Below are 71,556 nucleotides of genomic sequence, written 5' to 3'. Positions count from 1 at the left end.
ATAATTTCAATCTGTTCTTATGTTTTTATGTAAGGATGTGGTACAATTGTTTGAAGATAAATGTCTGCTTCGTTTCCAAGTTTTGGAACAGAAAGAAAAATTTGGTCCAGAGCTTCCATTTTTAATTCCAGGCTTCCAATTGGAAATTCAGGCTTGACTTTATGGAAAAGAACAGTACTTAGTGTGTTCATGCCCATAAACAAGTCATACTCTTGTCATATGAAACAGCCTGCTTTGTAGCTTCAGCTTGCTGCCCCATCACAACAGAGGAAGTATGTTTCACTAGCTGGAAGGATTTAAATAGGTCACTATTATAACCGCATGCCGTGTAAACCTTCAAAGGGTAAGCAATAAGCTATTTGACTCTGCTCGTTCCTATCAAATGAAGCAAAGCTTTTACAAGGGAGCTGTATAATAAGTCACAGTTAGAACGCTGATCATAAAATAAGCTTTGTTCTGTGTTTCTTTTTCTTCTGTCTCTTTTTCCTGGGTCCATAGGTTTTTTTTTTCTTCTCCAAGTCATGTGCAGAAATCTTTTCCCATAGTATCCCTGAACTATACAGTGTTTTGATGGTAGGTGTGAACAATTGGCTAGAGAAAGGATCAGACAAGGGGAAATCCTGGGCTTTATCCCATGGTCTTACAATGTTTCCCTACAAACCAGTCACTCTGGTTAGGATTTGCAGTTTAACACGGAGAATTCAGGTTCACATAATTGCATTAAAGTTCTTTCTAAAATCCCATGTTCTTTTTGCCTACGTGTAAACCTGGGCAGTCACACCTGAAGTTTTATGGATTTGCCTGGCAAATAGTCCTTCATTTTAAATTCCTGGTTGCTGCAGGGAAATGATGCTTCTTTCCAAAAATAGACCAAATTAGCCATTTTATCTTAATGGCAATCCTGACAGGTAAGTATTTGTCTGCAGAATTCTGTTGCTGTTCAAATGTTATTGTTACATTCTGTTATATTAGCAGGACACCCCAATGTGAGTTTATGTCTCTTATTGTATTGACAAAGCACCATACATTTATACATCATTTAATTATGGCACTGTACTCTCAAGGTATTTACTTTACGGGAAGCTTCGTGACTTTGGAATAAACAACCATTCCAAGACTGAACAAAACATGGTTGGGTTGCTGTTTGTGACCTGGTTTTAATTAATAACATACTGCTTTAATCATGGAAGCTTTGTGTATGTGCATATGTGCATGTGTATTATTGCTGGCAAGGGAGGCTGGGATTTCACTGCTTAAACAGGGGCACTAGTACTGAAACATCCACATAGGGTTGGCACATGTGCTACAGGAGACTCAAGATCCTATGGAACAACAGCAGGAAGCTAAGTAGGTTATCCAAAGTACCAAAATTGCACTAGGCTACCTTATTTAGCCACCCAGAGTCTTCTCACTTAAAACATGAGGCACATGCTTGCTTCATATGCCACCTATTGAAATTTGGGGTAAATCCAAACCATTCAAAATGAAGGACTGTGACAAATGCATTCTTTTTGTATCTGCGACTATGAGAGCATCTCAGAAGCAGAATATAACATCTCATTGTCAGACACAGTCATCCCACCTCTGAAACCGAGAAAGTTATCAGTCCTCTGCGCTCAGTGTGTCTTCACTTACAGCACAGTAGAAACAGAAAATAGCACCTACCTGAGGCCTAATGCACCAAAATCAATTCAGAAGAAGTTCCTGGTCTATGGAAATGTAGAAGGTGTTTATTTATACTTCACTCATGGCCACTGGCATGCTGGCCAAAGCTACCAGAGGGAAAATTTGTATTTTCAACAATGGTTATAGTGTTTTTCATTAAGAGGAATATCCTTTCCCACTCACCTTACCCTGGCCAAGTAATGAGGTTTGATTTTCTGTCTGGTGTTTGGGGACTCTTATGGGAAACAATGCATTTCACAGATGCATTTGATCAAGAGGGAACTCTCAAGAGTTGGGGAAGAGGAGCACAAAAAATAAGAGGGCTATTTACTTTGGCAAACCCTGGCTAAAAATGCTGGAGCAAATAAGAAATTCTCCTTACACGAGGCAGCAAGCAGAGTATTGCAGCCTGCTATTTTCCCAGCGGAATATATAAACTGTGCTTCCTTCTCCCCGCTCCAGTGCTATACAAGCATCATTGATCATGATAAATCCGTGATAACAAGGTGAGCAGAAGGGTGGGCAAAGGCAGACAAAAGACTGCTCCTGCTAATAGATGAGGCTTTCTAGAGAGAAAAACAGCAGCCGTGGGCTGAGCAGCAGCTGTCTGCTCGATCCAGGCACCAACCTCTCATGAATTTCAGTCATTTAATGAACCATATCTCACAGCTCATTTTCCCCTCTGTTGAAGTTATAGGGAACATGAGCATCTATTTGGAAAACATGTCAAATTATGGGTTCAAATGTAGGTGCTGTTTAGGTGTGAACTGGCTTCCTATCCTAGAATGTCTCAGCTGGATAATTGCCTGAAAAAGCAGTGTGTGTTACAAAATTGAGACCATCTGAGGAGCCCAGGTAGCTGATTCCTTACCTCTTCCTGATTCAGAATTCCTGGGTGAAAAGGACCCCATCGCTGATCCCACCAGCTTCCTGAAATCTGGGCAGCAGTCAGTTGGAGCCTTGTTCACTGCAGGGAGCCTCCTGCTTCACCTTAAATGTGCCCTAATGGGCATTACAACCACATGGATGATACAGCAGAGCTGAAGAGTGACACATTGGAATGGTTCCTAATCAATGCAACTTGGATTATTTCTCCTGAAAACCCATCATCATTTTTGTATGTGAGATGCCTTAAAATAATCTGTACTTCTCATCCATCTCCCTTTTCCAACTCCTCCCAAATTTAATTCTCATTATTTTAATGGCTCCATGATTTATCGTTAGTCTTTCTGATGTCTTGTTGAGCATATGTGTAAGCATTAGGCTGAGTTTAATAACAGTGTATTTTCTTATCTGAAATTGCGCATTGTGGAGTGATGACTGATGGTCTGGATAACTTACAACTTGTCCTGTCTCCCTCCCAGAAACTGTTCTTCTGGTTTTCCTGAAAATTAGTGTTGTCAGCCCAAAGTTTCTGATCTCGCTACAGATTAATTTTCCAAATGAGCCTTCCTGTAACTTTTTACAGTAATATATGTCCTTGTAGGAGGACATCACCTTAATTATGGTGGCTGCAGTTATTCCCCAATCTGTCATCCATACCCAGACTGTTAAACACAATTTCTGAAGTGGCAGCCTCCCTGCAGACATCCCTGTTTGGAGCTCTGCAGTGCATTGGCTCCTAGGATGAGACAAAAGGCTGCAATTTTTGAGTCTTGATGTCTAGACTTGTGGATTTAAGGATATTTGTCCCAATGAAAAGGAAAGTCTGAATAGAAGTGATCTGATTTTCCAAAGCGACAAGTACCTTTTCTGGTATCAGTACAGAACACAAAAATGCTTATTTTCATTTAGGCTCTCAAATGAGAGTTGTCAAGAGCCTGAGTCTCCCTGAATATTAATAGGATGGTGCTTTGAAAGTCAACTCTGTTGACTGAATAACAGGACCAGAGCCTATAGAATAAAAAGGCTAAAATGAATTTTAAAGCAGCATCTCAAATCTATGATGGTGTAAAAGAGGAGACATGGAGCCTGGGTTCTTTGGTGGTCTGTATCTTCCATGGTCACTGTGGCATTAACTGGCAAGATTGAAGTTAAAACAAATTGCTGCTATTCTGACTTACAAAACACACAGTCTCTTGATATAAATGTCTGTAATGTCATTCAGATGAAAAGGGGCAGAGTCCTAATAGGGCTTGTCTACATATATGCACACATGTTGTACAACTTTCACTATTATAGTAAGAATACAGTTACACAGCACCTCTGTTGCTATAAGTGTTTTGCTATCAGCTAATGGCTGTAGCTCTGTCACTCTGGGATGCGTGTTGTGCTTCAGTTAAAAAAAAAACCCATATTTTCTCATAATTACACCAATAAATAGTTCTGTATAAGGATAATGTTGCAATCTTGGTCATTGATTTTCTCTCCAACTATCAAACCACGTCTATATATCATTCTATACAGCCAGGTCATCTGACAGTGAAAATCATTCTGTAGTAAATTTAGCAGAGCACCATTAATGGATCAGTATTTTCCACCCAGCCAATCTCAGCAAATTTATGAGAAGGCAGCCAGGCCTTCAAGTTCCTATTAGCAGATCCTCCTGACATGTTCAGCTCTGTGACAGAATGGCCAGCACGTTTTTGTAATGCTCTTGTCTTTGCATAAAGGGGTCTCATGCAAAGAACTTAAGCTTTTAGTTCTCACAGACATATGCTTTATTCCGTGGTATGTATGGACTATTTAATTGCAATAGCCTGCACAAAGGATTGAAGATAAGTTATGATGTTAATGTAGAAAAGCTCCTCAGCATCAGTCACTGGTGGGGGAGAAAGCAGAATCCTATTACAAGGTGGGTTGTGTTGGTATGCAAGGCAAGGAAACCCTGATGCAAGGAAACCCTGATGCATGGCTCTGCTCTAAGAGTTATGAGGCTTTGCAGACTGCTTTCTTTTGTTCATATTTACTGCACTGTTATCAGATGTGCTTGGAAAGTTGTGCAGCAGTTTGAAAATGTAGCACAGTGAAATGGTTGTGCTTAAAATTTCCAAGAAACAATTTAAACCAGAAACATTTTGACATTGTTATGATTGCAGGAAAGTATGTGAAAATATGTCCACAGTAGGTAATTGAGTTGAAAATACCATTTGATTATTATTGCCTAAGAATGTTTCTTTTACTAGAAAACAATGAGAAAGAACACGGAGGTTCTTTGTACATTCAAGTTCCTTTAAAATCTGTTTGACACACTCAGATTTTAGGTACCACCCCTGTGGGCTGTTTTTCTACTGCTGTCAGCTGTAGATGGCAGCCCAAATAATGTGGGACAATCCCACCACCGAGCTCTCAAGCATTCCTTTTTCTGATGGTTAAAACAGCACAGCATGGGGTGATAGGAGGAGGAAGTCCTGTAGGGCTGAATCAAGTTGCGTGAAGGGAGGTGATCCAAAGTGCCAAGCCACAGTTAGGGTCCAGAATTACTGGTTACTGCTAAATTCTTGTTTCAAAGGGGGTTTTTGTTTGTAGGCATGGAAAGAACCAGTTTCTCTACATATTTTATTAATCCAGGAGATTTCCAGAACTTTTTGGCATGATGTGAATTCTGCACGCCTGATGCCATCAAGAGAAGTCAGTAACATGCCAACTCTTGGGGAAATGTCCATATATAAACTGGGACATCAGAAAGCCTAATGGGTGCAAGATGGATATGCAGAAATAGTTGGTTTTCTATAGTTATAATAGCTACTTCATATCTAATTCAGAGCTCATTACAAAAAATCACAGTAAAAGGCCATTTTTAATGACAAGGTCTCATTGCTGCCAATTTTCAGCTCACTATGGAGATTGATTCAAAATGACTTGCATCCCTACACACGTGTATACACAGATGGTGAATTACAGATTTAACTCAATGGAGAGGACAGGTGCTAAAAATACAAATTTGGGGAAAATGTAGGAGGGAGAACAGGATGAAAAAGACTGACAGCTGCTTATTGTCCTGCCTTGACTAAATGTGACTGTTTAACAGCCTGCGGAAGAGAAAGGTCAGGCTAGAAAATGAAAGACTAAACAGAGGTAACAGTCTCTTGCAAAGGCCAGGAGCATACAGTACTGAGAACATTACAATGGAGCTGCCAGGTGTCCTGTATGAGATTTCTGAACATCAGTCTTGTGGTATTCTTTTTCATCATGTGAAACAACACGGTGCTGATACTGCAAATACATCCCTTGAATGCTGAAGCTGGTGGGATACTCATCTAACAAGTACTTTCAGACAAGCCTAACTCATTGCCTTCTGGGGTCAGGTTTTATGTGATTGCATAGGCTACATACACAGGATCTAGATCTTAGGGCACCAAGCACTGTTACACCCCATTTTTTACATTGTTCCTATCAGTGAACTCCCCAACCCTCAACCAACTGCCTAATGCCAATGGGAAGTTTCTTGTTTCAAGTCACCTTGGCCAGACAGAGGAAAAGCTAAAGGCAGGATTGCATTTAAACTCTGCCCACTCTGATGCAATGAGATTAACTGAAAGCACAGCCTCATGACATTACATTATTCCAAATAAAAAGAAAGACAGGAACTCCAGCTCCCACCTCAGGGGAAGAAGAAACAAAGCAAAGAGATCCTTCAGCACTTAACCTTACATCCTGAGCACAGGAGTAAGCACAACCCTGAACCTGACCTTGAGAAGAATAATGATGTGCCATTGCATTTGTAGCCTGCAGACAGGAAGCACAGTAACTCCTGCCAGTGCCAGTGAGGCGTGCCAAGGAAGTATTTAGAGCCGTGGTGCTAAGAGTTCTCTCCCTCCTTCTGACCCATCCAGAAATGAGGTTCAGGTTAACATGTGGAGTCCCTAAGAAGTCAATGGGAAGGGTGAGGTGTGTGCGCAGCACAATTTCCCTTGTCCCCAAATAGTTTCTTTAAGACTGTTGCATTCAATCCCTACCTGACATCAGTGTTCACTTCCCATTCTGGAGAAACCCAAAACAGCTTCCTCAGAAAAGACAACCAGCTGGGTTTTCATGTGCTGAAGTCAGATACACTTCTGAAGCATTTAAATGCCAAACTGTTATCAGATCTAAGCAGAAACACCACAGTGATGGAGAGAACCATCATGTGTTGATTGCATCAGTTTTATCCTAGTTACTAAGATAAATATACTCTGTACTATTTATTCCCTATCACAGATAATGTTGACTGAAACTTTGAAAGAGGGCTACTGTGTTCTTTGTTCTCTCTCAAAGCAGACATGGGCTCCAGGTCAGAGACTGAGTATGAGTCAATCAGAAAAAATGTTTGGGGGTATGCTAACAAGTATAAAGGGGATATAAATTCCCTTTCATCAAACAAAGCTAGGCTGAAATTCTCTGTGATGAAACTCCTGAGGAAAGGAAACAGACTGTTAGAGCCTCTGCTGAAGAAAAGGGAAAGGAAAAAGCTTGCCTGGGAATTGGTAGATGATCTGAGCAGAACATAAAAAGACTCTCAATAATAGGTCATGTGTTTGGTCATAAGGTATGAATGATGCCTTCCATGCTTTTGGGGAAGAAGGAATGTTCAGGAGCTGGTGAAAAGTAGCATTTAGACAACATGATAAGGCAAAGTTCTACTCTCATCCTTCCACACATGGTGAGTTTGCCATGGCCAAAAGCAAGAGGCTGAGGGACACACTGGTGAAGATCAGTGGAGAAGACACCAGCTTGGTTGTATCCTTTGTAAAGAATAGACATTTTGGTAAAACCTACCTTGACCAATGTGAAAATGAGATACAGTCTCCACTGAATATTGCAGAGGCTGAAATATATAGTTAGGATTTTTCTATTGGAACAACTTGTCAAAGGATCACATCATCACCAGCAGAGATAAAGATGTCATTAACCCAATGTACTCTGCTCTCGTCAGGCCACACCTGGAATACTGTGCTCAGTTTCGGACCCCATTATACAAAAAGATGCTGACAGGCTGCAGAGGGTCCAGAGAAAGGCCACAGAGATGATCCAAGGACTGGGAAGCCATGTGAGGAAAAGGTGAGAGAGCTGGGACTGTTCAGCCTGGAGAAAAGAAGGCTCAGGGGAGACCTTATCACCATGTTTCCAGTAGTTAAAGGGTGTCTACAAAGAAGACTCCCTTTTACAAGGAGTCACATGGAAAAAGATGAGGGTAATGGACACAAATTACTCCTGAGGAGTTTCTGTTTGGACACATAAGGAAAATTGTTCATAATGAGACCAACCAGCCATTGGAATAATCTCACCAGGGAAGTGGTAGATTCCCCAACACTGGAAACTTCAGATTCATCTGGGCAGGGTGCTGGGACATCTAGTCAGGGTTGTGCTTTGCCAAGGAAGGTTGGACCAGATGATCCTTGAGGCTGCTTCCAGCCTGGGATTCTGTAATTCTGTTTTACTGACACTGAAATATATAGAGAAAGGCATTTTTTTTTCAACTTCCAATGAAGCACAGGAGTTGTCCTTCCTGCCAGAGCATCCACACAACAAGGGATCGTGGCTCTGCCACAGGCTATTTCCTACTGCTGCAGCCATTCAGGCTGCCTCAAATCTGGACATTTGGGCTTTAAGGTGAAAAACTCCAACATATTCCTGTCACATTCTAACTCCAGGACGGGGGACTTCAGAAGTTACCAGCTCCAGACTCCTGTATGAGACACATCTTTGCCTGAGAAGCCCCTCAAAGCTTGTGGGATTTCTACTCCCCCTCCATAGATTGAATGAATAGGTCTTTAAATCTCAGTTCCACTGCAGCTGCCACCATTGGTGTGTTCCCAGCTCTCCATCTGTCTGATATAGCTGAGTGGGAGCAGTGAGTCCAAGATTCCTGGACAGTCTTGCAACTTAGGAGTCTGTGAACAGTTATGGAGTAAAAAGCACGTTCCATTTTAATCCCGCCCTTCTCTGTTCCCAAAGAGTTCCCTTTCAAAGTTCTTCATTGCATTCTTCATACTCGCTCAGAAGAATTTTGCAGAATAAGAATTACATCATAATTTTAAATGTTTTAGCCAAACCATGAGTACATCAAGCAAGGTTTTTAGAAGAATCAGTGAGGACAAAAGGGTGGTTTTCACTCTGTGCCTATAAGAGACTTCTTCTTCCCATTCTCATTAGTTGAAGTAGTCTAGAGGAACTAAACACAGCTACTAGTTGTAAAATGAGTGGAGACCTCAAATAGACTGCATGAAAATCTTTGTGTTTATCCAACTTTGAAACCAATCAACATCTATGAAGTAAAAATTTAAATATGGGTGTTATTCCTCTTCTGTTAAAAGTTATTTCTACAAGTATTCTGGGTTATATAAAATACAAATTAAATGACTGAATTGACCTCTTGTAATATTGTCATAATACAGTTTTCTTCCTGCCTATGTCTCAGTGCCTAGAAACATTTTAAATCCCATGCACTGTATTTGGGTTTAATACTTTCTAAGATACCGCAAAGCGTTCATCTATTAGTACCTCGGATCATCAGGCAGAAGCCATAGGAAAAGAAACATCTCTTTTGGATTTAAAAACAGTTTTTCACAAGGGAGAACAGCTTCATTCAGCAAAAAGCCTACATTTTGTTGAGCTGGAGGTGATTTTAGCCCATACTTTCCTTAATCATGTCTTAGCTCCTAAGGAAAGGATATGGTTGGATTTGAGGGTGTAGACCTTTCCTTCTATTGCTGGTGGAATACACTGGTAGTTTATTCCCACTTTCGGGTTTGCCTGTGTTGCAACTATTACTGTACAGCTAAGGATAGTTGGGATGCTGCAAATGTATTTGCATGGTCCTTCAAAACTGGATTTCTACAGGAGAGAGATATTAAAACTTTGATGTGAAAATTCACAGGACAGCTCCTATAGGAACACCTGCTCTAGGTGCACCCTTCACAACAGACATACCAACCCCTTACTGTTTGTGTCTTTTCTGCTCTGTAAAAGACTGTAATTTCTGTAGTTCAGGAGAAAATTCCAGTGCAATCGCCCTGAAATTGAAATGAATCCATGTAGTTGGGTGGTTGAAACCTGTCAAAATAAAGCCTTCCATTGCTCCATGAGGATGTTCCCTGGAGGCAGCTGTGAAAGAAAATAGCTCATCTGAGAGGTCCCAGCTATCTGTTGACTAGTGAAGAGCACTCAGACCAGTGGTCAAAGCACATATTTCCCCCAGTTTCAAATGATGCAGTGTCACCCCTTCCTACCCACTCACCTTCCCTCCCTCAGCCTTCTCACAGCCCCTCTGAATCTACTTGTGGCTCCTTGCAGCCCATGGAGATTCATGGTGGAGCACCCCATGGAAGGCACCTACGCTGAAGCAGTTCATGAAGAACTGCAGCCTATGGGAAGGACTCATATTGGAGAAGTTCATGGAAGACAGTCTGCCGTGAGAAGCTCTCCATGCTGCACCAGGGGAAGAGTGTGAGGAGTCTCCTGGGAGGAAGAAGGAGCAGCAGAGCAACATGTAAGGAACTGCCCTCCCTCCTGTCCCCCTACACTGCTCGTGGGGAGGAGGTAGAGAAACTGGGAGTGAAGTTGAGCCTGGGAGGAAGGGAGGGGTGGGGGGGAAGGTGTTTTAAGATTTATTATTATTATTATTATTATTATTTCTTGCTATCCTATTCTGACTTTTGATTGGCAATGAATTAAATTAATCTCCTAAAGTCGAGTCTGTTTTGCCTGTGACAGTAATTGCTGAGTGATCTCCCTGTCCTTAAGTGATAAGCCTTTTGTTATATTTTCTCACTCTTGTCCAGCTGAGGAGGGAAGTGATAGAATGGCTTTGGTAGGCGTTCAGCCAGAGTCAACTCACCACAACTTGTTTTGTTATGTATGGGTTACTTGTATGGCATATATACATACTAAGCCACCAAAAGTCAACCATAATATAAATGATTGTTAAGTCAAATTGAATTGGGGTGAATACAGTGAGATGATGTTTCACCTCCTAAACCCCTCTCAGCTCCACTGAATACAAGCTGATATATAAGATGACTAACTGCAGCATTTGAGACAAGTGAGAATTGAGTTTTGCGAGCCTGCTTTCTGTGGCTGCTGGCATTCAGTCAAAGACAGAACATTACAGGAGCTGGAGGGAAAATATTTCTATCTTAGAAGAAAAATATGTCTACGGATCATTCACTCTGCTCAGAGACATCACATATTTTGCTCACTAAAATAAAGGGTTGTTTCTGCTCTTACATTCAAACACAGAGGTAGCCCTGATGATGCAGTCAGACACCTATCACTAAATCCGAACACCAAACACATGTATTTGGATGTGGATTGGATCCTACAGCTGTGAAAAAGCAAATGAAAAAGCAAATAAAAAAGCAGAGAATCATATGCTAAAGCCAGCACCACACAGACTGGTCTGGTTTCATAGGAACATTATTTAATCAAGAGGAGGAGATACATAGTGTTCTTTGGGTGGCATGGTAACTTATGTTGAATCTGGGAAATGTTCGTAGGAGTGGATCTGATAAGATACTACAACATGAAGGTTACAAGGGGCTTGAAGAGGAAGACTGCTCCTCCTGCTTATGCAGCACACCTCAACAAGGTATTTGCAAACATGAATCAAACATTGCATGCTTGATTAGCACCTTCACTGAGTTACCAGAGGCCTCTAGAAATTGGACTGATAAGACACGTTGTTGTAATCTTCACTTTCTATGAGCAAGGGCTGTATCTCTTCAGAAGTTCCTCTTTTCTTCCGGCAGGTCAGGATGAGCCCTGTGAGCACAGCAGTAATGATGCCTCCAATCACGGCTGCTCCAACCAGCCAAGCCCAGATCTGACGGGCTTGCTCGAGGTAAGGTATTAAAACTCCTGGAAAGAATCAAGTGCTGGAAAGAAAACAGAAGAAACAGGAAAGAAAGTCCTTTTACATGGTGCAATGTGCTGGTAGTTTAAAGTTGTGTAACAGGTAAAACTGGGAGGCTGATCGAAAGAAGAAACTACATTGATAGAAATTGTCACAAATATTTTCAACAAATCTCTTCAGCTCTTATATTCTGCTTCTCAGTCTTCATATAAAGGGCAGGAACAGAGCTCACTGTCCCCAGTGCTCTTTATGGTTTTTGTCAAAACTGAAAGACTATAACCCAAGAAGTCTGATACCATATGGCCAAAGGTCCTGCTAGCTCAGCATCCTGTTGTCAGCAATAACCGAAGCAGAGCACCAGGAAGAGTTCAAGAATGGGTCAGCCTATTACAATCCTTTCACACAATACTTACCCAGACTCCAACAATTTGTAGCTCAGGGATTTCCTGAACCAGATGTAGTGTCATTGTATATAGTCATTGGGGGATATTTTTCCCCCCTTCCATCAGCTTTTCTAGCTCTTCTTTGAATTTTTAACACAATTTCTTCCAGCAAGGAAATCCCTGCCTTAAGTACATGTCAAGTGGGGAAAAAAAGGCTTCCTTTCACTAATTTTGAACTTGCCCCCTGCTTGTTTAATTTGACAGTTGTGTGGGGTGAGGCAACACAATTATTCTCTGGTCACTCTGCACAAGACATCCTCCTTCTTTGGTGAATCCAGGGCAGCTTCCCACAGGTTAGGTAACCAGCTACCTTCTTGCTTCATGGTATGAATCTGTGTGTCTCTCTCTCTGTTCTTCTCGCTAGTTATGAGTCTATGAGTTATGAAAGCTAAACCCTGCCAAACAGGGCTCTCACTTCCTGATAGTGGTTGGAATGTGATCTGTTCACTCAACAACCTGTTGGATTGAATTTGAGGAATGGATACCTGTGCCCTTGGGCCAAGGGGGATTTGTAATCTACATCTCTAAATTAATAGCTTTAATTACTATTATTAGCTGCAATTATTAGCTGTTAGGAAAAAAACAACAAACCCAAAACCTCACTTCTCTGGGCAACTTCTCTGGAACCACCTGTGGTGGTTTATTCTAGAACAGTATCATGCACCCAAACTGATTTATATGTACTCACTGTATTTAGTGTGGTATATACCCACAATAGATTTAAATGTTTTTTGTTGCCATCTTGTATTTTCACTGGTGCTCAGAAAAGTAATCCCATATAAATTCTTGGATCATGGTGCTTCTGAGCATATGCTTCTATGTGCACTGTGCTCTGGAAAGATGTTGTTGGTTTGCAGCACCTGTAAGGTTAAGCTATCTTTAGCATTTAATGTCTGAATTCTGAATCACTTTATAAGATGTAATTCAAATTTATGCTGAGTTTAGACTGAATATAGTTTGTTTGTTCCTACAACTCAACTTCTCTTTTGGGAAGGTTTGGATGCTAATTCTCTGGTTCTTGATTTCTAGTCATCCAACTTTGTATTCTGAGATGCTATTTGCAAGAGTCTGCATGTTCAGCCTTCTACTTCTGACCTCATTAGACATATAAATGCTATATAACACTAAGAATTACAACAAAAATTAAGATCTTGGTGTTTATGAGTGAGATGCACAAACCTCTGGGTATGAGGTACATTATCTCTTCAGTCCTTCATTTCTCATCTGTCAAATGAGGAAAGTACCATTCACTGAATCCTCTGTATTGTGAATGTAAGTTAATATTTCTTCAGGACTCAGCTGCTATAGGGATTGGCACTTGAAGAAAAGTGTTAGAGGAAACATCTTCAGGATAGCATTTTAAAAGCATGCAATAAATCATACATTAGGCAACACACTGCTTAACTGAGAAAATGGAAATCAAAATGAAAAAGGATTGGACTTCTCTTTCTCAAAGAATGCTGCCTATGCTGTGTTGTGAATGAGGTGGGGATCTGGGCAAAAACAGTGTGCAATTAAAGATAATGCAGATATGTAGAGGTGGATGTGGAATTACAGCTATATAGACAATTTTAATAGTGGCATTTCTTAATTTTGTGTGCTTGACTTTGTAACTCCAATTTTTTTAACTCAACTCATATTGCAAGTATGCCTAAATAAGAAACAATCTGGTTATTTAAACTGATGTGTGTATATGATGAAAGAAAATTGATATGCAACAGGAATTTGATAATGTTTTAATGTTTAAGAAAAAGAAAATGATCACAAAGTTATCTTCTTTGCAGAATTTTTCTTGGACATGAGGATTTTCTAAGTGACATCTTATACTTTTTTCCTGAACCATCTCTCTCCTCCATCAATGTTATTTGTAAGTCTAAGCTAACTTCTTCCTGGTAAAACATAACATGATTTTGAGATGATGAGATGTCACAGGAGGGATTAATCTATTTTATTATATCCTGATAATCAGTCAAACATGCCCTTCTCTTGCTCTCAGATTCAGCCTGCAGGTTTTGTAATTGACTCAAAGCCAAAAGCCACCTCCTGGCATCTCCTGCCTATTTCTTTATACTGCACAAAAAATGTGTTTGGCATTATTGTCATAAAGTTGCCATGGCAAATCCTGGGTGTCAGAGGATGGAACACCCCAGGACTCCACATAATCTGTTAATCTGTGATTCTACACAGAAGCAAACCTATGATTGGACTCTCTGACCAGTCAAAATCATGCAAACTGGGATTTCAAGTATTCTGTTACCATCATTCTTTAATCTCTATTTGTGCAAGACCCAAGAGTGCAGTAACTGTGTTTGCTGATGACAACCCGGGAAAAGTGTCAAGGGAGTGATGTGGTCATGGAGAGCCATAGCTGCTTTGTGAGAGACATTAACCAATGCCAATTCCATTATTTTTATATTAGTGTTTAGAGTCAAACTATAATCCGTGTTGGATGCTGCCATGAACAGCAATTAAAAACCTGCCTTTTTAGTCAAGAGATTCATGACAAAGCAAGAGGAAGCCAGGCCAGGATGGTGCATGATATCTACCCTACCATTAGTGACTAACATCAACAATATCTCCTTATTGCTCTTTCTGATAGGAAAATAGCAGTGATTAACCTCAGCTATGGTCTTAGCAGTCAACTCTTGACATACTCTTTCTTCTCAAAGACACTGTTAACCCTAGGTAACAGCAACAAATACTTTCTTACTTTTAAAACATCAAAATGGGTTTTTTTAATGCAATTTAAACATGCCAGGCAGTCTAGTTTGTGTGCATTCCTGGAATTCGTTGAGAGAGTAAGAAAGCACAACAGTATAATTTTAAGGTGTAGCAATGTGTGTGTCCTACTGCTAAATAGCTCCCAGAAAAAAAAGAAAAAACAAAGCAAAACCCCCCTAGTTTTAAAATCCATATTCCTGTTCCTCCCATTAAGCATCATTATATAACCACCAAAAATATCTGCTCATATTTCTTTTTTGAGGGATATATTTTTGCATCCTGTTTTCTTTGATTCACTCCTGCATTTATTAACCTTAATCTACACCTCCTTATCTCTGCCTGAAGAGAGCCTCGGGACAAAATGCTCTCCTCTCACCTATTTAATTCAGAAATTGTAAACAGCTTCCCAAGCCAGTATTTTTAAAGGATTGTCACCTTTAATTGTTTTCTATTGTCTCAGAATTTATATTTTGTTGTGCGTGTCACTATTTTATCATAGGCTCTCATACACATAACATCACCCTTTCATACTGTGGCCAACAGCCTGTGCTCCTGAGCTGAGAGACTCAGCACAAATGTGACGGTAACATATTTGCCAGCTGCCACGTTTTTTACTCTCTGGGGATGCGATTTTGCAACTAAACTGTTAACGAAACAGAAATAGAAATGAGCTGCAGTCTGATTCTGGATCTCAACTCTCCTCCTACAACACATGCATGAGCAACCTGGCCCTCTACATTGTAATCAAAACGCTTTCATCCAGTGCTTTGCCCTTTCAAAGATCCTTAGTTAAGGTTTCTGAAACTGCAACCGATGGTTAGATTCCTTGGTTTATCCTTGGGTAGCTGCCTGCTTTCCACCCAGATGCACAGGTAGTGGTCATCAAATTGTTCCCATGGAGAGAGGGGAAAAGTCAAGGATGAGCCTGCAAATTTATCTGTTTCTAGAAGAAAGAGAAAATAGGGAAGTCTTTGGCCAAGACCTGAAATACAAGTACTTGAAAAGATCTTGCCATAGAAAAATGTTTTGACGGCTTATTGCTAGGTGGTGCCGTTAGTCTTCCAAATCATTTTACTGATGCTAACAAATGTTCCTTTCCAGTAAGCCATGCCAGTTGTAGTTTTATAGCTTATGGTTCCCATGTCAAGGAAAACCAGGTGTCTGCTCATGTTTCTGCTCAGATGAGCCCCCCAGTAACTAGACTGTGAGGTGTGTCTTTGATTCTTGAGGGATGGATTTCCACATACACTGTTTGTGACCACTTCTGCTTCAGGGCTGCCGTATGCATAAAAATAAATGAAGTTGCAATTAAAATAACATACTGTCACACACTGATTTGCTTTTCAGTGGAAAGCAGGGCTCCAGGTATCAGCTTTTCCTCAAGGGCACAACAACCATATAATTTAGGCATTAAAATGCCATTTTGTCATTGGATTCTTTCCAAGTTTTATTTCTTGCTGTCAGCCTCACCATATTCTTTGTAGTCCTGCTTCATCTCTACCAAGTCGCTGGTGCTGTAACTCAGAACTGCTACTCTTGCTGCTTTCTGCCAGCTGCTTTCTTTAACAGCAGACAAGCCTGGTCCTGAGAACAGAATGGAGCCAGGTCTTGTGTGCTCATTCCTCACTTTGTCCTGCGTTCTTCCTCTGCCTTTCCTCTTCCTACTCATTTAGAACATGAAATGCTGCCTATTCTTGACCACCCAGTTCTATTTTCTCTTCTCCCTTGATTACACAGAAGTTTCCAGGGAGGGTCAGGAGTCTTTCCTGCTTCAGATCCTCTACCAAGAAGTTCCTGTTTACTCCTCTGTTCCTCTGAACATACTTACTTGAAGAAAAGTCTGGGTTTAAAGACTAGAACACTGATAAAATCCACCTGCATTTTGAGGTTCCAGCCATCTTCCATTTGTAACTGGGTCTTCCCTTCAGATAAGAAATAGCTTAAACTCTGTTCTCAGTGAGATTAACAAGGGGTTAAAGGATGCCTGAGGATTATCTGGGCTTTCTAAATGGTGTTGAATTTCAGTCTTCATGTTGAACTTTCAAAATAATTAAGGAACTAATTTCCTTACCTCTGTGCTAAAAAAACATGGGCAGGATTTAAGAAGAATTTCATTTTCTGAGGAGTGTGTTCTCCCCTCGGAAAAGGGAAGAGACCAGGAGGAAACAGATGGGAATTCCTAAATGATAAATATTTTACCATTTGCTTCCTTTTGCAGTAACTATTCCAGACTCAGTATTTCTGAAAGTCATGGTATTTGGCACTTCTTCTGAGTGGTACAGTTCTAGGAATAATGCGAGTTTAGGAAACTCATGGCTTACATTAGAAATATGTATCAATATTACTGGTCTTGATTGGGAATTAAATTACTACAACATGAGCAAAAAGGCAAAAATGCTACTAATACGACTAAACTAATAATTTTGATAATATATTTGAAGCATCTATTAGATTATTTTCTGTGTGGGGTTGGCCAAACTGTTTGTAGCATGTTCTGTCTCTGGGTTATGGTATTAAAAGAGCCTTAGACAATTATATTGGAGAGCTGCAGATTCCTTTCATTGCACATAAAAATGTGTTTTCCTGGGTGACTAAATCACATGCTATGTTTTGCATGAGAAGTGAAGAAATAAGCTAAATGCATGATTGGACTGTTTATCAAGTATGCAGAAAGCATACACCCCCATTACTATGCAAACTGTCAGAAAAGAAGGGATGCCCTGAAAACTGATACTGTTCTGATAAAGACAAGAAGGAAGCTATGAGAATTCTAGCACTGCTAAAATGTCCCTGATGCTTTTGCAATATAGTTATTGGACTTTCAGCTCTTAATTACTTTTTAACTGAAGAGATGTGTTCATAGAATGTTTTTGCCTCAAACAGGAAAACAAACATGCCCAGTAACCTACTTTCTCACTGGCCAATGTTTTTTCAAGGATAACTGCATCCCACATCCAGGGTAGGTTTTGGCAGTGTTGAACTTAGAGATGAACTAAGGTTTGGACCAAGTGTTCAAACTAAGTTGAACTTCATGTTGAACTAAGAGACATGTCTGATCATTCCAGTGATACACACTGTCATTCCAATGGTACAGTTTTAGAAAAGATTGAGCCAAAGCATCTGAGCAATCAGTTCCAGGCAACATTTTACCTTTAACAGAATTTAACCCTTCCCTTAAACAATAAGGAAACTAGTACTACTCAAGAAAAACTTTGAGGTCCACGACCATGAGCATGAGACCTGGTTTACTTAGAGTTCTGAAAGAGCCACAGCCCCAAGGGCCTCTTGTCATCCTGTGCCTGAAGATGGCCAAGATGTCCAGGACAAAACTACCTCTGAACAGCAATGCAAGTTAAACCCATAACTAAACAGTGCAAATCTTATTTTGATTTAATGAAATTAACATTATGAATTATTAAGTTGTGTTCATATAAATAACCATAGGGCAAGAGCAAAGTCAAAGGATCACTATTTTAAGTGCTGCAGAGTTTGTGTTGGCCTTTGGTGTATTTTACTCTGGGTATTTAAGGGCACTTTCCCCTCCTTGATTCAGATCATTTGGATCAGATTCTGCTCTTAATAGGCTAGGATAGATAACATTGATGTCAGTTGGCTGGAACGTTTCTGGTGGCATCACGTTGACTCTACATTAGACCAGAAAATATGAAAACCAGCAGGTACAATTTGGGACTGTATTCAGGGTAAAACAGGAATAGAAGGATTTTTTTAATATCTTCTCATTTTACAGAGATATTCAAGGTTATAGGCAACAAATATGACATTTACTCAAATAGTAACATTACCTGGTTCTTGCAGGTACTCATAGTCATACCCCAGCTCTCTTGAAGTTTTAAAAAAATTCTCCATTTCTATAAAGGGGGATAAAAGGAACCATGTAGTTTTCTCGATTGTGCCCAATGGGTGCGTTGGCTGCTGGGTAAACTTCTAGCATGGGCCTGTGTCTTCTCAGCCATCGCTCAAAAATGCTGTAGAAGAAAAAGCATGTCCATTAATGGTGGGGATTGACAAAAAAATTCTTTTTGAAGATTAAAAAAATAGTGTTAATGCTTTTTTTTGTAAACCCTGGGACAGAGTGGCACACAGTGACTTGTGTTTATGTTCATGTAGTGCTTCCCCACTCATTTGGGATTAGCTACTTCAATGCTGACTTCCTACGCAAACCTACAAAAAGCAGATGCCTGCAGCTCTGCAGAGAGGCTGAATATGCTTTTAAATTCCACAAATGCAATTCACTGTCTTGCTGTGACCTGAATGCAGTTTCTGCTCAGTAATTCACATGGTTGTGAGGGATAGACAGAAAAAGGATTGAAGACCTCAGTCCTTCCTTGTGACCCTCAGAAACTTTTATAGCTTGTAGTGAATGGCCTTGTTGACAGCTACTTGATCAGTCCTGTTCCCCTTCTTCTATTTTCTTTACAAGGTTTTTTATACCTGCATTAACATATGGCTACACCATGGCTGGGTTGACATCACAAAGGGAGTGGAAACATCTGACGAAGAAGGGATATGGGTCCAAAACTTGATGAAGCAGTTCAACTGTAAGGAAAGTCTTTCTCCAGCCATACCTTCTCCACTGACCTTGGTGTCTGCATAGTTGTTTTGCTTATTCTCATCACTCTCTTCCATCTGCTGTTGTGCAGCTTTTTTATCTTTTCTTAAATATGTTATCAAAGAGACACTGCCAACATCACTGGTGGACTCAGCTTTGACCAGAGGTAGCTCTGTCTTGCAACAGGCTCCATCTCACATGGGAGCAGCTTCTGGCACCTCCTCACAGAAGCCACCTCTTCAGCCCTCTCACTACCAAAACCTTGTCACATAAACCAAATAAAAGCTGTTACAACCACTGACCTCAGCTGCTCCTGTCCATTTTTCTCTGCCAAGGTGTCTCACATTATCTGTTTGTCAGCACAGGGCTATATGTCTGTTCTTTAACCTGAAGACAGAGAACTTACAGGCTGCAGTACAGGAGAGTTTGCATTGACATTTTCAAGTCAGCAACTGGATGTGTTCAGAAAGCAAAATCAACAACCTTCCAAAACATTCTTAATTCTCCCTTTGTGTCTGAGCTTTTTCTTCTCAACTCTTTGATTTGTTTCAGTCCTCAAATTCTTTCTCTTATCCCCTGCTATATGCAGGGTGACCACAGCTCTTCAGCTGACAACTGGATATGCCATGTAGGAATAGGGATTGTGGGCAATATGATGTAGGGAAAGTAGATGCAGGTGTCTTATGTATAAAGAAAGAGGACAGCTTGCTTGAGCAGGAGACACTGGTGAGAGGGAATTATCAGCATCAAGCTCAGGGAGGGATTACTGAATTTATTTATCAGTTATGAGGGATGGAAATGATCTAGAGAAACCTGTAGATTGTACTCTAAAATCTTGGCTTAACAGTTGCTCTTCATTTACACTGGACCCTGATTGGATGACACAGACTTTTTTTCCTATCTTCTATTAATAAGTATCTGTTCAGGGACTCAACTTATCCCAGCAACAAAGACCCTACATGCAAGTGCTTGTTTCTGCAGGATCTCTGCAGAGTACCCAGGGATTGTGAAAGCAGATTTTTATCTCTTGTCTGGGTAGAAATGTTGAGAAACACTCTGCTTACCCCACCAAATGAAAGCCCTCTCACTCTCATCAAAACAGAGGCAGGGCCGAAGCCTTCATTCTTTTTTTAGGATCAAAAGATTTAATAGATGACAACATCATTATGTTCATACACCTTGTCAACCCTTAACAAAGCAGGTATTAATCTTGATTAAAATCTTCATTTATGTCTCTCTTCTTCAGTTAATTTCATTAACCGCATCTAGAAAAACTCTTGTCAGGATAATAACATTTAGCTGAAGCTTTCAGATGGATAAATTTAAACAATGATATCAAGGCTGCACTGCAGTTATCACAAGAAAGTTTGAACAGAAACTCTGCAATCAGATTACATCTTTGGAGAACTGTATAAAGAAGTTCAGAAATCATTAAAGAAGGCACATAATATAAAGGAACTCAGGGCATTAGTTTAGCTCGAAGAAGGGTAGAGGGATATGTTGGAATTTGATCTTTTCCTTGCCTGGTATTACGTTATCAGCACCTTGTTTTCCCAGCAGTTGCAGATGGGAGATAGCTCTTCTTTTCCCCACAGAACAGGGCTGTTAGAAATACAGAGATGCTTTGGTTACGGGAACATGATGATGTTTTAAAAAGAAGGCAGGGATAGGATTTGAATCAAGTTTTCACAGTTTTGGTAATGATCTATACCCTAACTAACTTTGGAATGCGCAATCTGCGTACTTCTTAGGGCCTGATATTTAGGAAACACTCTGAAAATCTGGAGGTCTGATGAGCACAAGGTACTACAAGTCATCATTCACCTGAATAACTTCACATGTTATGCCCAGAAGCATAGCATCTGGATGACTTAAATGTTACCATTTCATAAGGCAGTTTCAAGAAGAATCCTTAGGCCAGTAATCTTTGAAGCAGCATGCAAATGCAAAGCATTTTCCATGGAAATGAAACATATGTACTTCTGGATTCCTTCATTCCAGCATTAGATATCAAGCTTTTCTTAGCAGTAGCAGGAACATTGAATTGTTTGCCCTTGCAGCTGATCTTTAGATTTAGATGCAATTGTGTGCCTCTAATTACTGGTATGATAAGTTGTGCTGATGCATAAGCTATGTTACACAGCCCATTGAGTTTTTTATGAATACTTCTCTCCTTTAGCCTAAAAATCCTACAGCCTTTATTGAAATCTCTTCCATCTAACATATCTGTATGCCACTATAGAAATCTCAGAAACATCCTTTAAGGTTTTAAGTCACACTTTCCACTGCTCCCTCTAGAATAGCTTGTTCCATGCATCTATCTTGGCTTTCTTTTTCTTTTTATTTCTTTTCTCTTTTTCTTTTTTTTTTCTGTTTCCCTTTTCCTTTTTCTTTTTTTTGTTTTTTCCCTTTTATTTTTTTTTTCTTTTTCCTTTTTCTTTTCTTTTCCTTTTTCCTTTTCATTTTTTTTTTGTCAATTTGAAAGATTAGGATCATATTGTGCTTGCTAATAATAGCAATTGGGTGAAGTTGCATTTATTATTTCCACTTGTTCACAGCTTGTTCAGTAAGATGGCTCACTACACAATTTTTTTTTTGCAAGATAGTGCACCATGCTCCTGTATTTTCATGAAAATCTTCATGTTTTTCTTCTTTTGCCTGAGAAAACTGACAGATTTGGTATATCAGTAGTATCTTTTACATCCTTATTTGTTTGTATTTTTTCTTTTAAAAAGGAGGCACTGCCATTCCCTGCCTTACTCATACTTTTAAAGAAAAAATATGAAAGAAGGGAATTTTAATCGTGCCTTTCAAAAAAGGCTTCCCAGATGAACGGAAAAATAAACCTTCCAATTGCATCCAGATGGGGGAAAAAAAACATGGAGAGGGTACAACTTAATCTAGTCTTCTGATATGAAGTACAAACAGTTCTTGCTGGGCACCATGCATATTTTCCTACCAGAGTTATATTTTATGACTCCCCAGCTGAGGCTGCTAACTCCTTCATACATTTTTAAGGAAAACTGAAACCCTGAAGTAACCTCTGGCTTTTGCGATCAGCCAGGTACTGACATTGTCACAGGGCTTCTATCCCTGGGGACTTGTCTTAACTGGAAGGACCTGGGCAAAAAATGAAGCATATCTGGAGAAAACAATCCCAGTATCTTTTGTTTCAGAGTACTGTGACCACTGAATTATATATTGTAGGATACCTTTTTCCCCCTCAAATAAGGTGTTTTGTCCATCCCTGGCTACATTTAAGGCAGTTGGCATCAAATGTGCTCTCCTTCATGCAGTGCTGTCCTTTTCCATAGGAAAAAAAGAACGCATATGAATAGTTACAATGGATCATATGACAATTCTTTCATCTGCCTTGGTCTACAAAGACAGTTGCTTTATTCAACAGCAGGCATGTGGTTTCTTTGACAAAGAGAAATTAGTGCTTCCATGATCAGATGCTGATCCACTTACAGTTGACAGATGTTTTTCTTCCTTCTCTTAAAAGCAGCCATATTGTAAGTTATTTCCTTTTAACACCTTGAAAATATATACTGTTTTCTATGCTTTGCTCAGTAGCTGCAAACTTGGAAGACCTTAGGGCTGCAGAGCTTAATCTACATGCAGAGAGAAAAAAATGCTGCTGCAATTAGCTGGTCCCTTTGTGGAGTGACAAAGTTCCCAGTAGAAAAAGCCAGGTTTGGCAGCAGGACAGCAAGCTGGTTATCTTGGCAAGACACTGCTAGTATTTTCCTTTCATATGAACCTCTGCATCCTTTCCTGCCCTCAGAGCCTAACAAAAAACAAGACTACGAATTGAATGACATCTGATGGGCTATTTTATTCTGTGTTTCCTCCCTTTCTTGACATAATGACATTAAACAGTTGGACTTGATATTAAAGGTCTTTTCAACCTATTTGATGCTATGATTCTATGATTCTAAAGGTAAAAAAAGGAATTGGATGAGTCCTCTATGATACTCAATCTTCATATTTCTCTGTGAAAAATAGTACTGAGCGGAAGTTCAGTGAGAGAGAAACCTGTCTGACTCCTAGCACAGTCTGGTTGGTTACTTTCTTCCTCAGCATGAAGACAAAAAGGGCAAGCAGATAATTAGTTATTTGTAGGAGTGATATTTTCCAGAGACAGAGACTTTCTGAGGATTGCAATCCCAGCTACACTGGCATCATTTGGGAGATGTTGGCAGTGCTGAAAAGAGCAGATGGGATGTGAGAGTGGTGGGGAAGACAAGGCGGGATAAAGGAAAGAAGTGAGTGAATCAAAAGTAAATGGGAAATTTTATTCACAGAAGGGAAATGATGAGAACACAACCTGGGATCTAGCAGGAATAAACCATAAATCCGTGAGGGTGACAACTCTTACCTAGGAGGGTCACGAGCAATCAGGACTTAAGAAATCGAAATTTAAAAATATGGAAAATAAAGCAATGAAATGGAGATTACTCTCCTGATAACCCTAATGCCCTTTGTATTTCTTCAGCAGTAAGCAAAAGTGACTTGGTAGCTTTTATTTAAAGGCCTTTTACAGATTAAAAATTATTCTATCTAGATTAGAACAAAGACTCCACCTGGGAATCAGTGTGCCCAAAGTGCATGTCCCAAAAGAGGCTAAGGAACTGAAAGGGATAATGTGAATTTTGAAAGGTGCCCTGTCTCACATTCAAAGCTCAAAGAGGTTCAGTCTCTCTACATTGCACTTCCAGAGTATAAATTGTTTTGGAGTGGGTGCATTATTAAATTAGATATTGAAGGTTTTAGAATTACCAGATTATGATGATCGACATTCCATGCAAAGATTATTTTTGTGGTAAGAAATATAATTTTAATATTGTACAGTGGATTGGATTTAGACAAGTTTAGGATAAAATAAGGCTCAGTGTTTGTATTTAAACACTGGAAAAACTGATCTAGGGACATGTTAAATTCACTGTTGCTAGAATCCTGTGATTCAGACAGAAGCTGCATGCTTGATGCAGAAGTTGGTAAGGGAAGTTATCTGGTCAGAAGGATTCCGAAAAAGTCATAAATAGGAAGAATATTCGCCCTGAATATTTGAGGATTTTTAGAAAGTGTTAAAGGCCCCATTTTACTTTATAGAAAATAGGCACAGAGCAAAATATGTCTTGCCTAAGTTCATACTAGACATGTTGTGGTGGAGTGGAACCTCAGCTATGGAGCTAATTTGTGTCTATCAGACTATGATACCCCTTGGAGCCAGGTTATACCACTGCAAAACTTGGAGTCTCAATTTTATTTAAGGGTTTTTTTTTGTGATATATGTATATATATACCTCTCTAATTGTTAATGAGTTTAATAATTGTGTGTACTAGTGCTAATAGGTCTAAAAAGTTGGTTTGTGGTGAAAAGTAATAAAGACTCCCACTTGGTGTGTTGATGATTTGGTAGTTTAAATTTTCATTTGAGAGACATAGTCTTGCTTTCACAAAGGGTTTTAGGTGTGGTAAGGTGCTTTTATAGAGAATATTAAAACCATCTATAACATACATGAATATATCGCTTCCATTTAATTGCACATAAATATGAGCTGAATACTTCCTTGTTCTGCTCCATACATATCAGATTATAGAAAGTGAAATGAAATGAGACTTAGTGGAAAATTAATTTGAAAGAGATCCCCTTGGTTTAAAGAATGTGGGAAAAATAAGATTGATTTGAGGATGATATGAAAAAGGCCACTGATATATATTTCTGAATTAATATCATTCTATGAATAATATATGTGCAGCAGGATTATAGCTGATGAAAGGATGAGTCAAGAAATAAATGGGTTTATGTTGCCAGTGGGAAATACCAAGTAGAGTATGAGCACTGCTGTATATAGGCTGGATAACTTCATACTGTTTCAGACAGGGTTGTGTACTCTGAAAAGATGCTGCTTATGGGAAGGAAATATTAAAACATATAAAAAGTAGAATAAAACATAAAAATAAGTAAAAATAATAGACTTTTTCTTTGTCATTTTGAAAAGCATCTCTCCTAAGAGCCACTTCCCAACAGAGTGCATCCACAGTCATAAGCATAGTTCCACTTGACCTATTCCAGTGTAGGAGGAGAAACCAGACCTTAAATATCTGTTATTAAAGATGTCCTTGTATTGAGCCATCACTGAAACACCGACACATAGTGTAAACCTAACTGGCCCTTCAGAAAGTTTTTCTAGTAGTTTAATCCAGTGTGATTTACCTTGCAATTAAGGACAGCTTGAAAGAAGGAAAGGGTTAAGAAGACAGTTCATACTTCTATATGAGTTCCTTTCCACATAACCAGGAACATGTGTGATATTGCAGGTTTCCTCAGCTGGAGGATTATAGTCCCCTTATGGTGAGGGTTTATGGTCACTCTGGGTTCATACCACTATAGAGGATACGATCCTGATTTCCTCTGGCCTCTCACCTTCTTGTCTTCACTAAACATTTGCATAACCGTGCCAGAGCCAGAATTAAGGAAACTAATTTGGTTTAAAACGAAACATCTCATTTGTTTTCACTTGTTCTGGGATAGCTGAGGTGTGATTAAGTAACAGACCTGATTGTTTTGTTTTTGTATGATGGCCATGGCAGCACAACAGTGGAACAGAGGAGAGCACCTCCCGGTAACACTGAGTACTGAGCCCAAGTGTTTCTTCTTCACCAATGCGCCAGGTTAAGCTGATTTAAAGCACCAGTGAAACTGTGCATTTTGTTTCCCAGTAGTCTGATAAATCCATGCCTCAGCTAAGCCTCCACGCAGTGCTGACAGTTCAGCTGCTGGATGGCAACTTTGTCAGCAACTAATAAACTATTGCTTTCAAATCTCAAGCCATGTCACCAGTAGTGCCAGGTTTGATGAGAAACTTTGATTTCTTTCCTACAGTTGTGAGTCTGAACCTAGATAAGCCTGGTTATGGCAGAAGGAAGGCAGAACATGGTTGCTTAGAGCTCATTTATACAATTTATTTTCGTACCATGAGATCAGACATTCTATAGAAAAAAATTGGCAAGCAACATGTATTTACTTTTGGAATGAAAGGGAGAAGGAAACAAATTGAGGAAAGCTGAAATGCCAGTCCAAGGACTGTGATTACACAGTAGTCATCACTTTAGAAGTTGGCACTAGTCAGCTGGTGTTACAAAGTCAACTCAGGTAATTCCCATCCCAAGCGTTTGGGAGTAACATCAGTGCTTCAGTTGTGGAAAAGCTGCTGATGCTGAGGTTGTAGTCAAGGCACTGTACTGTTTGCCAATGTATGCAGTTATATTGCAGTGTCCTTTTATTCTTTTTTTCTGTTTGTTTAAAGTTGTCTAAAGACACTACAGGGACTCTTGGGCAGTTTGTAACCAAATTACACCAGTCATAATGCAAGTGTCAGATTAAAAATTAAGATGCTGTCCTCAATTATTATGAGAAAACCATTCAAAGCCTTTGAGGCTATGTTTCCTTGGCTGTTAAATCACTGCTGATGACTGCCCTGGGTTACAGAGCTCACTCTGTGTCTAGTCCCATCTAAGGGAACATCTAGGCTTCTATCACCAATTCCAAGCTGCAGCCTGCGGCAAGTGTCCTTGGGAACAACTCTTCATTGCACTACCACTGTAAAGTTACTTCCATGCCACCCCCTAGATTGAATATCATGCCTGCCTGTGGGTAAGGCAACTGTGAGACCAGGGGATCCAGGGGTAGTTAATGGGTAGGCAGGATGTCTAAGGCCAGGTACTGGGGAATCTAGACTGTTTATGTACCTATGTCTATATTTGTATACATATTTTCCTATAAGAGGCTTTTGCCCTGGTCAGGAACACAGGGCATTTCCATCCCTGGAAGTGTCCAAAGCCAGGTTGGATGGGGCTTTGAGCAATCTAGTCTAATGCAAATGTCCCTGGAACTAGATGATCCTTGAGTTCCCTTCCAACCCAAACCTTTCTGTGACTCTACGATTCCTTGAGGTTGTTGGTGCTGTTATAATTTGTGTGAGTGTTGTATTTCTTGTGTTGATCTGTGTAGCTGGTAAAGCACATGCACATATATGTGTATGTGTATATATAACAATTGTGTGTATGTGTGACTATTAGTAATACATGATCAGCCTTGCTACTGGTTGGACTCAAGAACGTGGAGTTGTGGCAGTCAAACCACATTTAGGCTTCTAGATTCATCAACCCCTAACACTTCAAACACAGCCTTGCACGAAACAAACAAAAAAAAGGATGCTTTAGGTTAGTGGAGCTCTTCCGTCTAATAATGTGCTTCTGATTTTTTTCTTGGAGCACATATTCCCATGTTGATCCACTATATGCCTCTGAAATATGAATATCCATTTTCAGGAAAGGTCTGGACAACTTAATTGTTTCCCTTTACTCCACTTTCTGAACCAAAAAGTCAGTTATTTTTGTGGACCACAGTGGAATAGACCACCTGCAACACAGAAGGGCAATGTGCAGATGACATGAAGCCCCTCATTTATCCAGACAGATTGATACTGGCTGCAGGCTGCCTCCTAAAGGACCATTCTCTAGATGAGGCATAATAGGATACACCATGCTGACACCTTCCCACCCATTACAAAGTACCACCACGGCTGGGAAGCCATGTGATGACTGAGGATCTTGGCACTGCTCTGCTTCATCATCCCACTACAGGCATCTGCACTTCCTTCCATCTCCTTTGCTCTCATTTATGGCACTCCACAGACTGGTTGCTTGGAAAATGTTGAATAAAGGACACAAAAGGGAAGGAGACAGTAAAGGTATAGGTCCACGCAACTATTGCCATCTAAGAGACAATCAATCCCATTTTCTTTGCCCATGTCCCACTTTTTTAAAAGCTTCAAGGCTACTGTAGCTGCTAGGGTTATCAAATACTTTTAATATTCCCTTGACCAATGTGATTTAGATAATTTTCCCCCTTATCTTAAAATGCCATCAACATCTTGGTAAGATTAAGGGACGAGAAGGGTCTTCAGCCTTTCCAGCTGAACCTGTTCCTCTCCATGCCAAACAATTTTGGGTGTCCATAGCCATTTGGAGAAGATGCAGGTGGATCACTCATTGCTGTTTAGCATGCTCATTTGCATGCAGAGAGCTACATGGCTTCCAGTCATTGCTCCAATAATCATGCAGTGTCCCAAGTGTTTCTCTTCTACAATAAAAAAGGCAGCAGCTCCTCAAGGCTCTAATGTAAAAAGCTGCTCAAGCATGCAAGTCCTTGCAGAGGATTCAGTTAAAATGATCCTGAGCAGAGGTCGCTTTTGGTGGTGCAGGACCAAATGCCACTTCTTTCTCAGAAAGAGCTGCTGAAGTCCTGTATTTCCATTCCCAATTTGCTGTCCCCATTTACTTGAGTCACACTGTGAAATGCCTAACTCTTCCTGGGAGACTCCTATAGCTATTAGGGTCTTCAGTCCTATTGTGTATAAGTCTGAGGCATGGCTCCCATGCCACAGAGCCTAAAATGCTGGGCAGCCTGTAACCTACTTTCCCAGTCAATGAACCTCACAGGAGTGTTTCCTGCCTCCTTGGAATATTGGGTAGGATGAACCAACAAGTGCTGAGCCCAGCTTATATTTGAACAGTTGCTGATGGATTACAACATGAAAAGCTTAATTCCTACTAGAGAAGGAGATAATGGGTACACTGAGCATCACACATCACTCATGACACTATAGGCAGGAGATGAGTGTTGGAGATAGCGTAGGAATCTGTGATGAGGAATGTCAATGTGGACTAGGTACTGCCTCATTGTCATCCAGCTATTGACAAAGCAAGCTAACTCCTGCAGAAACTCATTCTGCACCTCTACTAGAAATAAATGATGAGTTTAGGTGAGGTTTAACTGTGCTGAGATTCAGTCACATACCTGATTTAAACCCTAACAATTTTCTTAGTCAAGCCAGCCTCTGTTTTACAACAATGGAAGCTGACCATGACTCTTCCTAGGTGCAGGAGAAAAATTCTTGTTCCTTATAATAGTTATCATGTGTGTTGCTTCATCCCTTGCTGTCAAACCAGGGCAATGTTTGGCTGGAATTATCTGTCTCATTAAGATTTAGGTCTCCAATGTTTTCCATCACTTCAAACCCCAAGATGTATATCACACGTGATGTTGTGGCTTGTGTGCTTTGTAAATAAGGAAATACAAATGCAACTATGTGTTGCATGGAAAAAAAAACAGACCATAAACATTTGCTGGAGTCTATATTCTGTGTTAACTTTCTCAGGTTCCTCTTTGCCATGATTTGCAGCTAACAGAAAAACACCACTTGGAGTAAGGGATAGTACAAACGGCAGCTGCTCCAAAGTCTAATAGTTTCCTCTGAAGAGAAGGATAACAAGCAGATTAATATGGACTACTGTGGAGGTAGCTGGACTGATTCTATGTAACCCACTCCTGTGCTCTGCAGTTCAATTCTTTTGAGACTGAGGGATTGTCATTATTGAGGTTCACAAGGGCATGTAATATATAAATCACATCTACCTTAACAAAGTGATAATTCTGTTTGATGAATGCAAGGTAGCTACACGTGGGTGAGAAAAGTACCATGTTTTCCTGTGCTTTTTTTACAATTTGAACAATTACATCAGCTATTATCGCAGAAGTACTGCAGGAAGGAAATTCAGTGCTGTGCTAGCTGTCTGTATCAGAGCTTGTCTTGATGACTGTGTCACAGAGAGAGCTTTCTCCTCCTCCAGTGTTAAAAGAATAGGTGAAAAGTAACCATGTGGCTTTTGCCAAGTTTCGGGACAAAGTAACCTTTCTTTATAAAAAAATACTAATCACTTGCATAATATGCAATGTACATAGCGATCCATTTTGTAACTGCGTTGGCCGAACTAAAATCTTGCACTAAGAGTGATCTGAAACAAGCACTTTAAATGGGATTATTTGAACTGCACCTACTATATTATTGATTTTTAAGAGCAGAATGTGTCATTTAGCCTCAATAATGACATGGCAAGTGAGATTGGCAACTACTGTATTTCACATATAATCCAGAAGATATCTTTTTAACCTTCCTCTTGCTGTTCCGCTAAAACAAGGTGGATCAGCAATACTAAAGGTTTTATATATGCTTAATTGTTAAAAAGAACGTTTACCTGTAGAATCTGTTCCTTGTCCTTATTTCTCTCTGTCTCTGACATCTCATGGTCTACCTGTGGATTGCCGCAGGATTTATTTAAAAGCATGGGTTGTTTTAGAAGCAGATGCATCCTCAAGTGTACTGTATAGACTTAGCCCCTGTCTGTCCAATGGGCAAAGCAAGGAGATCTTCTGGAGGAGGGTTGCTTTAAGCCTATACTACTTCAAATTTGTTTCTGACCACCAGTCTAGCCATAGTGCAGGTTAGGCAGACCTGTGGTGTGACCCTCCAAGGCTATTCCTGCATCCTTTTAGGTGCTTTGCAATTGCAATAGCAGGAACTGCCTGGGCTTATTGAAATAGATGTCAGGGTTCAGCTCCAGTATCTTGGTGTATGAGTTACCTGTCAGCCCCAGATACCGGAATATTAAAAGAGAGATACTGGGAGATGTGTTTCTCAGCAACACCCCAACCTTCCCACTTGTGCTCTGTTTTCCATGGATATATTTATGTGGTATTTTGCAGTTGATGCGAACTCACTCTACCCACATACTGAGCCCACTTTGAGTGAGTCAGCTCCATCAAACAAGCTGAACAGCTATGGTTAACCTGCTGCTAAGCCTGAGAGGTTAAGAGGGGAATATTAGCAGCTCCAGTTCAATGCCAGCTAAGGGTTTATGGTAACAGAGGGAATGTGTGTCCTCCTGCACATTTATAGACATCCTCAAGGGGAAACAAAATTAAGACAGATCCTTCCATACTTTCACTTCTAGATATTTCCATGCTTGAGTTCCCATCCCTTCAATATACTGATCTGCTCCGTATCTCATACTTGTAGGAGTTTGTGTGTGCCAATAAAGCTTGTGACCAGTCATTCCTAGCCCACCCTCATATGAAAAGCTCTGCTGGAGAGTTGCTTTCTGCTCTGATATATTTCCTGCTAAAACAGAGATGTTTTCTGTGGCATGGTGGCTTCAGCTGCTGGTAACAAGGTGATTTTTGTTAGCATCAGAAAAGGGTGGAAGCTGGCCTACCTCTCTGCCTTGCTGCAGAGCCTGCTGGTGGGACATAACTATGCATGCTGATCAGGGCTTTGTTCCCAGTAGGAGCCATGAAATACACACAGAGCAGGGAGAAGATGTAACTGCCACCCAGGATGCATCAGAAGAATGCTATTAATTCCCCCATGAGCTTTGGATGTGGGGGGATAACTTTCCCAGGCTCAGTCTTATTGCATATACAAGTCGTGCACCTTAAACATTACCTGTATTGTGGGTGTTTGTATTATCGTGATTTCTGAAATTGAGTTTAAACAAACACTCTGTGCCAGATATTGTGAGGAGATAAAAGGAAGTATTTTGACTGCACTCATCCGATTAAAAGTCAAAATGGTGCCTTAGAAGAAATACTGGTCACTAGTCAGTAACTCTGACTTTATCTTGCTTATTTTAATAAGACATCTTTATTATTAAAATAAGATGTCTGCCTTGTAGCTCCAGAATAAAGTTATTCCAGTGCCAAAAGTGTGTTTCCTTAGAGGGAGAAACTAGCAGTTCCACCAGCTGTTTGTGTCTGTGATGTAGCTCTGATCAGCTCCATGCCGCCAGGGGGGACAGAAGATCTCTGGGATACAAGGGACAATGTCATCTCCTGTACAGTGGTTCTCACTATTTGTAGCCCCTACAGATGAAATAGTTTATGGGGTCTTCTTTGGATATTGTTCTACTACTCCACAATGATCATGTTCAAGTGCTCTGCTATACCATGAACATTTTCTTTTTCTATTTTACTGTTTTTTTTGGGTGCAGTAGCATTTTGCAATCCAGATGTTTAAGATGTTTAAAAGACAACCTAAAGCTATTCAGATGTATCCTGAGTAAGAAATGACTGCAACACCCACCAGCTTCCACAAGATTTCATACAGCTGCCAGATGCAAAAGCTTTTAGGAGGTAATTGGGAGCATTAGGGGCTGTCCTGCTACACACCCTATCCCAGCTCTGCTCTGGAAATGGTGCAAACCATCCCTAGATGAGGATCCCAGGGTCTCCACTCAGGAACACTATATTTGTTTACCCCTGGGTGTAGCAGTAGCTCAGTGATGCACACGGTTTCATCAAATAGAAGGCTCTAATTATGTTTCATCTTCATGCCAGGGACAATTATGGAGGTGACTTCACCTTGTCCACTGCTTTTACACATGAATATGGGAGGATGAACTGCTGGGCACAGGCTGTAAAAGCCTGGAGCTGATGTGATGCAGAAGCACTGGGGGTTTACTGTTACTGAGGAAGAAGGTATATTGATAATGGCAGCCTCTTGACTGCTTTTAGCTAACAGATTTCATGTGGCTCAAAGCCATAATTCATTCAGCTCCAGAAAATTATGACTTTAAGGCTGTGTCATCGTATTTTGCAAACACACCTCGGAAAGAAACGAGTCTTGCTGTGCCCATATCAAGAAAGGAAATTAATCATACATCCAGTGTTTATGCAGTGATTTCCCCCCTGCTTTATTATTAACTGATATATCATTCTATTACAGTCTCAGTCTCAGCTGTGCTTAAGTCACTTGTTTTGGTGTCTTTGAGTTTCCATATACAAAAAGGGAAAAATAGTTCCTTGTCCTCATACTTTATCTGTGTTCTGTCCTACTGGAGGCAGCTCAGGGTAAGGAATTACACTTACTTCATGTATCAAAATCTGGAAACCTAGTGTTGCCTTACAAGAATTTCTAAGGATTCTTTTGACTGCTTTCTCTCCAGATGTTCCAAATTCTTGAAGCAAATAGCTCTTAACTGCTAAAAAAGTTCCTGTTTCCTGTCAACCTTTCAAAACAAGAGAACAACTTGGTTTTTCTTGTGCCATTTCTTGGTTTAAAAAACCTGAGTTGACATTTAAGAGAAAATTAAAGTGTTCTGATTCAAAAACAGAGTAAAAATAACAAGCTTTTATTTTGACATCTCCTGGAAGTGAAAATCAAATTTCCTCTTGCTAAAATATTTTCTGACAAAATCATTTTTGACATAATGTTAACTGGATTTGTAAGAGGAAGAAAGGACTGGCGTGAAGGTGAGTCCACAGGCACTGAAAGTGTCCCTAAAGTTGGCTTAGGGAATGGGGTGTTGCTGGTATGAAAATCAGGATGTGTAGATTTTGGGTTCTAGTATATTTTTGAACAGATTGCTCCATACATTCTTTTCAGTTTAAGGCTTTACTGATGAACAATGTGATAAGGAACATTTTATTGTTAGAACCTCAAATAAGCCAAAGCCTGGATTTTCCTAAGGCTCCCAGCTCCAGCCTGCCACTGAAGCAGAAGGGGTTATTTTAGCATCCTGCAGAGGAGTGCATGGCAGCTGATGTTGCTGAACAGCACAAAGACATTTGACTTGATAAGGCAGAATTTGAGGCATTTTCATTGGGCTCTGAAGCTGATGCGTAGGAGAGTTTCTTCTGCACCCATTTAGAAGTATATGTATATCTAAGTGTCTGTAAAGGAGAGAGTCCCCATTGTCTATATGACCTTATGCTTGGCTTGGACTTCTTTTAGCAGAGTGCATGTACACACACACACAAACGTAGACACACACCCCTCCCCATACTGGAGGTTTTGTCTCTTTGGTGCAAGAATTTAGTCCTGTGTGATTGCAAGCAAGAGTAACTGAAGCAACAAGGTCAGCACAGGGATGTCCAGCTGTCTCTTGTCATTTCATATGATTCTAAATGAAGCAATTGCTATCTCCTCTTGCTCAAGTTTCTCTGGTACCTGAGAGCCATAGTCAGAGGCTAAGAATATGCCAGGTGTTGCACAAACCAGTGCAATTAGACAGTCCTTAATGGCAAAGCTTATAATATACACACAGGACAAGGAACAACAGAGAGATAGAAATGGAAGGAGGACTAGGCAGCCATGCAGCGGGATTGCAAGTCAATCCGCTAAGTGATGTTTCAGCCTTCACTTAGTGGGAACAGTTACTGAATCCATCAATGTGTAAGGTGCAAAATGCCCAGCCAGGCACTTGTCTGAATGCCAAACAGATGTAGGATAGAGATCGATTTAATGAACTTATTGGAGGGATGAGTGAGTTGTTTATCGATTAACAAGGAATGATGAGGGGATGGACAGTGAAGGGCCTTGAAAATAAACACCAGCAGTTCATCTGATGTGAGAGACCAAAGAAATGGTAGAAGGGTATGAACAGAGAAGAACACCTGGGCAGAACACTGGGTTAATGCAATGATGATTGCAGTAGTATTCTGAGCTATCTGGTTACTCATGAAAGCTGGACGAAAAAGGTCCTGTAGTGGCACCACTAGAACTGGCAGTCTGGGTCAAGTTGTATGAATAGTCCAACAAGACCAGATTTTAGAGATTAAGAGGTTGGAATTCTGCACCCTATTGTGTTTCTTTAGAAAATCAGTTCTAAAATGCTTGTTCTAAAATCAGAGCCCTTGAAAGTTACCCATATTATTCTAATAAACCCCATCTATTACTGCAAGACCTTCGAAATGAGATGAGAACTGGGACATTATCGCATTAGCTGCAGGTGTGAACTCATATGGAGATAGAGTCATAGAATCAAAGAACAGTTAGGGTTGGAAAGAAACTAGATCATCTAGTTCCAACCCCCCTGCCATGGGAAGGGACACCTCACACTAAACCATATCACCCAAGGCTCTGTCCAACCTGGCCTTGAACACTGCCAGGGATGGAGCATTCACAACTTCCCTGGGCAACCCATTCCAGTGCCTCACCACCCTAACAGTAAAGAGCTGCCTCCTTGTATCCAGTCTAAACTTCCCCTGTTTAAGTTTTAACCTGTTGCCCCTTTTCCTGTCACACAATCCCTAATGAAGAGTCCCTCCCCAGCACCCTTGTAGGCCCCCTTCAGATACTGGAAGGCTGCTATGAGGTCTCCATGCAGCCTTCTCTTCTCCAGGCTGAACAGCCCCAACTTTCTCAGCCTGTCTTCATATAGGAGGTGCTCCAGTCCCCTGATCATCCTCGTGGCCTCCTCTGGACATGTTCTAACAGTACCATGTCCTTTTTATGTTGAGGACACCAGAACTGCACACAATACTCCAAGTGAGGTCTCACGAGAGCAGAGTAGAGGGGCAGGATCACCTCCTTTGACCTGCTGGTCAAGCTTCTTTTGATGCAGACCAGGATATGGTTGCTTTCTGGGCTGTAAGAACACACTGAAGCCGGCTCATGTTCATTTTTCTCATCTACCAACACCCCCAAGTCCTTCTCCACAGGGCTGCTCTGAATAATCTTTAATGGTAATCTTTAATGGTGACTTATTTTTCCCATTGCTATTTAGGTTTTGTTCCGGGTTTCAGAGGGAATTGCTGTGGTGGGATGTAGAAGCCAAGAAAAGGAGAGATACAGAACAAGTGAGAAGAAAGATGGAAGAAACATTCAAAGGACGGAAGTGCAGGCATAACAGATGCAGATACTGTGTGGCTATAGGGATTGATGGTCTGAAAGAGTTAGCACAGAGGAAAGAGTTCATTTTCAGAGAACAGAAAACACCCTACTGAGCTCAAGTGGGACTAGGGCCCTTGCTTTCACTGCTTGTGCAGCTGCTCTTTCCAGCTTGAGTGGGCTGACTGCTCCCTTGTTATTCCCTTGTGCTGACTGGAGAGCGTATCTGAATAGCAAAGAGACTTGCAATTAGAGAAATGCTTCAGAGAGCTAAAAACCTCTCATTTTTGCTGAATGTATATTTTGTTGCATATTTTGGTTTTAAGACATTCAATTAATAATTTTTGGGATTGTCATCTGCTTTAAGCAAGCACTGAGGTTTGATCCCTAGGTGTTCTAGCTAGCAAATAAGGCAAGAAGCCTGATTTATCAGTGTTAAGAAAGGTGGGTACCTTCATATTTCTGCATTGCTGAAACATGATGTCCCAAAAAAGGGAAGCAATTTGTAAGCAAATGCTTTGCTTTTCACCTGAGAGATCTCAACTACACCTCTGTTCCATCCATCCTTCCCTCATTTTGCACATCAGGCCTGGTTAGGAAAGGCTGGAGGGTAGCAGATGGGAAGCTGACTGTTGCTCAGTTTGGAAAGCAGCTACTAACATTTGGCTCACACCTGCCAGCAGACTTCGTATACACTTGTTTATCCTCCTCTGTACCATATGTTACCATGTAAAATCAGTTCCAATGATCTATTGCCTTACTCCTATCACTCCTATTATGGTCTTAACTGAGCATTTCACAGTCGTTAATGCATTCACCCTGACAGCGTCCCTGTTGCGTAGGCATCTAATATCACCCACTTTACAGATGGGTAGCTGAAGCTCTGATCAACAGCTCCTCAAAAGTCTCACTGAAATCAATGGGAAGGAGACACATCTCCAGGAGATGTGAGTTTGGGAGAGTAACCTACATGCTCAGTTTCCCCAGGGAATTTACTGTGGAGTGAGGAAACCCCTTTTTAGGTCCTACATGGATGCTCAAAGTGATGATCATTCTTGATTTCTTGGCACAGAGCTATTCCCTGCCTTTGCAAGACCCAGCAGACCTGTGGCGGCAGGTGTCCAGCCTTATTACAGCCTTAGCCATTAAACCCTTGCCTCACAACTCTTCATGTGCTCAGAAAGACCTTGAAGAAATGCTGTCTGTGACAGAAGATAAAATCATAGAATCAATCATAGAATCATAGAATACATTTAGTTCAAAAAAAAAGGGTTCATAGAATAATAGAATCACAGAAAAGATTTGGTTTAAAAGGTAGTCAAAAGCCCATTCACCTAATGTTGTGAGAGCAATCAGCTGTAGAGTGTTCTGCCCCCATGAGAGAAGTTGATAAGGACCAAAAAAAAATGTTTCTGCTGCTGTGGAGACTATTTCTCCCATTTCCTCTATTCTTTGCATCCTTGCTTGCCTCTCAGAAAATCACTTCTTTGCAGCCCTTCAGATTTAAAATCTATGTAAAGAGGAACAAGGGTTTTTTGAAAGGTACTGTACGTACCTATCAGTCACCTACTTATTAATTATAACTAAAAGCATGATTAATCTGTCATGGATAAGGCTGCTAAGTAACACTAATCATGCTAATATATTTCTGTCACTTACACAGAAGGCAACATTATTATCAGGTTTACATCCATGTGTACTAAAGACCATACACGCAGTAGCTGCAGAGCACTGGTTACATTCTTTCTGCCACAGATGGGGTGACGTTGCAGTGTGGATATCTGTATTGCCCCCACAGTGCCTGTGTAGTGATTTATTTACTTGACACCAGCAGGATTTAATGATGTTATCTTTTGCAAGTAATTTTTCTGTCTAAAATGGGTAACAGTTACAGCTATGAAAAACATTTCTACGGGCTCATAATGATTATGAATGAAATTCCTCTGTGGGAGGGGTCAGCATGAAGACCAAGATCCTACTTAAGCCCTTCAGTGAGCGGAAGCTAAGAGATGTGTTGATCTGATACAAATGTGAACGAGTAAGGAACATAATTCTTTTGGTATGGCAGAGCATAAAACTATCTCTTCTGTGTTTCTCTTAATATTCAACTGATCTGTTCTTTAATAGTGTAGATGCTGGAAAGTTAATTTCAGGTGCCAAACTCATGACCTGAAATGCTTGTTCATCCATTTTGTCAGGCAGTCGATGGGTGGATCACAGCTAAACTACACTGTTTAACTCTGTAAAATGCTCTGAAGAAAAGCTTTTCATAGAAGAGAGTTTCAGACCTGACACCTCCAGAAGGCTAATGAGGAGCAGAAGACAGGTAGGTCACCCTTTGAAGGAACCATTTTAGTGATGCCTGGGTGACCTGCTTAGACTTGATGTCCTATTTCTGGATGTGAAGTGTGTGAAGAATACAACCATTAGGCTCATTAAATATACAAACTGAGGAGAAAAAGCCCAACTTCAAATTTGCCTTTTTATACCTACTAGCTTTTTGGTTAAATAAAATAAAGTTTTATATAACAGATTTTGTATGAACTACCTAGAACTAAAGAACTACACTGCAGAAGGATGCCTGCAAGTTGTAATCTTCATCCCTCCTGTGCTGCATGCCTCAGTGACCCAAATGAAGAAACCATTCTGGTTTTCTTCTGAATCTTGCCACATGCAGGCAGAGCCTCAGTCAGTAGATTTCTGAGCATACAAAACCATGAGAGCTCCCACAGACTGTACAGGGTAATAGTGTTTTTCTTCTAGGCACTGCAGTAGCCAAGTCACCATCAGTGCATAGTGGGACAGCAGAGGAAAACTGATAATATACCAAGTGCTTCAGAACAAGGGATGTTTGTGTGGCCTTTGCTTAGCTAACTTTATTCTTTTCTTGCTCTTTAGTCATCAGAGTTTAGTGTAATGTCAGCCACAGCAGATTGTCTGTAGCCACTTACGTTATTATAGTGACACAGAAATTGTTAAGGTCACCATTAAATCTTGGACTACTGTCCTAAACATAGACACTCTTTTCTTGCACAACTGTGCTTCCCTACCCTTTCTTATTAATAAACATGATATCCTGGTTTTCTTTGCTTTCATTCTGCACAGCTGTACTCTTCTCTTTCATCAACAGAGAGTCACAATTTTGTTTATTACACTGAAATACAGATTTTTTTTTTTCTTTATTTATGAATGGCATGCTTGGATTTTCCTTATGGAATAGAAATTAAAACAGCACTGACATTTAGAATGTAAAGGAATTGCTCCAACTGATTATAGTCGTGTTAAAATGAGTCACACACTTTTGGTCCAAACTTCCTGACATACACATCCATATATATTAATCACTATGACATCACTGCAGAACTATTTTTGCCTTGGTAATAAAAGCTGAATGCATTTGTCAACTTGTCAAATTGTATTTAATCCAGTGAACATACAGACAGGTTAGGAAAGACACTTGCTCTCAAATAATAGCAGAGATCAGTTCTACATGTTTTAAAATGCTGTGCATGTAAAGGCATGTAAAATATTTGCAGTTCTGAAATGTATGTGAAAAAACACTATAAAAACACAAAATAAATGAGGTTTACTAAGACAAACTAAACTCACCTGTCAACAAATGCATGGTGGAGTACAAAGATAGGATCATTTGCAGAGCCTTGTACTTGGGACATGGAGCCATTCATGTAGATGTGAAGTGCATTATGCAAACCGCTTTGAGATATGTTTGATATTGCAGTCCGTGGATCAGCAAAGCCTGTATATTCAAGAGGAAATCATATACTGATATGACAATGCGTATAATTTTCTTTCCAGTAAGACTGAAGATCAAAGTACCTACTTTCAATTCATTTACATTCAGCTTTTTAGACAAGTGCTTAAGAAAACAGGTAAAGGAGTGCTAATGTATTTCAAAGGCATAACAAAGTGAAATTATAATAAGCTAAATCAAAAGTCTTGCCATGTAACTAATGCAGGATGTCAGCAGATGTACCGCTTAACTGCTTTATATTTTTATATTTCTTTGTCCATGGTGCCTGACTGTTAAAAGGCAGCGTGATCACTTTAGCCATTTGTGTGTGTTCATCTATTTGTGTTGAGAAAATTTATTCGCTTAATTTTCATTTTTTATCTCTATACTTACAGGTTCCTAAGATAAAACAGGCTATACTATCCGATCATATAACCATTTACTATTGTTTGTCTCTATAGAATATGCTATTTTATTAATAGCAACCAACTCAATCCAATAATAACCTTTACAAAAGAATCTGGTAAATAATAATTTTCCATAATCAGACTTGCAGGATGAAAGTCTGTAGATTCTGGTTATTTTGGAGGGCACTTAAAACATGGCCTTTCAGAAGAGGTCACACAGACCAACCCCAAATAGGAAATACTGGAAGATTAATCTTTCCATTAGGTCTTTCCATACCTCAGCTCTGATGCTTGTATTCCTGACAGCTGAGCTTCCTCCCTACTTGTAAGGACTCCTAACACAAGTCAACTGAATCATCCTTATCTGGGATTTTCTGGGAAAGAAACAGCAGAAACATATGTTGTCCTCCTAGTCTGTTTCTTAACTCAATGCTAGTACTACTATTTAACCCATGCTGCAAAATCTCTCTGTTCTCCCTCTCTGATCTGGTTCCTGAAGATGTCTTCTTCTCACAATTTCTGTAAGCTGTAGGATGAGGAAGCAAAGTGGAAACGTATAAAAACATCTTTACAATCTGATACTCAATTAAAAAGAGCTGTGAACATATGCTGGTGCTGATCCTCAGTGTTTTCCCTGTATTGTTGCAGTTTATCATGTCTGCAAGGTGGAGAAAAGAAAGATCTTATTCTGTTTGGGAAATGCCTCACATACTTCGAACACTTGCTTTATTTACTTGTTTGGACCAAGAACTAGCATTTGAATAAGGATCAGCAACATACTTTTGAAGTGAATCTCCCAACAGCCCTTCTCTTTCATGTTGTGACTCAAATCACACGGCAATTTCTGACTTTGTAGGCTGGATTCCTTTTGAGGAAATCTGAAATGTGCCAAATATCAGCTGGTGCTCAGTTCATGGGGCTGAACTAGAACTGGTGTGAAAGAAACTCTTCCCTGTCAAAACCCTCATGTTTAACATGGAAATCAGTACCAACTGTTTTGCTCTTTGGATTTGTTCCTCTTTGAGTCACACAAAGTATTAATTGAGACCTGGCTAGAGATGCCTATGAGTAAGGTCATACCCTATGAACTTGGAATGCTGAGTTCTAGACTCCACTGGGAAATGATCACATTGTTTTGTTACTCTGAAGTCCCTCATCGGGTTTTGCCTTGTCTGTTAACCTCTTCAAACAGGGTAAAAACATCTGGCACAAAACCACTGGTAATTATAACAAGGATACAATCATAGCTGTAGTACCTAGGAACCAATACACCATAATAACCGTCCAACTCTCTGATTATAATAGGAGGACAATGATTTTGAGAAATTCAAGAAAAGTCAGAGTAGAAAGCATAATCAGGACAGTTGGAGGAGGTAGAACTGGCTTCTGGTGAAAACTGTAAGACTTCAGGGTGGAGGGACTCTGAATTTAGGCAAGAAAGAGGAACATGTTAACGCCTACAGATAACTGCATGTTTTAAGTAGATCTGATGTGTACTGGGATTACTGAAGATGCTGCATGGTGACATAAACAGCAATGGGCAGAAGTTCCCAAAGGGAAAACATTGCCCACAGAAATTTGCCTGGTGGTGAATACTGCTACCTAGCTGTCAATCAGGGGAAACAGCAGACTAAAATATTACCTATGAAAAATGATGTACATTCAGAACCTGGCTAGATCTCACAGGATCCAGTAGCAACAATTCTGGCCTTCTTTGCTGATGGCCACAGTTTATGATCGCTGGAATCAGGTGATGTAGCAACACTAGGAAATTACTGTGAATAATAATTGAAAATGATCTGTCTGCATATCATTCTGAAGCAACTCTTCCACTTATATTCAGCTGCATTATAAGTATGTTTAATGGAAGATAAACTTTATGCAGAGTGTAGGCAGAAGGGTAGATGGTTTATATCAGGCTTGGGATACTTCTTGGGGTATTTTTTAACGCATTGCAAGCACTTGGTCTAATAATTCATAAACCAGTACACAAGCTACTCTTTTTGGTTCTGGATAGATTTTCATGGAACATCTGCACACAATTTATCTTAATAATCAAAACTCCGTAAATGGGAGAGCTTTAGCAACCGCACCCTCCAGCTCCCAGTTAATTGGGGTGCAGTCAATCAGTGTCAAAGGTGACATCATGTTTAACCATGTGCATGAGAAGTTCTAATATCTGATTTCTCATTATGAAAACTCATATGAATTTTTATCAGAAATAAAACCACAACGTGATGTCACTTCACTTTATTACCCTGGATCTTACTCTCTTCTCTCAGACTCTTAAAAATTGACTTCAGCGCAGTCACCTATTCAGGATGACACACTGTGAAATGGGGTAGAGCAAATGAAAAAGAATATGTGAATAAAATGAGTATTTTTTTTTCAGAGTAGTGGAAACTTTGCTGAAGTGGCTGCAGTAAAATCACCTCCACAGCAAACGTGAGGCTACAGACCTACAACTGCAGTGAGCTGAAATGAGAGCTCCTTGCTTCTCCAGATAGGGGAGCTCCACTTCATCTGCCTTGCCCCCTGCTCTGCCTCCCTTTCTCATGCGTATCCTTGTACCAGTTGATTTAACTCACTTTCCTGGCAGTAAACTACCCTGGAGTATGGGATTTCAGTTTTTTCCCAGGCTACTGAGATACAGCATCTCATGTAAGGGCATGATAAGAACCAGTGTTGACATCAAAAAAGGAGGGAAAGCAACTGATAGCAGAGACTGCACAGAGAAGCTGGACTGTCCCTGATGGCAGTGAGCTGTTAAATCATTTGGCCAGTATAGGAAGCTGTAGCGTTCAGACATCCTTTTAAACCCTCATTTAATTATGGTGCATTAGAAATAACCATTAGGGTCTGCATCACTGAAGTGATTAGAAGTTTTACCAGTGGTTTCAATAAAAGAAAAATCACATTTTTAAGAGATCATAAACTTGATTCTTCTCCTGCTTATAGCACTGTAAGTCAGCAAAAATGATTCAGTGGGTTTGAAGTAGCTTCACTGGAGTGAGGCCTGATTAAATCAAATGGGGATTTAGCCCACAGTTTACTGTAGGAGAAGCTGTCGATGCCACTCAAAATTAAGGCTACCTAACAGTTTTTAGGGTGATATATAGCTGGTTCTTAGTGAACATGCAGTTAGGTAAGGTGTATGTCTTTTAATAAAGATTTAATTATATTAACTGTGGATTTTACAACCCAGTAACGGAGACCATGGAAGATCGTGTACAATCAGTCAAGGGCAAAGATTTTTATACTAAAAGCAGATAGTTGCTCATTTGCTTCTGACTGAAGCTCTGCATAGTTTTTGCAGGACTTGGAGAGCATTAGCAGCATTCAGTGCTACAGGAATGGAGGAACCATTCCAATAATCCTGTCTCCTATAATTATCTTAGTGGGCTGCTTAACATCTGTGGCATCCCTAGCATCAAGTTATTCATAACAGTCTTGCAGGTGGCTTTCTTAACTGTTTTCCTTACAAAATAAATTTTAGTTTTGTATGGTTTACTAGGCCAGTTGTTAGGACAGTTTGTAGACAACACCAGGTTGAGTGGGAGTGTTGATCTGCTGGAGGATAGGAAGTTCTGCAGATGGATCTGAACAGACTGCATCAATGGGCTGTGGCCAATGGTATGAGGTTTAACAAGGCAAAGTGCATTTGGGTCCTGCATTTGGGCCACAGCAACCCCAGTCAAACGCTACAGGTTTAGGGAAGAGTGGCTGGAAACTGCTCATGGAAAAGGACCTGTGGGTGTTGACTGATGGAACTGAACATGAACAGTTTGTATCCAGGCAGCCAAGAAGGCAAGCAGCATCCTGGCCTGTATCAGCACCAGTGTGGCAGCAAGGCCAGGGCAGTGATCATCCTCCTGTACTGGGCACTGGTGAGGCTGCAGCTCGAATCCTGTGTTCAGTTCTGGACCCCTCACTACAAAAGAGACATTGAGGTGCTGGAGTGGGTATGGAGAAGGGCAATGGAGCTGGTGAAGGGCCTGGAGCACAAGAGCAATGGGAATAGCTGAGGGACTTGAGGGATTTAGTTTGAGAACAGAAGGCTCAGGGGGGACCTTATTGCTCTCTACAGCTGCTGAAACATTTTTTTGTGGTGGGGATTGGTCTCTTTTCCCAAGTAACGAGATAAGACAAGAAGAAACAGCCTCAAATTGTACCAGGGGAGGTTTAGATTGGATATTAGAAGAAAATTATTTACTGAAAGGATTGTCAAATGTTGGAACTGGCTGCCCAGGGAAGTGGTGGAGTCACCATCCCTGGAGGTATTTAAAACACATGTAGATGTGGTGTACAGGGACATGGTTAGTGATAGACTTGACAGTGTTAGGTTTCTGGTTGGGGTCAAGATCTTAAAGGTCTTTTCCAACCTAAATGATTCTGTGAACCTACTATTTTTTGTCTGAGATCAACTGGCTGATTTACTTAGTCCTGCTCTCCCTTGAGATGATTTTTTTCTTTAATAAGGATTTCATATTTTAGGGAAGTTCAAGTCAGATAGATGTATCTACTTTAAAATAGGAAGTATATAAGTGTTTTAAGGCCATATCCTTGCTGGTTTTTGAAATTAGTGATGCTCTTCTGGCTTAGGTTTGTGGAGTTTTTCTGCCATTGGCAATCTCACAGGAAATTTTTCAGGGTTAAATCTTACATATTTTCTCAAGCAGTGTTATTGCTGTAATCTCTCTAGAGTGAGGTTGTTGCAAGATACACAGAATTTGGCCTAGGGGCTCTGGTAAATGAAAGTTTGTGATTGTCTTATTTAGACCATGTCACCATCTAGATTTTTCCTCTAAAATAACTGTTGTCTGTGGACAATAGTTTTTTTAGTTCTCTGCTAATATTCCTCTGTAAGTTAACAGCACTTCCTCAATATGTAGCATAAGCTTACCCAGAGATTGATGTTTGAGCTGGGTGAGAATGTTGGCTGTAGGGTATAACTTTTTTAATTAGAAGTTTTCTGTTGGCAAACTTCATTTTGAGAAACCATTTTTCATTAGCTATATGGATCACAGATCTCATACTGAGAAAACTTTCCGAAATGAAATCTCTTATTTCAATAAAAAAAAGGAAATTGTCCTATTCAAATGAAATTATGTTTTGAAATGTTTGATGTTTTATTCCATTATTTCATGGTAGAATAGCAGTAACAATGCATAATTGTGACAGACAGGGGAATGCTATGACATGGCTTGACTTGATACCATGTGTCATGAGTTAATTATGAATAATAAAAGCAATATAGAGTTTTAGAATTTTTTTTCTTTTTAAATGTTCTTTTGTTATTTTGTGCCAAACTCTTAAGGCACTGATTTTCATTTAAAATTGCCATGAATAAAATAATTTCAGATGTGGGATTTGCTCACAAATAACAAGAAATACTAAGGTTTTCAGCTTCTCTTATTCTTAGGAGATAGCATTTGAGGTGTCACACCAAAACTGAAGTCCACAAAAGAGAAACCCAACTACTTCATTCACAGTCAGGTAATCCATTTTGGATCTCACATGATGCTGATAAACCAGACAGATTTTTGGTTCTCATCTTGTATCCATGAAGTGTCCAGTGAAGTCAAAAGTGTTCCCCAGTTGTGGCCATGATTCAACAATTCCTACATAAAATGTTTTTCCCACTTCAAGTGGTAATGTGCAAACTGCTTTTAACCTGCTGTTTTCCAGTTAAAATAAAAATTGGCCTGTTCCAAAGTGAAAGGACAACCCATGTGCTCAGATTCAGTGGGATGTTGTTTTATTGAACAATACTTTGCTGTTTATGGCTGTTGTACTTACTCTTCGAGTGACAAAATTTCTGTCTCTGTGCAACATTTTCTGTTAGTCAAACAGAGATTCAGCCTGCATAATAATGTTCATACCTACCTCTCTGAAGAGTAAAATGGTGTTGTCTTTGTCCCAGTACACTCGAGCATGGAAGAGCACTAAGTTTTGCCTAGAAAGGATTCTTCTATATGACTGGCTCTTCTAAGTGAGAACATTACAGAACTAAAACTGAAGAGTAAATCTCACACTGGTGCAAATCAGGAGACAGTCAATTACAGTCACTAGGTTGGTTCTGCTCACTAGAGTAACTCTAGTACAGACAATACACTTACTTGAATCTAAAAGCTATTAGAATTTGACCTTAGGTGTGTTGGCATAAGCTTGTGTAAACAAGTAAAGAAGGACTGAAAAGTTTTTTGCTTAGGAAAAGTAGTAAATGTTAGGAAATATAGAGTGTTAGGTTTGTAAGAATGCTGCCATGTAGAAGTAGGCACTGGAACAATAAATACAAGCTGGCAATTTAAGCTTGGCATCTGTACAATAAAAAATAATAAGCAAGCCACTTTTAAGAGAGGAGCTAACACAATATAGGTTTTTTTTGACAGTAATACTTGTTGAAACTCTTGCCACCATCTTTGTCAACATTAACCATGTATTCTTGGCTTCATATTGCAGCCCACTATGGTGTTGGCTATATGTTAGTTGACAGAATGTTTGTGGTCCTGCAATGTACAGTTGAGTGTTGACATAATTCAGGTTAAAAAATAAAATATCCTCAGAGAAAAAATATGCAAAAAGTTGTGTCTGATTGAATAGACTCCATCTCCATAGTAATATAGAGAAATTCTTACTGAGCCATACCTGATTCACATTCAGACAGACTCATCACCAGAAAAGCCCCTTATTATAGGATGCTGTGGACACAGCTATGCTTTAGTAATCTCTGGCTCAAAAAGAAATATTCTTATGGGAGAAAAAATAATATCACTCAGTTGCTTTTTACGGTTTTCCATATAAGCACTTGAGCAATGTAGGTCTCTTTTAGCTGAGCTATAAAAGTTAGACAACAATATAGGATCTGGTAATTGCACTGGGAGTTGGACTATGAGCAAACATGGTCACTTTATTAACAGGATTTCTGCTAGAATAGAAATCTAATGTTAGGTTGTTTTGGTTTCAAGTCTGCAGAGCCACTAAGGAGGGGACATTCATTGTCTCAGTCTTGCCCTACTAAGCTACACCTTCCCAGGCTCCCTCGACATGCTTCACAGGACTCACAAAGGTCCACATCCACTGCCAGGAGAAAAGGAGCTTCTCAGGCTCTTTTCTTCCCTTTTAGAATCACATAGGAAAGGTCCTACAGATTCTCTGAGAGGGCTATGGTATGTGTCATGGAGGGCATGTCTTGATGGATTGATAAAGCAGACATACTCTGGCCTGTGTTAACTGGATTCATCCAGAAGAAATGAAGCATCTATGACCAATAAAATAAAGGTTCTGTAGCTACCTAAGCTGTATAGATTCTGAATTGTATCTGTCTTGCAACGAGAACATGTTTTTTTGTTTTTTTTTCTCCAGTCTATTAGAACTATCTAAATCACAAGAAAAACATTAGAACCTAATAGTGGCAAGTATGACATGCCTTATGTGGTATTTAGAGGGTCCCAAATGACCTCAATGGTGAGCTGGAGCTTCATAACCTCAGTTAGGAGAAAGATGAAGACTCTTCACCTTCTGAAGGGTTGTTACACAGAACAAAAGAACTCACTTGGAGGAAAAGTTTGATCCAGAAGAGTACTTTTAAGATGCAGGGATATTACCATTATTCAGATTAAAGCACGACCCTCTTCAAGTGTGATTGGCAGATGACACTATGATGTTAACAAAGACCAGCCATGACTGCGCTTACTAGCCATGAAATTAATGTGACAGAGAGACAGCAATAAAGCAAATGTTCGACAGATAAACGAAACAACACACTGACTCTGATTTTAGAGTTAAAATCACTTCGTCCAGGTTCTTTGAGAAGTGAAGGTGTTTTTCTGTCAAACATAGCTACTGTTATTTTTAATGAGAAAATGCATCAATTTTTATCAAAGGGATATACTTGATCTATGACTCTATTTAGGTGCCAATTTAGGCTTAAGGTTAACAAAAAGCAGGTTTTGCCCTTTTTATGCAAGTACTCACTCAATTACTCTTTTTTAATGAGCACTCATGATACTGACTTTTTGGCTTTGTGAGTGAATGGTCTGTTTTGACTGCTTCTCAGCAAACCCCTGTGTGGCTCAGTATAACTTCCAGAGACCATGCATTTGCTTTTGTTCACAACACTAGCAGAAAGATGGTACACTGTCATTATTTTATTACTTGTTTTTTTCAGTTCCCTTTTCTCTACTCCTATTCCACGCTTTGCATCTATTTACACACTTTAAGGACAAAAACGTGAGCAAATCTCTACTCAGTTATGTCACTTTTTTCTTTCCCATCATTTGTGTAGTGTCTGTTTTCAAAGATAAAAAGCACAGCTATGTCCAGAGCTGGAGTCAATTAATGTCTGGATTCTCAGCACAAAAATCCACATTTTTGACTGGTTTTAGAGCTTAAAACTGCATCATTTTTATTCTTTTTTTTTTCCCAAGAAAGCTTTACAGCATTCCACACTGCATTTAAGAGTTATACTGAACCTATTAAAACTTTTTATTTATCCTCACATGAGCTCCTATAATGTGTTATTTTGGCCTTTGCACAGTTACTTGCAAGAAAAAATCTCTAGGATATCAAAAGTAGGTGATATTTGATTTAGCTGACATATAATACTGTAGAAATATTAATATATATAATGTGCTATTCTTATTCATTAGCAAATGAGTAAGATTCAAAAAGACTGGGTAGACAGATAATTACAAATAATTAATCCCTTTAGCTAATGTCCCTTGCTTACTAACACATTAGGAACATTCAAACCACTTTGGATAGTTAGATAATTAAGACAAAAAACTAAATTCTTCTGGAAATAGTACCAAGTCTCATTTTTTTATGTATAACTTAATCCCTAATCCTTAGAATTTGGAGAGAAGTCTGCTATGGAGTTCACAGTTGAAGGATGCAGACACAACATGCCAACTGACAGCACCCTTTTCCAGCCTTGTTAAACTCTGGAAGACAGTGGGTTTCAGGGCAAACCTGTAACTCACATGAACAGGGCTATGTGTACATAGATTATTAGGCGGTCTCCTTTTATGCAGTCTTACATTTCTTTGCTGTGCTTGGTGTAGACAGTATCAGGAAACAATATCTCCTAACATGTTAGTTTCTATTTTCTTATCAAATGCCTTTAACGTGGTTCTTTCTGTCTATTGTTATTCCAGGAGAAAACATAAGGTTTTGTTTCTTTTTGAGTGGTGCTTCATAGGATCAACTCACGCAGCCAAGTTTAGTGACTGTCACCCCAGAGAGATTCAATTTAGAGATGGAAATGGCGTAATAGAATAATCATGTTACCTTCCAAAGTGTTTCGGAAACTGTAATTGGCCATTTTATCCATGGGTCCAGATTCATACTGAGTCAGTGATAGGCAAAATTCAACTTCAGCTGAGGATGGAAGCCTTGGGGTCCTTGATTTATCATTGTTGCCAGGATTTCGCAGGATAGGTCCCTCACTTGTGGCATTGCATAAAGCCTCACGACTGTTGTACTCTTCAGACTGAGTACAAATTACCTGTATAAAACACTGTCTATTAGCAGAGTTGCAATTGTGAAAATAAAAGCAAACAGAAGAGGTTAATGCTTTTTAAACAGTGAAGAAAATGTGCAATATAGTAAGTTTGTTGCAAGAAAGAATATATATTGATTTTAAAATTTTCTGTGTATGATTTTCATATAAGCTGGGTTATTTCAAAGAAGACACCTCTCTAATACAGCACACATTTTAAAAGAATACACTAATCTATATCTGAAACTACCTATGTGGACTAAGGTATAAGTTCTCATTTAATACCCTTGAAAACACTCTGAGGCTAAATTCAGTGTTACCTACAAATAATAAGCAAGCAGGACACAAGCAGAGTTAAATCTGCTGCTGCGGTTGCTAAATGGAGGATTTTTGCTTCAGTCAAAACCTCCTGAACAAAGCAAAAATCACAGATTTTTGCTCCCCACACAGTAAGAGGGGGAATTGTTGGCTTTGAATATGAAAATAGCCCCAAAATAAAAACCCTTTTATTCTGAAAATATCTCTTTTTTTTTTGTCAGACTAAACAGGCAGTTTCACTCTGTCTTGATGATGCTGTATGTACAAAATGTGAAAAGATGCTGCTTTACTTCTGAGGACTGTTGCAAGCATGCACATGTATCACCAATTGAGTGATCATCGTAATGGGTATTGGAAAAGGACCTCAATATCTGAATACACACAAAGTCAAGTTACCATCTCATAACAAGTCATTATGTCAGATGATCTGTAGAAGCTACTAGTCCAATTTGAGACTCCTGGAAGAGAAATGAAGTTCAATGTAACCTCAAATGACAGTCAGCTAGTTTTGGCTGAGTCAAGCTCCTTCACATTTGCCATGAGTTAAAACTACCCACACAGTCTGTAAGTGTCACAAAGTTGCTGCTCAATATCTTTTATGCCACAATAACATATTTATTATCTAAGAATGTGCCTTTGATGATCATGATCTTTTATAGTAGCTCTCACTGCATGTCTTTCTTGTCCAGAGAAGTGATCAGAATGAGAGGGAAGATTTTTTTTATCATATTCTGGTACAATAAAAAGACAGGGAGTTAGTACAAGTACTAAGTTGCATTTCTACTTTATATTTAGGAACTTCCCTGACATGGAGTCAGTATGGAATATGGAGGAAAATATAATGACACAAGCAGAAGATCAGACTAAAGAATTTGGTGGGGGTGTATAGCAGAACAGCTGATGGATCTATGAAAATGAAGCAGAACAACAGTGTCCTGCTATCTATTGTTTTGGTTTGGTTTTTTTTACTGAAAACCCCACCAAAACAAATAAAACTCCAAATCATCAGAGATTCCTTCAAAATACAGGACTCTGAGATTATCAGATTATCAACATAGTGAATGAGAACTTTTTGTGGAGAAGGAAGAGGTTCATTACTGAGTTAGACATCATAGAGGAGAAAACACATAACACTGAAACCTTCTTTCATCCTGGAGGTGTATTTCTATTTCATGGAAACAATGAATGAGAAGGTGAATGAAAGCAATCATCTCTTCTAGAATGGGATGGAAGAACATGAGATTATTTTAGTGCAGGAAGTGAGTAGGAGATTCACTTCACCAGTACAAACTGCCAGACTGAAGCAACACTTTGGGATGACCTCTACAGTCAGGAGAAAGGCATCTCCTGAGTATGATTCAGCCCTCCTAGCCCAGGAAGGTGAGATGTACTTACTTCTAGGGATGCCTAACAATCCCCACTGACTAAGTCAATGAAATAAAATGTATAAAAAAACCAATACAAACCAGTCTCTCAACTGCAGTTAGCAAGGGAAGCAAAATTAAGAGTGTTCCACTTAATGCTCTGTTTCTGCATTAGGATGGGATGAATCATACCCTAGAGGTATGGATGTGCCTCTGAAGTGACTAAAGACAGAGCCAAAGGCAACTTGCTTTGTTGCCTGACTAACTTAAATGAGTGGAAGGATATGAGATGAATCCTTTTCTAAGTGATTTGACCACGTCAGAAAGTGTCTGACGAAGCTCATGATATAACCTAGATTTCTTATGAATCTGGAGTTCTTAGATGATAAATTTCCCATGAATATGAATCTCATGAATAAAACATTCCTGTCATTTTGGGGATTTTTTGAGGAGATAAGAAAGTTTATCAGACAAATACATCCTTGGAGACTGCTCTATTAGCTGATATCTGCCCTAGTAGTCTGTTGAAACAATCAAGGTGCCCTTGGAGGCTGTAGGAAGTTGTCCAGCAGAGAGTTTCATGTTCACATAGCCCCCAGAAGCTCACCAGGTGGATTGTGCCTATAAGAGGGACTAAGGTCAGGACTGTGCTGCTAAGAAGTCTCTTCCAAGAATCCCCATCGAGAAGGGAGAGACCTACTGTTATAAACACAAAGCATAGCTACTGTGCTGGTTTTATGATTGCTTTGTGTTACTGAGAGTTTATTTCTGTTAGAAGGAAAATAGGGGATGATTCAAGAGATGCTCCAGTAATTTCTTTGTTTATAAAAATGCACAGCCGTATGTCCCTAGAAATGCACTCATGAAGAAGGCAAGTGTGTTTTGGCTGGTGAAACTCAACCCATTTTCCATTTAGCATTTGGCTCAGAAAATACATACACATGGATTTTCTGTTTAACTCTGTTTTCAATGGACTTTATTCAGGTCCATATCTGCCTTGCCATCTCCTGTCTTTTCATCCTCTCTCCACTGCCATGGGAATATACTCCGTTATGTCTTAAAGAGCAATCAGATTCTTCCTTCAAGAACAGCTTTTCAGATATTCAGAGAAGGAATCTTTAAGCATGATCTCAAATATAACTAAATGAACACCTTCCCTTTGTTCCATTTATCAATTTCAGTGGGATTTAATGCAATTGTTAATGTTGTGAGGCTTATAAATTATTAGAGTGATAATTTTTCTTTTACATTTACTTCTTAGTGTATCCCTCATTAAATGTCTGACTAACCTAATTCATCCTAAATAGAAGCCAGATGCTATAAGGTATTTGGTAACTAAGTCATGGTCAAGAAAAGCCAACATATGGGCCAGGAATGAAAATATTTGTCTGTGACTTTCTGCTATTTTTTTTTTCTTAGCTAAAAATTAAGGTTTGGCCATAAAATTAACCTGGATGCTTTTTCAGAAAGGTATAAGTTAGGTAATATAAATTATGGGTCTACCCTGAAAGTATAATTTGCTGATTTATCAGTCATGTGATGTATAAGTGGTAAAAGAAGATGGGTCAGTCAAACTGTTCTTTCTGGATGTAATCTGCATAAAGCACACACAAAATAGGTCACATCATTACCTTTGTTCCATTCAGCAGCAGTACTTTCTAGTAGAAACATGATTTTCTGTTCCCTTTTGGAACAGTCCTAAGCAAATTTATCAGTTCACCCTGGACAAGGGTTCCTATTCAAACTGTGCCAAATGCCTGCTCTCCTTCATGCATAAATCCATCAGATACAGGGAAATCGGGAAGATACTCCGACGAAAAGCTTATGTAAGTAGTTAGCAGAGTAAATGCCAGTAGATGGCACTCCAGAATACGCAGCATCTTTCCTGGGCCTTGCAGCACCCAGCACAGAACATCCCTCTGTGCACTGCAGTTGAGGTCTTTAGCACAGCTCTTTGTATTGTTTCTTAGAAAACCGACTGTAAATGCTCAGAAGCGCTGCTGCTGTCTCGCACCTCTTTGCGACTGGGAAACCCTTTCTTCTTTCAAAAAGACGGAGCAGGCCCTGTGTCTATATAAAGTGAATTGCATTTCAGGAGTCTTCAGCAATGTTCAGCTCTCTGCCTGCTATTTTTATATTCAAAGCTTTGGGGGTTTTGGCAGGACATTCTTTGTGGCTTCTTTGTACTTATTGGAGCAGAGCTCACAGGGACATCCAGTACAGGTAACATACCTGAACACTTAGAAAAAGGTGATTTTCTATGGTATTGAAATAGTTGCTCACTTACAAAGTGAGCTAAGTTCCTTAGTTTGCTGGAGAAGTATTGCCATTCAAAGGGTTAATACACACCTATGCATCCTTTGGAACTGTCCCTTACTCTACTTCTCTTCTGAGCCCACTGAGCGCGAGTCTCCCCCCATCCAGAAACTGTATCGTCATGTTTCACAGCTCCAGGCTAAAATGGTCTAAAAGAACCACTTCAGACTACAGCCAGAGCAACCACATGGCTTGCTTTCTGTGGCTCCCATCCCAGCCACAGGGATGTGATGTGAAACATCCCCATGTCTCTGTTTGTCCTGTGTGAAGTCTAGACTTCTCAACTGGAGCCTTGGGTCCCATTTTTGGCCAAATGAGATTTTGCTCTGATTCATTGGCTTTCTCTGTCTTTCTCCTGTTATTCTCACCCCCTTGCTTGGGAACAGCATTAAAATGCAGTCCTCACACTAGATTTAAAATATTTGGCAATTGTAAAGAGGTTTAATTTTTACTTTTTTGGCTGCATTAGGGTTTGGCATAATCTAATCCTAGTTAACTGGCATCCAGAAGCCATTTACTCACCAAACAGGGAAAATGAAAGGAAATTCCCCCAAAACCAGCAACAGAACAAACTGCTGGGAGCTTGCTTTTATAGGCAGAACTTTAAAGGTGCTGTATCTACAGCAGATCAAAAATTTATTAAGACACTGTGCATATTTATATCTGGTTCTTCATATCCTCCTGAATATTAACAAGAACAGAAAGGTAAAACCAAATGAAAAGAAGAAAATTTGGAAAGCAAAGATTTAGAGAAATTCTAAGAAACCTCTTTGTGCAACGATAAGGTCATTAATTATCTTTCTGACCCTCATGACATACGCATTAGCTGGAAGAGCTGTGAAACTCAAGCTAAAAGGAGACGGGACAAACACAAAGTGACAGTGCTGAAACAAACCCAGAGCCTTCAAGGTATTTTCTCAGTCTTCAGTAAAACCTGGCTGAATTTCACCTTTTTTGCTCAGAAGCAACCCAGAACTGGGAGGTAAATTTTATACCCCATTGAGTACCTCAAAATGCTGCTGGGGTGGGGTAGGAAGCTCTGCTATCCATCAGTGCTGAAATATTCATTAATGCTTTCAGGTTTGGCAGAGCATGATTCCCTGCTTTCTGTCTGTCTCCAAGCTATACTGTTGGTGCTGCTGTCTGCACATCTACTGCAAATTCACTAGGACACATTTCTCTACACAGAGATGGTAAACTGCTTTTTATCTGGTGATTTATTAGCAAAAGCATTTTTTTTACATTCCTTAGTTATTAATTTATGCACCTCTGAAGATGCTTGTGTTTTGCACTGCATGACTCCTGAGCAAGCATGGCTATATACTAGAAAACAGCCAAACAACTACAGGACAAACTCTGCTGTCACACACATGTGATCTCGTAGAAGAACAGTAATTACTCTGGGATTACAGTGACATAAAGAGGCTGAGGATACCCGAGTGGCTGCTCCTGCTGCGCAGAGATCCTGGTTTCCTGAGCCTGTGGTGTGGCATGTAGAGAGTTACCTCTTTGCAATAGGAAACACTTCAAATGTATAACCCATGTAAGCATATTATTAGGAGATCAATACTGGTAGAGATTCAGCTGGACAGGTGCTGGGCGATGCTGGCTAGACTGTGTTTTTGCAAAGAAAGGTTAGATCAGATGATCCTTGAGGTCTCTTCCAACCTGGTATTCTATGAGTCTTGATCCTATGGTTCTATGATTGATAAAGTCTTCCTTTATAGCTACTTGCTACATTTGGTTTGTTGTTTTTAGTTCACCAGCCTATAGCTGGCACAAAAAACCTAACAAGTTGCAATAAGAAATAAAGACATGGATTTCATGAGATATTTGGGTGTCCACAAGCAGACAGATGTAAGACTTTGGCTGATTTAAGAATCAAGAAGTGTTGGGTTCTGGTGTTTGTATTTTTGAAAATATCCTGAAGTTTCCAAAGGTGGGCATGAAATAGTGCTTCAAAGGATTCCTTCAGACTATTCAGCTAGCAATACAGCTCCCTGACAAACTGTGCTTAGAATTAAATTGCTGTGTCTGAATAGCTGAATTTCATACTTCTTATAAAGTCGTATCTTCAGGTAGTGGATCTAAAATACTGTCATTATTAGTCCAGGAGCACCACATCCATTTTCTATTTGTGTAACTTGTTTCCCTTTTGTAGTAGCTTTACATTTGTGTAAGTGCTTCTACAGGGTGATACAGAATGACATTCCAAAGGAAATTCTTGGTGCTTGCATCAAAGAATTGGCTGCAGGCTTACACCAGCACATCTGAGAGCAGACAGCTCTCCACCTTATGCAATTACTTCTCTCAAGTCACATCTTTTAGGAGAGACAAAAATACTGGGGGCTAAAGTTGGAGCTATAGCCTGCTTGCCATAAGAACTAAACCAGCACTTCCATTCTCCTGCTTTATTTTCTTCATCATCTCTCTAGCACACTGTGGGGATCCCCAAGCTCTAGTGTAACTAACAGTAGAAAGATTCTGATTTTATTTGCAGAAGGGTTTTTATACATGTGTAACTCCACTGCTTCAGTTATTTCTCCATATTAGCTCTGGAGCAGAGGAGAGCAGAATTTCACCTACTACTATTTAAATGAGGTATAATTATTATTGTTTGGTTTTTGTTGTTTTTTTTTTAGCACAACCATTATCTAGAATAATTATAGAAATGGGCACCAAGACAAATAACCTCTCAAATGTCATGGAAAATCTCCATTTCCCATATAGCTTTCTGTTAAGTCAACATAGAATTGCATAAACTGGCAAAGCAGTAGTAGGTGTCATGCAGTCCTAATTCCTAATTCAACACTTGAATCATCACAAGCAAGTAACTGAAAACACGAGAAAATCCTTCCCTCCTACCCTAAAACATAAGCCAAGCAAACAAGTTGAAACACTAAAGATTCCCGATAGTCTTGCTGGTAAAATCTAAGGCAGGAATCAGAATTGTCACTTAGATGATAAACACGAGAAAAATATGGATGGATAATTCACTCAGCTAAATGGTAACAGCAGCACGCTGAAGGAAAAGTAAGGCAAAAACAAAAATTTCAGCATGTATTCATGGGTATCCATGTTGCCATGGCAACTTCTCAATGGAATAAAGTATTTTCTCCTTTCTTTAGGGATTAAAAAAGAGAGGCTGTTCTGCAAAAAAGCACTTTACCTCTTCTTTTTAAGAAATCTATAACTATTGCTTAACATAGCATGCATTGTTTTGTTATGGAAAGAGACTTAGAATTCTAAAAAGAACACCATATTGCAGATGAGTTGTTCAAAAGGTCTCTCGTGCCCTCTTTTCATTTTGAGTGCTTATTGAAAGCCTAAATTCCTCCACATTTCTGGATCCTCCTCTTTTCTTCTGTCTTTCTGTTTAGCTACAGAGCTAGGATAATCAGTGTATTCTGCAGCAGTTCTGTGGCTGTTTTCCGGTTCAAGCTTAGGCTATTTTTGTTCCCTTTTGAATTTCTGAAGTGAGATTCTGATTTCTTACTTAGTTCTACTTGAAGGAGCTGTATCGACTGTTATTCCATCATAAGCAATTGTCTGAATTTGTATTCAAGGCTAATAAAGAAACATCAATTTGTGTTTTATCTTCACCTCAAACTCACTGACTGAAAACGCAGATCTGTTCAATCTCATTCTTTCTCTAGATAAAGCAGCAGTTATACATAGACAGAAGATGTCAAAAGAGAATAATAACCTTTGAGGGTAAATTTATTGTAGTTTGATTTTGTATGTTTTTTTTGAGTGTAACATATACAGAAATGGCTGAAAAACAGAAGTGGTAAGCACCCATTATCAGACATCACTTGGAAAACTTGAGCAAAGAACTTAGAGCTTTTATAAGTACACGGACAATGTATTTTAAACATAGCACAGGGCTTTTTTTGTTCTACGTATTCAAGTTATAAAAAAAACCCCAAAAAACCTGCTAAAGCAACTTTTTAATAAAAATTTGTCTTTATTTTCTGAATATGTTTGTGGGAACTGACCTTATATGAGAAGTTATAAACGTGACTGCTTCTTAAATATATACATTGCTACTTGTAAATTTTCTGTGTGCTTATTACCATGATGGAAAAATTCTAAGAATCTGGGTATGATATATAACACCTTTGATAAAAATAATATAAACATTGAATCATAGAATCATAGAATATTTAGGGTTGGAAAGGACCTTAAGGTCATCCAGTTCCAACCCCCCTGCCATGGGCAGGGACACCTCACAATAAACCATGTCACCCAAGACTCTGTCCAACCTGGCCTTGAACACTGCCAGGTATGAAGCATGCACAGCTTCCCTGGGCAACCCATTCTAATGCCTCATCATCCCTGCAGTAAAGAAACATAACTATAACTATATAACTATCATAACTATATGACCTCCCCAATTCCTTTAGAAAATCTGCTAGTAACTTGCTGATTCCTTTGTGCTACTTGCCTCCCACTATCCCACATTAATCTTGGTTATCTCCTCTAATACCTGTACTGCTAGTTCCTCTTGACACATGTAATTAGTGCAGTTCTAGTTAAATTTAATCCATTTAAACACCTATATAATTTTCACATAACTCTTTATTCAGCTTAGTGCAAAAAAATGTCAGGTCCACTTCATTCTGGTAATATATTCTAATAAATTTAGTAAAGTTCATCCAGATTTATACTGTTAGAAAAGAGCAAAGTCTTACAATCAGATGAAAATACATGTTTGTAGCTATAGTTATTTTATGGCTATGCCTACACTGGTAAATTAAATGTGGCCAGGAAATTTCCTGGGTACTGAGGCAAAATGACATGAAATAGTCTATGTCTATGCCAGTAAAATCATCTTAGCCTCCCGAACAGGGTGATTGCATGCATTCTACTTGGAGCAGATCCTGAAAAGTACCTGTCTGGGGGAAAGCATCAATACATGTAAAATATATGCCATATAATGTCCTAAAATAGTTCTGTTACAACATGCATATGCTTGAATTTACAGGTATATACACAGCCTATATTATTCAGAAAGCACAAATCATCACTAAACACAGTACATCCAGCCCAGTAAGCCCAGTTAGTTGCATTTTTGTAATGCTAGAATATCACAGAACTGCTGGAGCTTGCATCTCTCTCAGTTTCTGTTAAATCACTAAAACAGCCCAACTTTCATTTGGGTTGTTGCTACAGAAATAAGTAGAACAAAGATAGATATATACCAACATAATCATAGACTTCAGTGCCAGAAGCAACTGTTGCTATTGTCATGATGAAGTGTGTCTGTAGAAGCCAATAGACCTCTGTCACTGTATTTTAGGCAATGTGGCAGTAACAATCAAAAGACAAAAAGTCTAGAAGCTCTCAGTTTTAGAACAGCACAGTATAGTTCAGCTATGTAAGACCACATCACCTATGTAAATATGTAAATTTACCTCAGTATTCAGGCTAATTTCCAATGCTTTTAAGTGGCAGAAATAGCTATTGAATTAACTTTTTAGCTCTTTTTAACAACAGAGATTATTTATTGAATTTCACTTAAACTGCTGATGTGAATTACACAGCTGCTTCTTCTGTGTGCTAAAGATTTGTTTTATTCCTTTGTTTATTTGTTTTAAATTGAAAGCAGATTAGCTTGAATTGGTAGTTTTTAACTCTTGGATGGAGGAAAGCACTATGAGAGGAGCAGAGTGCCCGAAAACTCCTTGCTTTTATCTCTACCATTCAGTCACTGATCAATTTACAGTGATTGCATCCTATTTATGTACATACGTCCTGCTTTTTTTGCCTGACTGCTACAGCAGCCTCAAGCCTGTTTAGCCTGCTGAAGTCCATGTTTGGACTCAAAGGCTTTGACTTCCTCCTTCCACTTTAACTTGAGGTTCCTAATTAAGCAGCCTAAATCCTAAAGTCCTGGAGAGAATAGACAAAGAAACAAATTAACAGCTCTAAATGAAGATTAAGTTCACATACAAACCAATTTTCTCTCTGTGGTATTGCTTATTTTCTCTCCAGGAATGTCTAAGGGAAGGCAGCATGGCTAAGCTCAACAGGGTAGTGGAGTCTCTCCCTCTAAAGACATTCAAAACCCACCTGGACACGTCCTAGGTGGTAGGGTCATTGGGCTAGATGATCTCTAAAGTCTCTTCCAACAGTAACAATTGATTCTGTGATTCTGTAAGCACCCAGATTTTACACATTTCTTACGTGCCTAACATCAGGTAGGATAATTCCCTTCCCCTTCCCCTTTGCCTGTCCTTACCTGCCATGAGGAGAAGAATGATGCTGGGCTGAGTAAATTAGGGTTGGTGGGATGTCTGCCACCCATGTATTCATCAGTGCAAACCACACAGTCCTCTGCATCTCTCCAGTCCCAGTAGGGGATGGTGAAGTTCTCATCACCTGTTATCTTCTGTATCTCACGTTCCCACAACAACAGGAAGACACGATGCCACGGCAGAAAGCCAGGGGCTTCATGGGCAAAATCAATGTCTCGCCACACATTAGACCCACCTAAGAGTGTGTCTCGAGATGCATAATAATGCATCCACACAAAGAGATCATACACGTTGATGTTTCTGAACATGGGGTTGGAGCCATTGTTCATTTGAAAATATGTGCCAGTGGCAATAACATAGTCCTGGCTAGGGGTGTTCTTTGCCAGGTTAAGGTAGGCAAGAAACCTGTCCTTCTCACTGGTGGTGAGCTGGAAGATGTTTCTTCTCGTTCTCAGTTGTTTTTCAGTGCAGTTGAGTCCTGAGAAACCAAACTTGCACTCCCCACAGTTGAATCCCATGAAGTTGCCTTCACATTTACATGTCCTGTTGTAAAATACAGAGGGCCAGTCCTCTCTGTCATCCACTCCAGAGAAAGGGAACTGTGGTCCCAGTGGAGCCTGGGAGAGAAGGATGTTCTGGCAGAACCCTCTGCTGGAAAGCTCCCCACAAGGGGACCCATCTCCATCCCAGGGCGGACAACACTCCTTCCTCAGCAAGCTCTCTGTGTTTGCACAGGCTCTGGGAAACTGCCCACTGGATGGCTGAAGGATGACTAGCAGAAATCCCATGGCAAACAGCGTCATCCTCACAGAGCAGCGGGAGAGCATCGGTGTTATGCTTCAGTGCATGGAGTGCTCTCTCTGACACCTCCAAAGTCCTGGGTGTGAAAGAAATTCCTCCCCTCCACAAGGAACACTTCACTGCTGACTACTTCGACAATGCACCCTCCAATGTCCTTCCCCATACCTACCCTCGATGAATGTACACACAAAATACACTTTGGAGTTAATCTGATTATCACATGTTCTGGGTGAAAGCCAAGTGACTTCTTTCCCCACCCCTTATGAGTTCTGAAATACAGGCACTTATTATAAACTTTCATCTCCTGCCTAGCACATGACTGCTTTCCTCTGACAATTGGAGAGGAAGTAAAATTAAACTTTGGACACAGAAATAGTTGTCAGCTCTTCACATTCCTTGTTTGATCATATGCTGTAGAGTAAATGGTGGTTTAAGAAAAGACCCTGAGAAATCCAGTCAGTTAAATAAGCACAGTGAACTTGGAAGTGAGAAAATAAACAATTTGGGGGGTAAATTTTCTATTTTTTTAAGAGGAAGTGATCATAAAATGTAGTCAGATTAAGTGTGAACATAGGGCAGAAAGAGAATAAATGGGTTGGCTTGGCATTATTATATTTCAGTGGAAGCTGGCATACGGCAAAGTAACTTCACAAGGAAAGTGATGAACTTTTCAGAGAAAAAGAAACAAAACAACTTTTTGTTTCCCTAGAAGTCATAGCACTCTGACAGGTAATGACCCACCAAAATCTGCCCCCACGACTTCTCTGCAGTTTTGTGGGGAATACAGACAATCTTCCAATAGGTTTGCAGAAAGCACTTTGGGCAACTGTCTTTGTGCCTAGAAGACAAACCTTGACTCCTGTTTTAGTTCCATTGAGAAGTCTGCAAGCATCATATCTGTGTTCTGTGCTGAATACGTTACTGTGCAGCCTCCAGATCGCCCACCATTTTCTTCTTATACATTAGCTTGATCAGAGCTAATTGAGCTGCATGGGTGGCACTACAAGTTACACATTCTTTGAAGCTGCCCCTTGAAGCAAAGGGACAGCAGCTGTTTTACTGCTGGGCAAATTGAACGTGAACTATCCACGATTTTCTTTAGTAGCACTGTTAACAGTAAGAGTGCTTCTGCTGGTTCTATTTTTTGTACTAAAAACATCTTTTACTAAAAAACAACATTTCCTTATGCTTAGGTAAAATCTCAGCAGGGCAAGAACAACTTATAGGCAAATGAAGTGAGAACTTTTCTGGGAAACGATGTATTTGCTGGGATCAGCAGTTTATCACATGACTGTGCTGAGGAGCACGAGGTGCTTTAATCGTGTTGGCTTCTACGCCTCAGGTATTCCAGGCAATTATCCCCAAATCCCACTGCCAGAGAGCCTGCAATGGGGAAGCTGGAAGCAAGAAGGGCAAAGGAAAAGGAGTTGCTTTTTCAAAGAATATTTCTAACCACAGGCTGATGTTTACTGCTGACTGATTCCCCTGGTCTCCGGGTTAGGCTTGTAAAGCAGATTTCATCATGGAAATGCTACTTGGTTGATTTATTTTATTTTCTCTGTGCCTGGTTGTTTAGGAAACCTTCACAATTTATTTTGTTTACTGTTCTGATCATGGATTCTAGTGCAAAACTACTATATGTGAGGAAAATTATATATATTCTTTAATTTTTAATGAAAAGCTATAGGGATGGGAAAGGCTTGAGGGGGAGCTTCAGAGCAAACCAGAAAAGCCCTCAAATATATATTTAGACAGACAGACATACACACAAACACATTCAATACCCTATTTTTATATTCAAATGAAATTTTATGTTCAATGTTATAAAATAAGAATCTGACCTTTGACAGTTGTCATATGGCAAGTTTCAGAAGCAGCCAGTTAACAATGGAATCCTCTGTTAAAGAGTATGAATGAGAAACTTTGAATGAGGAATGTGACTGAGGAGCAGCACACACCCTTCTTGATCTACTATTGAACAAAGTCCTGTTTTGAATAAGACAGTGATTCAGATAATAGTTAGGAAATCAAATTTTCCATATATCAACAGCCATAAACATTAGAAAAGTAAGAAAATATCTGTTTCTGTTCCCATGTGTGACTGTAGAATCACCAAAACATGAGACAGTCATACCTTACACACTGCATTTGCTGATATTATCTTCAGTATAAAGACCTCATGGGACTTTCCAGCTCTTTTGTACTTCAACCTAGTACTCTTTATTTCATTGCCTATATACCAAAGCCATTGTATCCACATGAAGTTTGTGTGTAAGTTGAATTTAGTCTTTTTGACTGAGAACTCTTTCCCTTGTGTTCTGTCAGTCAGTAGGTATCGTCTTGCTATGTGCTCTGGGACACCAATTTCTCACAGCTGGGTTCACATGCATATGAGTGTGGGTCAAGACTTACTTATTTAAGGTACACCATGGACCATAGGATCAAGTGTTAAGGCACGCCACTTTATCCAAGAACTTGAAAGACAGGGAATTTGTGGCCAGATCCAACTTTATTTGATTTCCAAGCATAAATGACCAGGAATCACTTCACAGTTCGGTTTTGTAAAGGCAACCTTCAACAACAAACCAGGACTGGGCTTTGCCTAATATCCTTAAATCTTAACTCCACCTTAAAGTTTACAAGTGCATCAGTTAAAGTATTGGCTTCAGGCTAGTAGACTAGCAGAGTAATGACAATATTTAAAGTCTAATTTGTGTTTTCATTACAAGGTCCTTAAGTGCTTTATAGAGATGTCAATACTTACTGGAAGTTAAAAACTCCAAACACAGAGCAGGGAGATGTCTTCCTAAACTTCATGTGCTGGTTTGTTTGCAGTGTTAGGATCAGATTTTCAGCACTATCCTGCAATATTAAACCAAACTTCATGTAGCCACAGCCTGTGGTGATCTGAGGTTGTTATGGGCAAAGCAAAGAAACAATTCAAATGAAAAGCAGTGACATTGAATGGGAGTTCATATTATCACATAAAAATAACTCAAGTAATACTAATGGGTTTTAAAAAAATGTTGATAGTGAATGATACCATGAAGCAAATATATCTCAATGTGGCTTGTAACTTTTAGGAATTCTGTGTATATTTTAAGTTCCAGTTGTCTATGTTGAGTGGGGACAAAAAAAATAAATCTGGGATGGGAAAATAGAGACTAGTTTTAAATTTCAATTGTTTTAAAAGACAAGTATAACACAGTGAAGAAACAGAAGATTCTGCTCAGTTCCAGTGGAAATCAAAAATCTTTCCAAAGAGAAAAAGAGAGAAAAAAGAACGTTTATTTGGAGTGGGCAAGTACACAAACCTTTTGACAATGAGAGAACACTGAGAAATGAAGGAAATATAGTCTATTAACTAGCCAGGAAACTCAGTCTGACAAACCAGTAGGCTTGAACTGTGCTCTCTGATCCTTACCTGTTCCTTGCTGTTCAGCATCACCATCCTTATGCACTGCATAAGGCACCTGGTTTCAGATGATTTCCTGAGCTCACTTTTCATGTAGCAGAAGGATAAAACATCAATTTCTTTCCCTTGCCCCGTGCCCTGTGTGCCAGATGGAGCTATTGGGTTCCTCTGTGGTTTGCCAGTGAGCCAAATCTGGCTCCTGGATACCTGCAGAAAGAAAACAGGATGATGACACATGATACATTGTGGTCAGACCCAGTGTCATGGGTTCAGCCATGGCAGTCATTTTTTCTCCTTCTTGTAGCTGGTGCAGTGCTGTGTTTTGACTTCTGGGCTGGGAACAGCTGCTTGATAGCAAGCATGTTTTGAGGGTGTTTTTGTTCAGGGCTTTTTCTGGGCGCGTGCTCCAGCCAGGTGGAGGAGGGGAGGCTGGGAGGAAGGAGAGACAGGACACCTGACCCAGGCCAGCCAATGACGTATTCCATACCATAGCATGTGATGGCCAGGATGCAACTGGGAGAGAGAGCTGGAAGGGTGGAGCTCTGGAGGGAAATGGAGGAGGGAGCACGCGGTGCTTGGCCGGGCAGGGTGGAGTTATGGGTCGGTGGCTGGTGGGGTGTTGTATTCTTTTCGTTTGTTATTGGCTGTATCATTATTATTTGTAGTGGTAATGGCAGTAGTGATTCTGTGTTATGCCTTAGCTATTAAACCGTTCTTATCTCAATCCGTGGGGGCTACATTCTTTGGATATTCCTTCCTAACTCTCTGAGAGTTGGGGGACTTGGTTTAAACCACGACACCCAGAATGAAAAACCCATCTCCTAGTTACTGATAAATGGGAAGTTTGAGAAGAGCCCTGCTTATCATTAGGAACCATGAAGCAGCTCAGCAGTTAAATACTACACAAGGAAGAGGAATATGTCCACTTTCTATTTATAATCAACTTTTAACCTTAGGTAGAAAAAAAAATCAAGTTTCTGATTAGAAAATAAGAACTTCAGCAAGTTCAGTCGTATCAAAGCTCTTTTCTAAGAAGCAGACTAGAAATTCTCACAAGCTTTTTAGCCTAAGACAAAGACCTTTTGGTATAATATTTGAAGATAAGGCTTAAACACCCATTTGAATGTATGAAAGGAAGACAAATCCAGTCCCAGAAATTACTCTGCACGCTGTAACTAACTTTTAACTCAGGACCAGCATACCTAATATGCAGTCTATACAGCTAATGGTCTAATAGATGTAATCATGAACATATTCAGCTATGAGTGAGATGTTGGACCCCCAGTCTGAAATTCAGGGTGAGATTCAGGTAAGCTTGGCTTGTGCAGCAAAAAAACACTCCTGTCACCCTGGCCAGCCTTAGCCCTGACCACTCATGGAAAGAATTTACAGATTGTCCTGGGTTCAGCAGCAGCAGTCATTTTTCTCCTTCTCAGTAGCTGGTGCAGTGCTGTGTTTCTGACTTTTGGACTGGGAATAGCGCCGATAACACCGATGTTTTTAGTTGTTGCTAAGACATGTTTAGTCTGACCAAGGACTTTGTGAGTCTCATGCTCTGCCAGGGAGGATGGGAAGCCAGGAGAAAGCAGAGACAGGGCACCTGACTCAAATTGACAAAAGATGTATTCCATACCACAGCATGTCATGCCCAGGATGTAGAACTGGGGGGCAGTTACCCAGAAAGGTTAGATCACTGCTCGGTTGGGCTGGAGATCCATCAGCAATTGGTGAGCAGTTGTATTCTCTTCCTTTGCTATTTGCCTTATCATTATTATTATTGCTGGTAGCAGTAGTAGTTTGTTTTATACCTTAGTTACTGAACTGTTCTCATCTCAACTCATGGGAGTTATATTCTTTCGATTCTCCTCCCCATCCCTCCAGGAGTGAGGGGGAGGAAGGAGGGGGGAGCGAGCAAGCGAGACTGTGTGGCTGACCGAGTTTAAATCAGGACACAGGTCTAGCTGGTTTCCCGGGTTAAAGCTGTGTTATCACGGTTATGAATCTTTGCTTTAGCAGATTATCCCTATTCCCGATCCTAATGCAGCCTGGCCCACTCATGAATCCCCAATCTGCATTGTTTAATCAGTCAAGGAACACAAGGCCAGTGCTATATATTAGTGGGTTTTGTAGAGCATGCAAAGGGAAAAAATACTTGTTCTAGGAAAAACATCAAGGTGTGGACAGGTGACATTTAATCTGTCACAAAGTCTGCTGTCACAAATTTAATCTATCCATTTTAACAGCTTTGAACCAGTGAATTTTGCTGGATCAGCACTTTTACTATGTGGCAGACATGTTATTGTTAATTTGATAGCCCAAGAGACAGACATAGTGCTCCAGAAAATAGGTATTCAAGCTGGTCTGAAAACATGGGCTGAGCATCAGAGACACATCTAGGAATAAGAAAAAAAGTTACCAATCTGCAGTCCAAAGCAAGGCAGAAGAGGTGCTGATGCAATCAGAGCAATAAAAGTATAGAAACAGCAGCAAAAGACAAAGATGGTTTTCCCCTGTTATAGACTGAAGATTATATTAAAGGTACTGACATATTGATTTATAATCTACATGATTTGTGGTTTGCTGCAGGTGACACAAAACTTATCTGATATCTATCAGTCTTGATGACAGGACAGCACCTAAGTGGGATGCTGAAGCAATATATTCAATAGTTATTTTACGCTCCACTTACACTTTACCTCTGCTTTCATCTCTTTGTTGAAAGGCATCCTGGATTTTCTCTTTTTGGAGCATGCTGGGCAGAGTGGAAATTTTGGTAAGTGGGTCCGATTGCTTTCCTATCAGCTTTCAGAAGAAAAAGATTATACAATTTTTACTACTAGGTGGCTGATACATGAATTTATCCTTGATGATAGGCTAGGGCCCAGGTTTAACAGGGTGGATAATAGCATGCTGGTTCAGGAAAACCCTGTCGCATCTAACAGTTCACTGAGGCTGAAAGCACAAAGTTTGTCAGCATCCTACAAGGAAACTGTTCGTATATTTTTTTCTGGGTTAATGATCTTCTTATTTCCCAATGGGAACTGGCCTGCTGAGGTCAGACAAGCATTCTTAGTCGTGCAAAACTAGCGGTGGAAACAGTAAGGGAGAGGCCATGCCAGCTTTTGTTCTGTTGGAGTTATCTTGGACTGGCTCACCCATTTTGCCAAGCTGCATCCTTTGCCCTTGCATCAGGTACCCCACAGCTGTGTTTCAATCAACTGCAAGATGGTGAAGGGTTAAGGTTACAAGTCTTATGAGGAGCAGCTCAGCGAGAAGAGAAGGCTCAGGGGAGACCTTATCACTCCCTACAACTACCTGAAAGGAGGATAGAGTGAGATGGGAATCGGTCTCCCAAGTAACAAGTGGTAGGACAAGAGGTAATGGTCTCAAACTACACCAGGGGGGGTTTAGATTGGACATTAGGAACAATTTCTTCACCAAAAGGGTGGCATGCATTAGAACAGGCTGCCCAGGGCAGTGGTGGAATCACCACCCCTGAAAGTGTTAACAAACCATGTAGCTGAGGCCCTCAGTGGCATCATTTAGTGGTGGTCTTGGCAGTCCTGATGGACTTGATGATCTTAACATTGTCTTTTCCAACCTAGCTGATTGTATGATTCTATGTGGAGTCTTACTGTTGCAGCTGAAAACCTATAATCTTCCTCCTGCTTTCCAGTATCCTCTGATAAACTTAACTCTCTGTAGGCTGACTGGGGGGAGCCTTACTCTGGGGCTGCCCACCATGCTTGGCTCCTCTTCAGAAACAGTTGTGTCTAAAGAATGCTTCTAAGCCATTCTCACAAATTTGTCCTACTCCACTTATCCAGGTCTGCAGAGACACAGAAGAATAATAAAACCTCCTATTAGCTGCCTGTTGGTTTTTTGTGTGTGCACACTTTGAAAAACAGATAATTGAGTAGTGTACTAAAAAAGATGAGAGTGACATTAAGCACAGAGCAAGTCTCAGCAGCTCCTGGTGGCAAGGCAAACATGGCTTTGCAGTATCAAAACCTAAATCTGGAAAACAAATGAGAGAATTGTATGGGACATTTATGTGTATATAAACCAGCTGGGACCTTCTGAGGATGAGGTCATCTCATATATTCCCTTCTGAGACAAGGGGAGCTGAGCTTCCATGAAACCTTGCCTTTATTTATAGATGGAAGTGGTGTCTGTGCATCAGACAAGCAGTTCATATGCGTACTTTTAATTATAAACAAACATTATTTTAGTCATAAACTGATCCTTTCACTGTACCACCAAAACTTCTTTGAATACTCAAAAATGGTGAGAAGGATGCTACAATTATTCTGAAGTCCACTTGGTGGATAAAGAACTGGCTGGTTGGCTGCACACAGTGTTGTGGTCAATGGCTCAATGCCCAGCTGGAAACCAGTAACGAGTGGTGTCTCACTCAGATCAGTGTTGGGACTGGTATTGTTTAACATCAGTGGGATGGAGGGCACCCTCAGCAAGTTTACCGATGACACCAAGCTGTGTGGTTTTATTGATACGCTGGAGGGAAGAAACGCCATCCAGAGGGACCTTGACACACTTGTGAGGTGGGCTGATGGCAACCTCATGAAGTTTAACCATGACAGGTGCAAGGTCCTACACCTGGGTCAGAGCAATCCCAGGCACAGCTACAGGTTGGGTGGAGAAGAGTTTCAGAGCAGCCCTGTGGAGAAGGACTTGGAGATGCTGGTCAATAAGAAAATGAACATGAGCCAACTTCAGTGTGAGCTCACAACCCAGAAAGCAACCATATCCTGGGCTGCATCAAAAGAAGCTTGACCAGCAGGTCGAAGGAGGTGATCCTGCCCCTCTACTCTGCTCCTGTGAGACCTCACTTGGAGTATTGTGTGCAGTTCTGGTGTCCTCAACATAAAAAGGACATGGAACTGTTGGAACAAGTCCAGAGGAGGCCACGAGGATGATCAGGGGACTGGAGCACCTCCCATATGAAGACAGGCTTAGAAAGTTGGGGCTATTCAGCCTGGAGAAGAGAAGGCTGCGTGGAGACCTCATAGCAGCCTTCCAGTATCTGAAGGGGGATGCTGGGGAGGGACTATTCATTAGGGACTGTAGTGACAGGACAAGGGGTAATGGGTTGAAACTTAAACAGGGGAAGTTTAGACTGGATATAAGGAAGAAATTCTTTACTGTTAGAGTGGTGAGGTACTGGAATGGGTTGCCCAGGGAAGCTGTGAACGCTCTATCCCTGGCAGTGTTCAAGACCAGGTTGGATGAAGCCTTGGGTGATATGGTTTAGTGTGAGGTGTCCCTGCCCATGGCAGGGGGGTTGGAACTAGATGATCTTGAGGTCCTTTCCAACCCGAACTATTCTATGATTCTATGATTCTAAAGCACATCCTAGAGAGTTGCTGAGGTAAGTAGAATGTTTGTGGGTGAGAAAAGATGCTGACTTTTTTAATATCTACAGCATATACTTTAAAAGTGAAAAAAAAATCAAACTGTGATTAAATATGGCTAGCTTTAGCAGAAAAATACAAATTAGTCTCATATGTTGCATTCATATTCTTTCCTCTGAATACTATACTAACCCACAGTAAACTTTACCTCCTTTGGGTTTGAAAAGCAGCTTGACTGACTAGACTGACTGACTAGACTTTCAGATACTTAGAGAATGCCTTAAACCCATGTCAAATGAGTTAAAGGCCACAGCTTCTGCTTTGCCTGAAACCCTTTTGTCTTTGTAACTTTGATGGAAAGAACAAATCTGATAAAACTAGTCTGATGGAGACTACAATATACACTTTGTATGAGGCACAGTGGAAGAATTAAAGCTGTGGTAAGAGAATGCTCCTTAGTCTCCCAGACTGTTACCTGCATATCTGCTTATTATTGCAAGACTTTCAAGCAGGAGCATCCTGTGCTACAATGGGCAAGAAAGAGATGACCTGCAAGTCCAATACACCTGTGGGAGAATGACAAATGTCTTCCTTTTGCTTCCCTCACTCTGCAGAGCAGAGAAGATCATGCAGTTCCTCAGTCCCATATCATTGCAGGGAGAAAATGCAGATAATAAAGTAGGCAATTATAACAGCTCCACTCATGTTTCTATTAATTTAAAACTCTCTACAGCATATGAAAGATAAGGGAAAAAGACATACATTGTTTAGAATTAAAAAAAAAAACTTATTAACCTTCCATAACTGACTGACAGTATTCAAAAGCCCAACCACACAAAAGACTCAAATATTACACGTAGTCTCCAATTCCACACTCCCTTCCAAATAATTACTGTAATGAAGAACTAAATTGCATAGAATTTGACTTTCGCTGCAGAACTTCACTAATTAATCCATGGCTAAATAAATATATAAATAAGACCTTGACATTCAATTTCACTTCAATGAAAATAGCAGATAGGAAACTCAGTTTCTCACGCTTCAAACTCTCTGAATAAAGAAAAAAAATGTCTTGGTAAGGCATTAGGCATCTGGGAAAATGAAGGGAAAAAAATCCTTCCAAAGTAACGTGAAATGATTCTGATAATAACTGACAGTTTTGAGTAACACAGAGAAGTTGAATTACGAATTATTTTTATCGTTTTTTCTCTTTACTTTTTTTTGCCATTAAAATGCAGGATGTTTGAAATAAACAAGAAGAGTTTTTTTCTTCCTACAAGCAGCTGAAGTGTTGCAGTTGAAAATATCCATAGGGTCAAAAATTGACTTGACAGATTCAGAAACTGAAAATTATCAAGGCCTCTTCAGTATGAATACAGCCTTTCTGGCTCCAGAAGTCTCTGAACCCTAAATGAAAGCAATGAATAGTCAAGTATGTTTCTGGGTGTCCTTTCTTCTCCCCAGGCCAGATAACTTATGTGTAGAATATACCAAAAATACATCATTTGGAAAGCAAGTGATGTACCAGTTGTGCAGGTTACTAAGTTATTAACTAAGACAAATTAAAGAGGTTTATTTAAGAAGAAATACATTTAGTAGTGCTGAGATAAGTGGAAGAGATTCTTGTGATTGGAATGTTTAAATTAACCTAAAACCTTCCACAGTCACACAAGATAGACTTGGCCTAAGCAATTTTATTATTACTTTTGACAAAATATGTTGGTTTTTTTCAGAGAAACAAATCCAGTAAAAACATGAAGTCTTGAGTGGAATGGCTAATTTCAGAAACTGTGAAGGACTGACTGAGGTCTGAGAGCAGTGATTTGGCAGATCACCTGGGAGGTAGAAGAAGCAAATACTTCGGAGTGGGTTCCCAAGGGGAACTTTATACCATTACTTACATTCTTAAAAGAATACATAAAAATAGTAAAATCCTAATGCTTATGCCAGGACCTTTTTGTCACCCATTTGCCTGTGTTCAGATACAATAGTCATAATGTGCCTATCTGTCTACAAGGAACATTTATCTACATTCTAAATGCACAGGTTCTATTTTGTGTGTTGGTTTGGGAAAACAAGCTGGTATGAAGTCGTGGTGTATGGTAATAAGATGTTGTTTCAGTGACAGTGAAATTTTAGCTGTGCGCACTGATGCAAACCTGGGTATTTAGGGAGATTTGGACTGATGCACCAACAACAATGAACTGTTACACTTTAAAATAAATTCAGTGTCAGAAACAAATAAGGTTTTGCTAGACAAAGCTTTGTATATGTTAGCAAATTTTAACGTGTTCTGGCATTAAATACAGCTAAATTTATCTTGAACTTGGTCTTCCACTTGTAAAAGCACAAGTCATAA

General features: G+C 39.9%; 1 protein-coding gene across 1 annotated transcript; it reads right to left on the bottom strand.

Moving 5' to 3' along the window:
• Nucleotides 1–10,993: 10,993 nt before the first annotated feature.
• Nucleotides 10,994–60,601, bottom strand: TYR (tyrosinase). The gene is given in 7 exon segments (XM_005149696.3): nt 10,994–11,436; nt 11,439–11,459; nt 18,405–18,459; nt 18,461–18,587; nt 39,301–39,448; nt 49,141–49,357; nt 59,594–60,601. Coding segments are annotated over 7 exon segments (1,608 nt in total). The 5' UTR covers nt 60,437–60,601; the 3' UTR covers nt 10,994–11,239.
• Nucleotides 60,602–71,556: the final 10,955 nt, after the last annotated feature.

The sequence above is a fragment of the Melopsittacus undulatus genome, chromosome 2 (genome assembly GCF_012275295.1).
Source record: "Melopsittacus undulatus isolate bMelUnd1 chromosome 2, bMelUnd1.mat.Z, whole genome shotgun sequence".
Taxonomy (NCBI): Eukaryota; Metazoa; Chordata; class Aves; order Psittaciformes; family Psittaculidae; genus Melopsittacus; species Melopsittacus undulatus.
Note: the sequence above shows the minus strand (reverse complement) of the source record. Positions and strands in the feature narration are given on the sequence as shown.